This window comes from Cibotium barometz, chromosome 50 (assembly GCF_041138505.1).
Source record: "Cibotium barometz isolate CiBa-2024 chromosome 50, ASM4113850v1, whole genome shotgun sequence".
Taxonomy (NCBI): domain Eukaryota; kingdom Viridiplantae; phylum Streptophyta; class Polypodiopsida; order Cyatheales; family Cibotiaceae; genus Cibotium; species Cibotium barometz.
This window is the reverse complement of record NC_141095.1, coordinates 17,680,657-17,752,745: the sequence shown is the minus strand read 5'-3', so window position 1 is coordinate 17,752,745 and position 72,089 is coordinate 17,680,657. Positions and strand designations below refer to the sequence as shown.

The 72,089-nt window shown below is 39.5% G+C and overlaps 2 protein-coding genes across 2 annotated transcripts; both read right to left on the bottom strand.

The window, feature by feature from the left end:
- Positions 1 to 28,279: 28,279 nt before the first annotated feature.
- LOC147609881 (protein NODULATION SIGNALING PATHWAY 1-like) lies at positions 28,280 to 28,753 on the bottom strand. The gene has a single exon (XM_086787218.1). It carries the CDS (start codon positions 28,751 to 28,753, stop codon positions 28,280 to 28,282), a length of 474 nt encoding a protein of 157 aa, XP_086643344.1.
- Positions 28,754 to 38,874: 10,121 nt separating this feature from the next.
- On the bottom strand, positions 38,875 to 40,673 carry LOC147609880 (cytochrome P450 CYP72A616-like). Its single transcript, XM_086786996.1, has 4 exons — positions 40,493 to 40,673; positions 39,958 to 40,196; positions 39,477 to 39,867; positions 38,875 to 39,378 (listed from the first exon to the last, which is right to left on the bottom strand). The coding sequence occupies exons 1-4, from the start codon at positions 40,523 to 40,525 to the stop codon at positions 38,953 to 38,955; spliced, it is 1,089 nt and encodes a 362-aa protein (XP_086643122.1). The 5' UTR covers positions 40,526 to 40,673; the 3' UTR covers positions 38,875 to 38,952.
- Between the last annotated feature and the right edge of the window lie 31,416 nt (positions 40,674 to 72,089).

Genomic DNA, 72,089 nt, shown 5'->3' with positions numbered 1-72,089 from the left:
CTTTTATTGAAAAAAACCCAGCAATGACTATCTCACACATGAGCATGCAAGTGAAAGACCGATTAGAGTTTTAAAGAGTGCTAAAAGAAGCGAGTAAAGACTAGTCAAAGTGAGACTAAGTGGTAGATAGTGCTATGCAAAGGTAACTGTGCTTGTACACCGCAGGTTATGACCGCAGTCTCAATGTCCTACAAGTGTTTAAGTTATTCCTAAGTGGCAACCCTACTCCTAAATATAAGCCATGGTGATTGGCCCTTTCTTTCTTTCTTTCTTTCTTTCTTCTTTTTTTTTAAAGAAAAAAAATCTTTTTTTTGTGTATAAAGAGCAGAAGATTAAAGAGAATTATTATTTTTAGCTTGATGGTTCCATCCCAATGAGACCATCCCAAGGAGACCCAAGCAATGGCCAAGAGACCTCCGCCAAGAGAATCTAAAGGCCGCTAAGTATCTCAAGAGCGACAGACCCTTTTTTTTCTTTTTGACATAAGGAGTACCCCATGAAGATGAGGGCATTGGTCTCGAGGGCCCATAATGTACCCAAGAGTCATACCAGCATCTATGAAGGCGATAGAGTCCTTGTAGGTCTTCTTCTTAATCTTTTAGACGTTAGTGTTCACCCCATGGAAACCAAGGCATCGGCCCAAGGTGCTAAAACAACCCAAGATCCTACCAAGCATTCCACATGGCGGTAGACATGTCATGTCTCAAGTCACTTCTATATATTTTTTAGGGCATGTGTTTCGTAATTTTTTAATTAGTCGTAGCACCTAGCCCACTAAGAGGTAGCTACCACTACGGATAACTAATATACTTCGAGAGCATAAAAACTTGGCTTACTCCGTTGGCATATATCTTACACCGTCTTCAAATAGAAATACCTTCTACTAAGTCCTCTAAGAATCTAGAAATCACTCACCACAGTAACAACTAATTTAAAACTTAAACCAGCCAACTGTGTGTGAACATGCAAACAATATATGCAAAAGTGAAAAGCACATAAAGAACAAAAGATTATGATTTGAATACACCTGTTGTAGTGCTCGTTGATGTTGTACGTTTGTCTTGATGCATTGCTCTGATGTGCAGATTGCTTCTCTTTCCTCTTTGTAGGCATTGCATGTCTCTCCCCTTCCTAATTTGTGTGCACGGTAGGTGGACTGTTGGAGCGTGTTTGTATGCTCTTGTATAGCTTATCTCTGCAAAATGTCTTATTAACAAACAAGAAAAGAAAAGAAAAGAATAAAATTTGTTATTGGTGCCAATCACCGAATATAGCCGAGGGAAAAAACCTAGTGGGAGAAAAGTGCCCTAGCTTGTTGATCTTATTGTGGAGTTGATGAGCTGCACTGGCAGTGGATCCGTGTCCACTTCTGCTAGAAAGATGGTATGAATCACTTCAGGATGCAAGGACAACCCTGTACAAAAGCCGGCCTCTGGAGAAGGTGGTAGAGGAAGGAGTGCCTCCTCGCTAAAATATGGCATTGGTTCTATGGGAAGGTTAAGTAGACAATTCTGATTTTATTCCTAGGGGTAGGACTCTGAATTGGCACTTTGTTACGTTCCCATCTAGGCTAAACTAAGTAAGGTTAGTCTCAAGGTGAGTGAAAAGAATCTTCCCCCACTGGCTAATTTCACTTGCATAGGTTTCCCTGATTTCTGATTCAGGACTAATTTATGCAGACATCTTGGGGAAATAAAAGAATGAGTACTACCTGAATCAATCAAAAGCTTGAATTTCTTACCTTGGTACTCTGTTGGAGTCTGGGGGACTGAGAATTGACGGTTATTCCCCTGATGCTCAATTGCTACATAGATCTGTCCTTTCTCTTCCTCCACTTCCTCAGCTATGGTGACTGCTCTGGCTTGCTGCAGTTTGAGGTGGAACTCTCTCACTTTGGTTATTCCAATTCTGGGAGGGAGTTCGGAGACTGCTTTGCATGGAGGCTACAAGCTGAGCTGGCACTCTTCTTTGGTTACCCTTGCGCACGGGGACCCTGGTTGGGGACTAAAATGAAGGAGTTGGTCTCTCAACTCTGGGACCCTGGCTTCCTTGGCCCACGAAAAGAGATGGGCAATCCTTAGGCTGGTTTCCAAGTCCCTGACATTCGAAGCATATGTTTTTAAATGATTGTTTTGTGTCAAGAATGTTGGGAAAGCATTTTGACCATCTTGTGAATTTTTCTTGGTACCCGAGACAAAACTAACCAAATTTTTATAATGGATCCTATCAATACAGTGGTTGGGCGGTTGGCTAACCCATGGGATTGAGGCTGGACTGATGGATTCTTATAATAAAATTCAATTTTGTTCAAGTTACGATAGTTAAAGTAAGTCACAAGATAATCCTTGTTCTGTGGAAAAGAATCAATGGCTGTGCCTCTTTTGATGAGGAAAAAAGCATTGGTCTCTATGAAGCAAGTGTGCAAGTTCCTCCTTTGATTCGGCCATGTGACCCGCAGGTTCAATCGAAATATAAAGGATAGTTAAGTCCCTTGACTACATTAGAAGATTTTCCTGGAGGAATCGCCTATGCTTTCTCGGCGAGGAAAGTTTTTTCCGGGTTCGGTTTTGGAAGAACCGAGGGATTAGTCTCTTGTCCGGACATTCGTGATGGGCGAGGCCCCGAGTGGGAAGCTCTGCCCTGTACTTAGGTTGCTACTTCTGCTGCCATCACTCCAGAGTTCAATGTGCAGAGGGGGTAGGGATCCCACATCCTTAGGGGTTTCTTGGTGATACACCAAAAATCCTCACTACACAAAGCCAATAGCTAGGGCAAGGGCACTTACTAAAAACATTATGTGCCATCCTTTAAAAAACTGTTGAGGCCAACTATAGTGATTGATAACATGAGCTTACAATTATTCTTTGGGCTTATCTTTGTACATACAAGGCTACAACTATGTTCAAGTTAAGAGCTTACCATAGCCTTTTGCCAAATCATGTGTCGTTGGTTCCAGGTTTTGAGCCACGATGAAACTTGCCTATGTGGGTGCACTAGCTCATCCATTGCATCATCACCCACTGGAATGCTACTTGGTAAGGGGATGAAGGAGGATATCTCTTTGCCTAGATGGAGACAAATAGAGATTGTCCTTCGTGGTGGTTATCTCTCATGAAAGGCGAGGGAAGAAGAAGCTAATGAGATGGAGAAACCTACAAGAAAACCTATTCAAGCCTAGCAGGAAAGAATCGAGTAGCATACATGCAAGTAAAAATAGAGAAGAGAAGAGCTCACACATATTCTATTGTAAGGGAATAAATGTGTTTTACGTAGTGTCAAAATTGACAAAGTGACTAGTTTTCACACTAGTAGGCATCTAGCATACATCTATCAAGAAAGCAAGAATCTAACGCATATGAAAGAAAGAAGAGGGAAGAAGGAAACTATTACTGCAATGGAATGATTGTTCATTGCTTATTGTAAAAAATGACTTATTTACAAGTGATTACTTCTCACACTAGGCTTGCTAAAGTTAGAAATGGCCCAGCCTCAATTACTAGTCTTAAGTAACTATGTACACTAAGTGCATAGACTTTCCCTATTTGAAATTAAGCATAGAGTAAGGCCCTTTTATAGGTTCCAAAATTGTATTACAAAAGATAAGTGTCCATTCTTATAGGTAAGATGACAAAGCACCTTACCGATAGGTCGAAGGGCAAAACCCGTGGAGTGGTAGCTTATGTTAAGGTTGCTTTATGTGTTCCAATTCCGTCTTACACAAAATCTCACTGCCTATTTGAGTGGGTAAGATGCCAAAGTTCCTTACGAGGTAAGTTAAGGTGGGTAAAACCATGTTAACCAATGAAAGTTAATATACCCCCTTCCTAATGGTGATAGTATCCTTGCATTACCCATGTTGATGGTGAAGCTACTACTGAGGTAAAGAGGTGTGAATGGTGCAAGATATGCCATGATGTTGGTGTGGGAGGTTAAGAGGAAGCATAGAAAGTAGATGCAAAGTAAAAGCTCTTCATGCGAGACCTCATTTTGTTGTGAAAGTTTTCAATTTCACAAGGTTTGGTAGAAGCAACATGCACTTCGATTGGCGGAATGTGAGACCTTTTTTTGTTGTGGAAGTGGCTTGGGATTTTCAAATTCAGGCAGTTGGTAGAAGCAACATGTGCCCTTTTGATTGATGGAATGAGCACCATGACCACCAACTTGTCAATGATTGGCATGGGTAGATGGTAGTTTGGACCTTCTTGGTGTGAAATAATATTATGTAAAGAACTCACAATGATATGTGCTTAGAGAGTGGGCTTCTTCATTGGTTAATACATCGGCTAGGGAAAGGTTGGTTGCAATTCAAGTCAAAGCAAAGGTTGTATGCATCAAAGCTCTTGGAGGTAGCTCATTTTCTAGGTGATAGAATCTAGCTCAAGAAAACAAAAACATAAGTCCATAGGCTTTAGGAAAACATCATTTTGAAGCCAAGTCCCACACTTACATTCAAGACATATATACCCTATGGGGCTACAATACCAAGCATTAGAAACAACCAAGATTGCAGAGTAGCCCAAGCACACGAGGCGGCCCAAAGGGACCAACTCCTAGATGAGGTCAAGAAAGCTAAGGCTAAAGATTCCCAAGCCATTCATGTAGCTAACCAGTTACCAAAAGAGTGTGAAGATTCCCTCGCAAACATGTCTTTGCAGAGCAGCAGCCAAAGAGGCAATCAAAGTCCTCACCAATTTCCATGAGGAGTATAACCAAGCCATAATAACCAAAGGAGCAGCCTACCAAAAACTTCTTCATCATAAAGAATCCCTCATCAACTAGGGACTCATCAAAATCTATTACCTAAAAATATATCCCTTTGGAATTGCAGGTGACCTAAAGAAGATGGATATGGTTCTCTCATGGGCCACCGACGTCAACACCTTGCTAACCATGACTCAGTCCCCCGCTGTGGATACCCTTATCCTCATTAATTGTACCCTATCCCTTTACTTTCTTCAATTCATTATCTTTTTATTGGATCCTATCTAGACCCCCACCCTCCACACCATCTTAGCCCAATACGGTGTGGCAAAACTAACCCTTGCCATCCTTTTCTTCTTCATCTAGTCCATCTCCTTCTTGGACACAACACTTTTGTACTCCATTAGATCCCATTGGTTGTGTTTAACCTCATCACTTGTTTATCAATTCTACACTCTTTATCGAGGAATGTCACTTCTTCAAACTCATAGATCACCCCAAGCCTACTGCACCAATGAAGATATCCTTCACTTGGCCATGCTAACCACCATGAAGATGCTCGTTCAGCCAAGGAGACAATTCTACCTACCATTAGCTTTGTCACATGCCCAAAAACCAATACAACCTACATCTTGAGACTATATTAAATAATCTACACTTACCTTGAGCAAGTCCTCATGCCACCAGAGATGACCTTGTTCACACCATCTAAGAGGATTATTTGCGATACATTTCCATAAATGAGCCACATAAGGTCTATGTTTTTTGCTAACGCCACAAGCCTAAAGATGAAGAGGATGACCTGGCAGATTTCTCACACAAAAGGAAAACAAGGCAAGAATGACCAACTTTTTATAATAGAAGATCCACACACCTATGGGTCACACTCTTTTGGAAATTTAGGTAAAGAAAATAACCAAGATCCAAACCTAACCATGTTCAGGAGCGTTCTTGAAGCCACCCCACCCACCACTCCCCCGGTCCAATGTTACACCCAACCCATAACCCTCCCATTAATCCATCGGCATCATCCTCCTTGGGATAACCTACTTCATCCATAGTTCGTCACCCCCAAGCTTAGAGCTTCTTCCCTAACTTAACCACCTTATCACATGCATCCATATGTCCCCCATCGAATGTGAATCATTTCATGAGGAGCCAGATCTCAATAAGGCACCACTGCCAACTACTTAGGATGAAGCAATGAAGATGATGGGAGAGGTGTCCTTGCCCATCCATAAAAACAACTCACATACCCTCCGAATGGGTGAATCTCACATTGTAAAGAAACTTCCATGCCATCTTTGATACACCCTTCAATATGGCTGAAATTCATCTGGTGTGAATCAACACATGGATCACCTATTTGCTCAGTGGAAGATCCACCACCTACGGCACACTAGGAGGCCTGTACTTTGTTGATCCCAAGGACTATCCCTAGCTGTAGGTTACATAGGAGTCCAAATGGAGTGATGTGCATGCACCATACCCTTAGTGATGACGACTACCAAATGTGGTGAGAGTACATAGTCCCCACCCACCAGAGAAGTTTGAATCGACCCTTGGTTCATGCCAAAGAAGGTTGTCATGGTGTAAGTCCTTGTGCATGGAATACAAAGGGCCCATCTACAACTTCCCATACATTGATGTCCCCATACCACTCACCACCATGGAGATACCTCCACAAATGAAGAACTTTAATGATTCTACTACACTATTGACCTCTACTACACTAAGTTCCTCGACCTCTCTATAGTGGCCATATGCCGGTTCTTTGAGCTCACATGCTCATCCTTAAGAAGATGCCTAGGAAAAAATGGACAATAAGCAAAGGTATTCAACCTCAATGAAGGTCCCAACTTTGGCTAGTAGATTGATCTTTAAAGTATGGTTAAATACTTCCACCACTACAGGGTGGTGACTTTTGATATCGGGTTTTGGAAATCCTTAGATATCATGTGGGGGTATGGTTGTTGTGTCTTTCTCGTAAACCCTTCATCACATCCTTCTATGAGACTTGTAATATCTTTGGAACCAATATGAGGTTGTAAGTCACACTCCTAAAGTCAATAAAAAGTCCTTATCTGGGGTGTTGTACAACACAAGCTTCATGGAAAGAGTCAAAGAAAGAAGAAAAATAAGATTCAAAGAAAGTTGTGTGTTAGAGTGGATCAAGCTTGGCCCATGGTACAATTCTTTCTCTCTCTCTCTCTCTCTCTCTCTGTCTCTCTCTCTCTCTCTCATGTGTCTTGTATGCAAGCAGAGAGGGTGGCCTTTTCCTCTCTCAAAAAGAGATCCTCATGAGTCTTTCTCTCTTTCAATGCATGTAGATGGAAGAGGGTGGGGAAACACCCATCACAGAGTGCAAAGACTCTCTCTCTCTCTCTCTCTCTCTCTCTCATGGTTCTGGTATGCAAGAAAAGGGTGGCCTCTTGATCTCTTATAAAGAGATCCTCATCTCGTTCTCTCTTTCTATGCTTACAAACAAGGGGGTGGGGCAGCACCCATCATCAGAGAGCACAAAGACTCTCTTTCTCTCTCTCTCTCTCTCTCTCTCTCTCTCTCTCAACTAAAGGAATAAATAATTAGCTAAGGTCATAGCAATTTGGAAAGAAGGCAGGTGGGTAATCTATCATAAATAATGGTGCTCATTGTGGATTTTCAGAACCAAGGAGAAACTTAAGACATGCTAGGAATGCATCACGTTCCAAGTGATGAGCTTCCATAACCCTATTTTAAAATAAATAAACTGACACATGGGCTTGAAGAGAAAGAGAGGGTCCATTAGCATGCATTGTTTTTCTATAAACCAATACCATGTGATTTTTAGTGAGGTGAGTAAGTGATACTTGACATTGTAGACTTTACTAGTAGATTATATTTACAGAACCAAAGAGAAACCTAAGACATAACCTAAAAAATAAATCTCTCTGTCTCTCTCTCTCCCTCTCTCTCAACTCTACATCTTTGTGCCATTCATCACACGAAAATTTGTTACATAACATTAATTGATTAGTTTGTGCGTGGGTGCTGAAAACTCTATGATTCCAAGTATTTCTATAAGGGAACAAGTCAAAATAGCAATTTTGCTTTTTTAGCATGTAATTATACACTTGACACTGAAGATGCACATCTCATCTCTTCATCTCCCTCCCTCTCTCTGTCTCCTATAATGATAGTCAAAGGGGTGGTTTTTTCTGGTGAGCATCTTCTAGCGAGTGCTTTTTTCAAATCAGGTGAGTGGATTCCCTCCCCCCCTCCATCACGAGAGAGAGTCATGACATAATTATTTGAGGGGGAGAGGGTGAGAGAGAGTGAGAGATAAAAACTTGACAATATTACATCCTCAAGATCAAGGTTATTGCTTCCATGTGAAAATAAAACCAAGTTCATTGACATAGAGCTTCTATGGGATTTTCTTGTCCTCTAGGGTGAAGGTTCAAAGTAAGCAAATGGCGTTCATTCCCTTCTGCACTTCCTTGCTCAAGAGATGCTTAGATACATCATCAATAAGACCATGGGCTTGCCATAGCATAATTAAGCCCACCACTTTGCTCTTCACTTGAGAAATATCATCATCATAAATACCAAGAAGTGGTAAGGATGTGAGACTTTTCCATGCTTTTGCACCATCTACGATCTTTTTCTTGACCTCCACATTGGTGGCCTCCCTGGAGATACGCACACAGCAACTTCAATGCGAATATCTGATGAGGCCATCACAAACAATATGAAGGAGGGTTGTGGGTGGTTTACTCTACTAACAAGGCTTATCTAAATGTTGATTAACAAAGTGCTATGGAGGTTATCTCTATATTTATAGTAGTGGGAGAGGTATACCCTACTTTTGCAACAACAAAAAAACACTTTTCTTCTTTTTTAATGTCAATAATAAAGGCATATTTTCTCAAATTTTTACACCACAATAATAAAGACATCTTTTAGTACTTTTTTGGGGAACTATCAGTATGTTTCTTTTTTTGGTACATGCAATTTCAGATAAGGCTTCATGTGCTTTGTGGCCCACCTTTCCTCTCTCTTCTCTCTCTAACTCTTTGTTCCCCTCTCATTCCCTAATATTTCTAATTTTTTAATGCTCGTAATGTAAATACAATTCATCAATAGAAGACCATGTTCTACAATACCATACCTACTTGAAAATGCACAATCCATAGTAAGAGGGGGGAGAGGGAGGGAGCGGGGGATAAAGATATTGCATAATAGAACCCTCTACAATGAGGTTGCTTCTTTTGAACTTACGAAAGTCTCAAAATACTGCAGGACATGTGAAATTCTATGCATTCAATGGTCTAAATTAGGGTAGGTTCTCCTACAAGACAAGCCATTGTAGAGCTCTAAGTCCGATAGGATAGGTTGGTGGATGAACATATTCTCGTTCTGTCACGCAACAAGCCAAGAACATGTGAATAAATGAAGTACAAGTGCTTACATGCAAGATACGGCTTCTTCTTGGATTCTCTATTTGCAAAACCTACACACATATAACATGGTTTATCTTGTACATGCACATTATATTTTCCGTGTATCTCATCTGTGTGTGATTTGATCTTGAAAACTTCATGCTTGTGCACTTATTATACCACCGTAGCTTTCATTTTTTTCCGCTTCCTCTCATATATTGATATGTGATACTTAACTCATTAAAATTTGCATGCCTGAGCCACCTACCTCTGTGTTATTAGTGGATCCATATGGTGGTTCTTTATTACTTGCTATTGTAAAAGGACCTTGTAGCCCCACTGCTACTAGGTGGGGTGGGCATAACTGTTGGTACCCACAGGATCACACAAAACTTAACAAGAATGTTCTTGGTAAAAGACTCAGAGGTCCGGTCATGCCGCGAGCAACAAAGATATCCTACATCAGCATACTAAAACAACCCTGCCTCGCCTAAAGTAGGGGCAAAAAGGGTATGATGGAGAGGAGTCTTTTTTAGAAATAGGGCATTACATAATCTAAAAGGACCAAAAGATAAATAACTCAGATTTTGGGGGACTACAAAGGGTGAGAACCCTTGACTCAAACATAATATAGAAATTAGAAATAAAGGGAGAGTCCCCCCTTGATGACCAATATGCTGATGAAGATCTTGATATAGCTCATAATGTCGATGTAGCTCTTGATATTCTTTAGGTTGATAAAGATCTTGATGTAGATGTAGCCCTTAGTCTTCTTCATGCTTGATTTCATTGTGTAATGAAATCCATGCAAAGATGGATCATATTCTCAATGTTACCATCATGAAGCCTGGCATGTCGATGATGCATATCCCTTCTAGATGATAATGCATTGAATTTGATTAAGGAATTCTTAGCCTTATCAATTGCCCATGTCTTTCACTTTTACAATTGATTTGTAAGCATGATAGATGAAATACATGAAGCATATAAGCGCAAAATCCCATTATCCCAAACAATGCTAATACAGATTTATACCCGAATTCAGATTGTTAAATTGATCACTGAAACCAAGGGGTAAATCTGATTTTATGCTTTACAGAGGTTTAGCAACACTTGAACGTGAGATATGAACCACTAATGGCCCTAAAAACCTCAGATGATTAGCTTTAATCAAGGTATTAGTGAATGTAATGTTTTGTTTGTAGTTGAGCAAAAAATACCTTGATTTAAAGAGCACCATAGGAGGGGAAAATCAAGGGGATTTCTCAATATGAAGCTTTGGAAAGAAATAGCAAGTCCCAAATGGTATGATTGAACCCTTCATGACACTAATTGATGAGTAGAATTAGCACTAATTACCTAGTTAATGATAGAAAGCTGAAAATGATGATTTACTTGAATCTTCTCCTTCTTTGATCATTTTTATTCAAGATTCGGTTTGTAGAGATCTTATACCATTCTATTGAAGATTTTAAGAGAAATTAGATTGATTCAAAGTAGAGTTTTTGATTTTCATCAATGAAGACTACATTTTTGTGTTTTTTGATTTGCTCTGGCCAAGTGCTCCTTTTGACCAAACAAGCTTAAACATCATGAGCTCGTTACTCTTACTATAGAGTAACTAAAGCTAAGAACAATTAGGCCAATTCAAAACAATGATGGTAATTTTTTAATTTTACTCTAGATTTACTGCCTTGTGTACGCTAGCTTCGTGTGCTTCTTCTCCTTCTTCAAACTCGGTGTAACCCTTTGAGATTTAGCTTCGTAAAGATGTTGGGAAGGTGTGGCTAAGAGGGTTTTTCAAGATGTTATGTGTGGAGGGAGAACCGATTAAAAAACCAACAAGGGGTAGAGCTACGTTTTTGTAAGGAAGTGGAAAAATGGTGTAAAAGTGATTAGCTACTGATTATGACTGGTTAAAATGAGAAGATGAAACTAATCATGCTGAAAGAGAGGTCTCCTTCTTTTCTCTTCTTTCTTTCTTGTATGCTTTTGAATCTTGCTTTCTCGATGGATGCATGCTAGATAGGTTTGATTATAGGTTTTCTCCTTACAATAGCTTCTTCTTCTTCCCCTACCATTGTGACAAAGAACCACCACAATGAAAGCTCTACCTTCACCCCCTTTTTGCAAGGAGCATTCTAGTGTGAAAAGAGAGTAAGAACCCGATGGGGAAGAGAGCTAGTGTATCCATAATGGGAAGCTGCATTTGCGACTCAAAGTCAAGAGCCAATGACACATGATTCATCAAGGCTAAGGCAAGCTCTTGACTTGAACATATATCAGGGAAAGTCTAAGGACTTCATGTACATACTTGCTTAAGACTAGTAATAGTGGTCGGAGCATTTTTTATTTAGCCAGCCTTGTGTGAAAACTAGTCACGTTATCAATTTTGACACTAAGTAATACACATTCATTCCCTTACAATAGAATACATATGAGCTCTTCTCTTCTCTATTTAGCTCTTCTCTTCTCTATTTTATCTTGCATGTATGGTATTGGATCCTTACATGCTAGGATTGAATAGGTTTGCTTGTAGGTTTCTCCCTCTCATTAGCTTCTAGGCTCACCTTGCCTTTCATGAGAGAGAAATACCACCACGAAGTCTAATCTCTATTTGTTGTGCATGTTGCAAGAACGGTGCCTATACTCAAAACTATCAGCTCTATTTATAAGATGACTTGTACCTAGGTAATACATAAATCCCATTAAAAACTTTGGATTTTTGAGATAAAAGAGATTTACAATTATACAATCATAAAATTTAACATACCCTGGTCAATAAACGACGTACTTTATGGACAAGCGTATGGGTAAGACACAATGATGCAATTCGGACTACAAGGAGGCTGTAACCCTATGAAGATCTACCTTATAAAACCCAAGCAAAATGTATTCTCCAATCGAAGTCTCTAATGGATGAACAAATCACATATAGGGAGTTTTAATATAAACATATGCACATCATGAATGAACTTGTTATAAAAGAAGATCCCTTATACTCACTTATGCATGAACCAAATGACACCCTCTTCTTCGTAAAGAATAACTAGCAACAAAATATTAGAATATGTACCTGCAAAGACTTGCCATCACATTGAGGTCAACTAATAATTGAGCAGAAAACAAGGGCTATCCTAGTTAATATATACAACCCAATTTTTGAAATAAATAGTTTCACAGCATCTCATGATCTCACTCATGAGAAAGCCACATATAATTGTCCATGGTGGCTGAATAGAGAAATCATCAAGGATAACCCTAGAATAGATAGTGTTTGTCCCTGTGATTTATTGATGCATTCAGGCAAATGCAAGCTTTACAAGAAATTACCTTTGTCTCATATCAAAATGACATTGTAAAGTACTTGTGGTATAAAAGTTATTCTAGGGATGAAAACCCTATCCCCGATATTTGTACGTGTAATTATTTCTACTTCTATAACCTTAGAGTGGAAGTGCTTATATATTAATCTCATCCCATTACACAATCCTTTTCTTAAATACAAATTCTTAGAAGAATTTTCTTTCAAAACCAATTCACGAGCAGGATAACCGCCGCGCCTAGATTCAAGCTATTAAGATATTATTTTGCATACAAAAAGTTAACCTCACCAGCTCTGGGCACAGAATCCACACTCCAGAATTCCTTGTTCTCTATAGGCATTGCACTTAGAGAAATGTTATTAATAGCATCAACCTCAACATTCGAGGTGCAACGACGATAGCATGCTCTTTAAGAAAACTTGCATAGTCTCCATTTCTTTTAAAAGCCCTGTGTACACCCATTCAATGAGTTGTTGTGTAGACCCTGTGTGAAGAAGCATTTTGGGAGGGATTGACACAACACCTTCTTCTTCTATTTGACTATGTAAAATCCCATTACCAATGTCTAGGATCCACCTTGCAAATTCTCACTTCATCAATTTACTTGTGTTCTAAAGAACACACATGTAACAAACTGACAATGTCCTCTCCTCCTTCTAAACAACTAGAAAAATTATCTAAAATCCCCACTAAGAAGCAGTACTTTCCACCAAAGAGCTTGTCACATTAGACATTATGTCTTATAGCATTCTATATAAGTCTTCAAAAGCATATTGATGTGTCATCGATGCCTCATCCTCCCAAATTATCAATCTACCTAATCTCAAGACCTCTAAGTTGATTGTTGACCTTTATATTACAAGTGCTAGTGGCATTTAGTTCTAATGCTATCCTACATCAACAGTGAGCTATATTCCCATTAGCTAAAAATAAGGCAACTATACTAATGAAGCACACACAAGAGCAACATGGTGTTAGTGTTTGGTCTAGACCCGACAGTTACGTGGTTCCAGACCACCTAGTCGGCTCGATGCAGTGAGACTAATGCAACTTTGCCCCAATGCAATAAGCCAATGCTAGGACATTGAGCCACCTATCTACCCATAAGAACTTTTTATTTTGAAATACAAAGAGCTCTACAATCAAACAATCATGATCTATTGAACCAATCTTGGACAATAGATGCCACATCTTCTTCAAACTAGACAACAGATTGACCTCAAAAAAGCTATATAAATAGTTCTCATTACAACCATCTCCCATAGGATCCTAGTAGTTAACAGGATTTTAGTAGCCAAAAAGAACGCACCAATACAAAATGGACTCTTAAAGCCTACCACCCCATCAAGCTTTAAAAAAACACCCAAGACTCACAAGGATCATGTCCAAAAAGTCAAAATAAACATAGATACATTAAGAATATACTTATTATCATAACACTATACCTTATACTCATGTATGTACCAGATAGCACTATCTCCTTCACAAAGAATAATTAAAAAAAAGGTTATAATATTAACTTGTAAATTTTTCCATGTCTAAGAGCTTAACCGATAACTGAGTAGGGACACAAGCTCTTTGTAGAAATGGATCTACATAATTTCTTTGGTAAACGAATTTAGTTTTATTATTGAAGACACATAAGAAAAACCCTTTGGACTTTTACAATTTTGTATCTTCCACTTGGGCATAGGAGTTAGCAAGAAACATAAAAGGAGTCAGAGGAGTAACACAAAACAACTCCTCATTCTAATCCTATATGAAGCACACATGTATCAATGTCTATGTGGAGCCAAAAAATCTTAAGAATTTGTAAAACATAGAGAAAATGCCAAAATTAATTTGAATCACACAAACAATTAAGTAAATAACCTAAAAATTTACCAAGAAAACTTACCAAATTACCTCTACATTTATCTTGAAATGAATTGCAATACCTCCTTTAACAGTATATTCATGGTACAAACAATGCCAAAAGTACTCATGTTAGTTTCGTATGGGGGGACTAAGCATAGCCCATGGTACACCCATTGCCTGGATCCTTCTCAAATCAGTAGAAACTTTTTGTGAAACCTTCTTTGGCCACACCAACTACTATCGATTCACATTGCCTCTTTACCCAATTCTTGATAACTATTGATCCACATTCTCTGTATACCCAATGCTCGATAACTATTGATCCACATTGTCTCTATACCCAATGCTCGATAACACTAAATTCCTTTAGCTAGAGTGGTTTTTTGAGGTCCAGTGCAACTCTTATTAAAGACATCCATCTCAATAACCCTCTCCTTTGATGCTTATTTTAGATGACTTTTACATATATAGTAAGAATATGGCCAATGCAAAAGAGACCAAAACCATGCTTGGCAAAAACCATAAAGGACCACATCCCTTAGTATTTTAAATACCTATATATCAAAGTACCTTTAAATTACATATATGATAAGCAATGTGGACTCCTCTAATTGAAGCAAGTACAAGAGCGTGTTATGCATTCAAGAATGTATGCAGTGAAGAAGGAAACATAAGTTGGGCCAGTACCATAATATGTTGAATGACCCCATAAGTGCAAGAGCTAGTACCATAATATATTGTCCATAACATTGTTGACTTGATTAGTGCCTTCCAACTCAACTCCCCCAACTTACAATGTGAGATTGGACAATGGAGTGGGAGAAAAATCCTAGTCAACATGCACACATTGTTTTAAATGATTAAAAATTGATTTTCAACATTGATGACAAAGTTTTTTTAAAAACTTAAAATCTTGGAAATTCAATCTTTTTTGTATGTAACACATTGCCATGATTTCTCGCAACACTACATGCACAACTCTCTTTCTCTCTCTCTATCTCTCTCTCTCTCTCTCTCTCATGGGTCTTGTATGCAAGGGTGGCCTTTTTGTATCTCAGAAAGAGATCCTCATGCATCTTTCTCTCTTTGAATGCTTGAAAATGGAAGAGGGTGGGGCAACACCCATCACAAAGTGCAAATGCTCTCCTCTCTCTCTCTCTCTTGTTGTTCTGGTATGCAAGAAAAGGGTGGCCTCTTTCTCTCTTATAATGTTACATATAATGTCCACCCTTTAGCTAAATGGGGGATGCCCGGACGCTAGCATGCCATGCTAGTGAGTTGGTATCGTGGGTGATCCCGCATTAAATACTAGTTACCTAGTGTTATTAGTATATCTTGAGACCATGCTTGATGGATGTATGTTATTGAAGTGTAACAAGTAATGTCATGCCTCACGACTATGTGTGGTCAAAGTGAAACAAGTGGACTATACTGGACAACTACAGATGATCGAAGTGTAATAAGTGGTTTATGTAAATGATGTACCATGCTAATTGAAGTGTAACAAGTGGTAATACACGCCATGCTAGATGATGTGTAAAATGATACTCTTATCAAAGTGTAACAAGTGCTAAGTGTATGTTGTGTTTGTGTTTATCAATGTTTCATATTGGGATTAATTATTGTGTGATAGCAATTAAAGTGAACAATTAATGTGTGAGATAGGTGATGAGCAGTGGGTATGTCGCACCTGGAGGATCTTGTCTATATCATTTCGGATTATTATTACTCATATGACTTAAGATTTTTTTTAATCCACATGCATTAGCAAACTCCTAAATTCTCCAAATTTCTTTTTGAGAAAATGGGGGGAATGTAGGAATGTCCATTATGAGTGTGAACGGTTGTTGTTGTTGTTGCCACATAGCAAATCTCAAACATCTCATGCAGCCATCATGCAAGATCTATATATGTAACTCCTCATACAATTTTAAAAAACACGCTAACAACTTCACTGGTAGGAGCCATGCACCACTTCTCGCACATTCTTTCGTGCTCACCTTGAGATGTGGCTCACACATACTTGGTTGTGTGGGCAACCATGCTCTGCTCTCCCAATGAAATAGGCATGACCTCTCCCTATCTGTCACAATGTTATTTTTGCCACCATAGAACACATGTCAAACTACATTCCAATTAGCATGTGCCTTGTCTACCATGAAACCAAAGAAATCTTTCCTTTCACAATCATGGTTTGCTATCACCTCATTGGTGCACTCCCAAAACAGAAATTGGGCCTCCATATTCTCCTCTTTCATTTCACATTTTGACAATATCTCATGGTTGCAACTTTGAGTTTGTATTGTTGACCAAATGGAGTATCTTCTCTGATGTTAAGTTATTGTCTTCTTCCCATTTCAAGTCTTGTTAGCATCGTTGTGCTACACCCACTTAGCAGAGGTTTTTAGTTTCCATTGGCATTACTTAAAAGCATGCATTATTCCTTGAGCCTTCTCATTATATACTCTTGCCTCGAATTTTTAAGGTTCTAATTTGTGAGATCCCCCTGTTCCCACCGAGCAACGGATTCGGGTACTAGCAGCGGAAGTAGCACTTCTCGCACGGGACAGGGGTCCCACATTCGGGGCCTCGTCCCACGGATATCCGGACAAGAGACTAATCCGTCGGTTTTTCCAAAACCGAACCCGGAAAAAACTTCCCTTACCCGGAAAGCACGGGCGATTCCACCAGGATAATTTTTTACTCTAACGTAGTCAAGATCATTGCTGATCACGCTGATCCAACTGCACCTATAAAGATACTCGGTCGGATCAAGGAAGAAACTTGCACTTGGATCATTGGGATCAACGCTTTTTTCCCCATCAAGAGGCACAGCCGTTGATTCCTATCCATAGAACAATTACTATCCGGGACTTACTTCATCTATCGTAATAACAGAAATTGAGTCTCGGTTTACGGATCCATCAGTCCAGCCTAACCCCATCCGATCCCATGGGTTAGCCAACCGCCCAACCACTGTAGTGATGGGATCCCATTTGGAATTTGGTTAGGTTTTGTCCCGGGTACCAAGGAAAAGAGTTCCAAGGCCCCCTAGCCGGAAGTTCATGCAAACATAAAACTAGCCACACCACTTACACACCCAATATGAAAATTGCCTTTTTTCTTAGCATCAGCTAACTTTAAAACAATTCTTTAATGAAACCATAGTACCACTGATCATAATCTTCCAATTTATCCAGTTGATTCATAATTTCCCATCATTCCTTCATCAGAGTATCTATGGCATCATTGGCAACTAGAACGCTCACCACCTGTCCACACAGAGGCCGTTTCCATAGTTCCTAGCCCATAATACTCGGCAATATAATCACTTATCAAGATGGACTCTCGTTGAAGATCAGCAAGATCAACCAACAGATCCATATAAAAGAGCCATGGACTCATCCGTTGAGGACCAGCAAGGTCAGTCAACCAGATCCATGCCCGGTTTCACAAAACAACTCTTACTCCTTGTTCCAATATCTTCCTCGACGCACGCGTGGGTATCCTGGGCGACCCAGAGCCCGAGCACCGTATGGTCAGCACCCTCTAGGATCCTTCGCAGGTGACCTAGTGCTTCACTCATAGGCCGCTTCCTTGGTCCCTCATCCACCGTACCGGAAGCTCACCATTTTAATCGAACCGAGGCTGGTCAAGACCTCGGTCGACCTTGCTACGCGAGACGTCCTCCATTGACTCTCCGTCAGCAGTTGCAACTTTATCAGTTAGGTCTCCACGACCTTAATCACAAGACGGTCAAAATGCTTCCCCAGCATTCTTGACATAAAACAGCCATTTACAAACAGCATTTACAAACAGTTTACAAATACAGTTTCTATATTAACTCTCATTTTTCCACATTATCCCTCATTAATCCACATTACTTATTCCACATTCCATGTATATGTGTACTCATCCAATCACCTCCTTTTCCATCTCTTCACTTCAGATTCCTTCACATATCATATATTCACATCCATATCCACATCCATACATCCACATCCACATCCACATTCACATCCATACATCCACATCTACATGCTTATCTCCATTTTCACATCCTCATTTATACATCCACATCCCATATCCACATTCATACATACACATCCATATCCACATCCACATCCACATCCACATTCACATCCATGCATCCACATCTACATGCTTACCTCCATTTTCACATCCTCATTTATACATCCACATCCCATATCCACATCCACATCCACATTCACATCCATGCATCCACATCTACATGCTTACCTCCATTTTCACATCCTCATTTATACATCCACATCCCATATCCACATTCATACATACACATCCATACATCCACATCTACATCCACATACATACATACATCCACATCCACATTCCACATTCACATCTATACATCCACATCTACATTCACATTCACATACATGCATCCACATTCCCATACATCCACATCTATACATCCACATTCCACATTCACATCTACATTCACATTCACATACATCCACATCTACATTCACATTCACATACATCCACATCCCCATTCCCATTCACATCTATACATCCACATCTACATCCACATACATACATACATCCACATCCACATTCCACATTCACATCTATACATCCACATCCACATTTCCATTCACATCTATACATCCACATCCATTCACATCTATACATCCACATCTACATCCACATTTACATCTATGCATATACATCTTCATGCATATATCCATTTTCATGTTCATACATCCACACTCCCATCTCCATATCCACACATCCACATACATACATCCATTTTCACATTCCCATTTATATAACCCCATATACCTTCACATCTAATCTTTTACATCACATCCATTCTCGCCCTATCACAACCCATATACATCTTATCCTATCACATACACTTCTTACCTCATCCCCCCATACACATCTTAATTCATCTTATCACATCCTAACTTATTTCATAAGCATCTTATCAATTCTTATCACATCTCATACACCTCTTATCACATCTTATCACATTTCATATCTTTTTTTTTTTTTAAGAGAATTCTTTTATTTGATATAAGATTTCTCTACACATTTATTTATACATAAATTCCATTTAAGGAGACTAACACTTTCGAAATTAAAATCAATCTTTTATGCATCTTCTTATGCATGATTTCAATTTGGTAGGGAATTATACTTTTAGAATAAAAGAATTTCTCTTATGCATCTAAGTTAAGCATAAAATCCATTTATGAGGAAAATTATACTTTTAGTATAAAAAGAATATCTTTTATGCATACCTATATGCATGAAATCCAATATGATAAAAGTAACACTTTTGATATAAAAATTTATCCATTATGCATACTTCTATGCATGAAAATAAAAATGGTAAAAATAACACTTTTGATATAAAAATTTATCCTTTATGCATACTTCTATGCATGAAAGTAAAAATGATAAAAGTAACACTTTTGATATAAAAATTTATCCATTATGCATACTTCTATGCATGAAAATAAAAATGGTAAAAATAACACTTTTGATATAAAAATTTATCCTTTATGCATAATATTAAAATTCAATTTCTCCATGATTATAATGAAATTCTTTCAATTAATCTAGGATGATGATTCCTAGAATATGGTAGGAAGTCCTCTTTTTATGCTTTGAATGAAATTTTTTATGCATAATTTTTATAAAAATTTTGCCATAGCTCCGCTGCTATGACTGATAAATCTCAATTTTTCTAAGGGATAAAGCTTATCATTAAGGAAATAATTAAAATGATTCTCTAATTGGATCCTTAATCCATAATGGATTGAATCATCAATATACATAAACTAAAAGCATAAGAAAAAGCCATTAATTTGGCCTCAAGCATAGCTTAATCTTGGGTTAAGGAAAAGCTTTATGAAAAGCTTGATTTGGATTGAGAATGGGTCATGAGTATGACCATTTCTTGAGTGAGAGAGAGAATTTACATAAGAATCATTAGAATTTAAACATAAATGAAAATTAACTTCAATAGCATTTATTAAATTATGTAACTCTTCACTACTATTCAAACTTCAATAGCATTTAAAAAAAACCATACCAATTAAACTTCTCAAGCTTGAGAGGGGTTGAGAAGAGAGAAACATTGAGAAATTATAGAAAGATGAATATTCACTAATTACCTTACAACTTGCTTGATTCTTTGTTCACGGTAGAGGCCCCCAACCAATCAATTGGTTAAGTATGTTGATGGAGCCACTAATGGGGATTGAAGAAAGAGGGAAGCTCCAAAAACTAGTGAATTATTAAATGAATTCACAGTTCTTGGCTTAGGTGGAGTAGAGTAACGATGCATAAACACTATATATTTTTCAACAAGGGTGAGGCTTCTATTTATAGGAAAAATTGAGCTCCTAACCAAACAAACTGATTCTAGAATTTTCTAAATCAGTTTGGTCAATATTTGACCATTTTTAGGTCAGTTAAGCTAACTTTTTGGAACTAGACTTGAATGAGGAGAGAGGAGAGATGAAATATCTCAATTTTTATGAGTTTAAAACTCATTCAAGCATGTGAAATATGCACCTCCTTTAAAGAACTCCCCTTCCTTACATATGTCATATTTTTAATATTGCTCATAGTTTTTTACTAATAAACCTTGTACATTTTCAACTCTTCATCTTATGTGAAATATGCACCTCCTTTAAAGAACTCCCCTTCCTTACATATGTCATACTTTTAATATTGCTCATAATTTTTTACTAATAAACCTTGTACATTTTCAGCTCTTCATCTTATGTGAAATATGCACCTCCTTTAAAGAACTCCTCTTCCTTACATATGTCATACTTTTAATATTGCTCATAATTTTTTACTAATAAACCTTGTACATTTTCAACTCTTCATCTTATGTGAAATATGCACCTCCTTTAAAGAACTCCCCTTCCTTACATATGTCATACTTTTAATATTGCTCATAATTTTTTACTAATAAACCTTGTACATTTTCAACTCTTCATCTTATGTGAAATATGCACCTCCTTTAAAGAACTCCTCTTCCTTACATATGTCATACTTTTAATATTGCTCATAATTTTTTACTAATAAACCTTGTACATTTTCAACTCTTCATCTTATGTGAGTATTTACTCATTTTTGGGTATCTTCTTTTTCAAATTGGATTTATCTCCTCCCTACACATGGATTGATGCTATTGGTCCATAGGAACCTTAATTGGACCATAATCCAAAAATTTCTGAAAATCTAGACCCTTAGACTAAGGTCCTTTATACACATTTCCAATTAATTCCAATTGCACATTGGAAAGTTCTTTTTGAATTTCTGTTTCAGGGAAACTTATTTTAATAAGATGAGATAATTTTCTATCCAAAAATATTAAAATCTGAATATTCTCTCTCTAGAATATTTTCTCTCTCTAGGTTAAAACAGTTAGAAACAAGTCTTTTATATTTCTGAAGAGGGATTGATTATAGAAGAAGATACTAGACATCAAAAAGGAGGTGGGGGAGGAATCTTACATAATTACTTAGCATGATGGCTTCTATCCTCAACATCCATGGAACACCTCACAATGACTTCCTCTCTATTAAGAAATATTAATGAAATTTTTTTTTAAATTCTATTCAATCTATAAGAAATTATGGGATGCAAAAAGAATCCAAATGTTGAATCACAAACCGAATCACACAAACATAGAATAGATTAAGACCCAACTACGCTCGAGTGAAAGTATTATTTATTTGATCTAGCACTCTATGTCCTAAGTGGTAACCTAAGCAGTAGGCTCAAAATTTCTAATAGGCCTATGTCAAAGGGTAAACGAAATGACCATCGGCAAAAGTAATCATCTTAGTAGGCTCATAGACCCATTGGTTCTTTGTACAGGCTAATGAAATCTCTCTCTCTCTCTCTCTCTCTCTCTCTCTCTCTCTCTCTCTCTCCATAAAGAAATTCTTTTTAAGTAAACATATATTAATACATAATAATAACATGTCAAGACATTATATATTCTATTCTATTTATTCATCACGACTCATGAAATCTTTCTCACCCCCCTCTCTATCTCAAAGTAATTTATTATCTCTCTATTTTTCTTTTAAAAAAACACAAATGAATGTCAAAAAGGTATCCACATGAATAGATAAAGGATTTTATTGATACATAAAAACTTAAATAAGAAACATTTTTGCAAGTAAGCAAGCTCCAAAAATTTCAAGTATCTTTTTCCTACAGTGTGCAGTGTTTGGTTGGTTTGAGTTAATGCACTGCTCTGAGGCTCTCTCTCTCTCTCTCTCTCTCTCTCTCTCTCTCTCTCTCTCTCTCTCTCTCCTGCCCCATTGGGCAACTCCTGCCACCATTACCATCATTGGCCATGGATAATGGAAGAAAAACCCAAGCCATAGCCATCTTGATGATCGTACCTATAACATTGGCCAGCTTTGCTGGGTTGTGGAAGGGCCCAAGGGACTTGAGAGTCATCCACTTTACCGTTGTCTATAAAATAGCTCATCATCAATTTTAATGTCAAGCTATTCTCTTCTATCATTATTATATAGCTCATCATCGATTTTAATGTCAAGCTATTCTCTTCTATCATTATTATATATCTCTCTCACAATCCACTCCACGCATTTGAATTTTTTCCTTCCCCCAATCCCTCCCTAAAACCCTCCTATTCCCTTTTTTAGCGAACACTACGGTATCAATTCTTCTTCTTGTGTTGTACCATCTTACCACAATTTTTTTGCTTGCTTTGTTCCACATTAATGTTGCCTCAGCACACAGATTGTAATCACTTACGCAACGTGTCAACCATACATTGCAATGTGAAAGAAAAGGTAAGAAAAGTATTGTATTGGAAGTGCAAAAAGTGCATGTATAATAAAATAAAATAAAAAAAGCATTAGCATTAGCAGTTGAACCAACGGTGAAGCTAAGCATGAACCAAGGTTGCATTGAAAGATGTGAGATTCAAATTCAAAATTGCACCCTTTCGAGAATCCTTCTTTCTTTCTCTCCTTCGCCTTTTCCTTCTCGTTTCTCCTTTTCTCAAATTGTCCCTCTCCTTTAGCCCAGAGATCCTTGGGCACTTATACAAGATTCTCGGTTCAGCCTTGTGGCCTAAAATTGATGGGTGTTTTACCTATCAAGGGTGATTTTGCCTGTCAAAAAAGCTTTAAGTTTTCTTTCATGTCAAAGAACATGCAATGATTCAAAAATTGCTTGTCATTGTGAAAGTTTTTATTTAAAAATGCAAGTCATTTGACATGCTGGTTTAAAAATTTTATGTTTTATTTTTTAGCCTTATATATTTATAAGCCTTATTAAATACTATATATATAATATTATTTATAATATATACTTTTAAACTTATCCTTAAATTAGATTATAGTCTATAGATAAATATACTCGAAATTCAAATAATAAAGATTCAAGAATTCTCGATTCTCTAGACTCTAATCTCTAATGATTCTTTTAGTTCTATCTTAAATTTTCTTAATTGCAAATAATTGCAAGTAATTTACCACCTCACATGGTCTCACCAACCCTACTTCTCAACGACTCCCTTGCAGGCTTGCTTTACATGCATGGTGCACTCCGACTCCCTTGCACGCTTGCTTTGCATGCGTTCATTGTTGAGGCCCGTTTACATTGTGCAGCGTGCTATTGTCCCTCATCTCCTCAGCTTCTCTATAATCGTTATCTTATTTGTAGAGATTGAGGCCTCGTCAGTGCGTTGCGTAGCCCCATCTAGCTCCCGGAAGGGTGCCCACTGCCCATCTTGCTAGCCCACCCAACAGGGCCCATGGCGGTTGCTTTAGTGGAAAATTACCCGGTCATGCATGGAGTCTCCTACCTACAGGCTACACTTACTGTAGTTTGATTTCTCATCTAATCTTGTGCTCTGTAGAACAAAATTAGGTCTAGTACTTCAACGTTAAAGTTCTTAAGGTTACATTCCGTCATATTTGAGCATGCTCCTTTGCTATTTTTATATTTTGCTTCATATGTTCTCTTTTTTGAAGTTCATATGTGGCGTTTCCAAGGATGTAAGGCTAGCAAAGCAGGGCTATTTCTTAATGGCTCTATCATTGCCCATGCAAGAAACTGGGGTTGGCCAGTCAAAATGGGGTGACAACATGGGTGTGGGTCACCATCACATCTCAAGAGGGAAAAGTTCACCATGGAAGCTTAGAGCTCCAAAAGACTAAGTGTACTTATGAAATTTACCAACCAAGTTCAATGTGTGATTAATTTTGAGTTTCACTTTTTTTTGGAGAAAAAAACACTAAGTAAGTTCAATGTGTGTGTGTGTGTGTGTAATTTTAAGTTTCACTTTTTTTCTAAAAAAACACTAAGAAGATTATACCTATCACTTAAGTTTTCCTTCGGCAATGAGAGATAGAAAATAAATATGATTTTACAATCTTATCCTTATTGTTTTTTTAAAAATTGCCGAAGCCAAGCCAATGGATAATGCACCTTTTTTTCATTAGAAGAAACTCAAGTTAGTTTTGTGTAAAAGTTCACACACACAGACACACTATTGTACTCTCTATGAGAGTTAAAATCTCCCTCTTTAAAAAAAACTAATATTTTATTGTACTCTCTATGAGAAATAACAATTTCTCTCTTAAAAAAAAACCATCTCCATGTACTTCTTTGAAAGCTCACATGTTCTAATCTTTTGGGATAAATTTTCATTTGAATACCCTTTTGATAGCCATAAAGATTGTTTCATCTTACTAATATTAACCAAATTCAGCTTAAAATAGTATTTTGGTTTTTTGGAAGAAGTAATTCTTGGTCTCAATAAATATATTTATATCTAAAAAGGGATATATCAGCTTCCTATGTCTTGTATTTGATTGACCTAATAGCTTGCAAAAAAAAATCATTTTTCTTGCATAAAATGGTTGGAAGGTGTGTTGGATTATCTCATATGTGAAGTCCAAGAGACATATATAGGCTAGAGAGTGGCACCATGTCAGAGTCATAGTCATCTCCCTTGGTTTTTTTTTTCTTTTCTTTTCTTCTAGGGGGTTTGTGCAACAACACATTGAGAGATAAGAGATCAATGAAGGGTTGTTGTAGTGCACCAAAGGGGGGTGGTATGGGTGGTCATCTCTAGTGGTGTGTTACATTCCCATCCTAATAGCTTGAGCTGTCCTTGGATGTGGAGCACTACTGTGACTTATCACAATGTCACATATACCCAGGAAGGAGCTAGCCAATAATCTCATGTGCACATGTCTTGTTGAGAATCATGGATCAAAGTGAAGAAAACTCATCATCAGTGTGTGCTAATTAAGATGCACTCAAGTACAATTAGACACCAAGATGAATTAGCTTGGATACATAAAGAGACTTGAGATAAGTGCAAGTGATATGTTCATTGCTTGAAAATGGTCCCCTTTTATATGAGGAGGTTCACCTTTTGGTTTGCACATCAATGTGGGATAATTCCCTTTGCTCATGTGGCTTCATGCTAGACTATGCTCCTGCTTGGCTATTCATTCTCACACCCTACCTCTTCCTTGTGCTCAATGGCACCACATTTCTCAAAAACCCTCCCTTGGTTTCGTTTTCTTAGGCTTCTACAAGATGGTCGGATGTGAGGTTTACAACATATCATCACCGCCGCTCATTTCTAACATGGCTGGGTAACTCAAAGGCTCTTTTGGCTTGGTTACTCTCTAGCTCAGAGGTTATTTTAGAGATGGTCGGGTTGATTTTTACTTCCCCAGGGTGCTACTTTGGCTACTCTCTAGTGGTCGAGTGTCCTCAAAACATATCAATTTGCCTACTTATTTGGTGGCTTTTACAACATGTGGTTTAGGTTAGGATAACGATTGGTAGCTCCTTTAGTGTTGTTGTTGGCTCAAGATCTCCTTGCTTTTGCTTGATGAAGATTCCTTGTTGCTTCATTCATGCTTTATGTCGATGTCGTGTCCTTCTTCTTCTTCTTCTTCTTCTTTGCATTGTTGGATGCTTCTTGCGTCTTGGTCTTTGCTCTTTGGATTGAATCTTGGCTCTTTGATAGCTCCTTTGATGTGGACTAGATGCACTTTTCCATTTATGGTTTGTACATGTGGTTGCAGCACTTTTACAAAAGTTGTACTTCTCCTTTTCACATACACTAGCATGTCATTTGGTTGCTTTTACAATCTTTTTCACACTTGAGAGAATTTTGCTTGCTCATATTGGCAACATATACAATGGTTGCAATTTTTTTTAAAAATTTATCGAGAATGATTTTGTTATGAGTTTGGATGAAGACCTTGTTGATGATGATACAATCGATGAAGCTATCATGGTTGTGCTGATGAAGACCAAAACATAGTAGCACTTAAAGAATATTTATAAAGGCTTAAATACACACATTCCATGTGAACTAGGGCTTCACTAAGCCTCTTTTACAGCTAAGATGTTAAAGTTGCAAGATCTTAGATTTTAGGGCTTCACTAAGCCTCTTTTACAGCTAAGATGTTAAAGTTTCAAGATCTTAGATTTTAGGGTTTTTCCTCCTTTTTCTTAAAAAAAAAACCTTACCACAATGCGCCGTGAGGATGTCTTTGAGCTTGATGGGAGCTGCCATGTCTGCCTCTAAATTAGCTTTGATACCATGTTGAGAATCATGGATCAAAGTGAAGAAAACTTATCATGAGTGTGTACTAATTAAGATGCACTCAAGTACAATTAGACACCAAGATGAATTAGCTTGGATACATAGAGACTTGAGATAAGTGCAAGTGATATGTTCATTGCTTGAAAATGGTCCCCTTTTATATGAGGAGGTACACCTTTTGGTTTGCACATCAATGTGGGATAATTCTCTTTGCTCATCACATGAGGCTTCATGCTAGACTTTGCTCTTGCTTGGCTATTCATTCTCACTCCCTAGCTATTCCTTGTACTCAATGGCACCACATTTCTCAACATGTCCTAACTAAAGCAATGAGATATGCTTTTCCCACACATGATGTAGACTTTTGTAAAAATAAGATTTAAAGACTAGTCTAGCCAGATGAATGGGTTTAGAAAAAAAATTCTTTTTTCAAATTCAAGGTGAAGAAAATACAATCAATGAGGAAAGTTGGAAATGGTCATGTGTAATAATAATAACAACTAAAGTGTAGTCTAGCCACAAGAAGTATATTTTTATTTTTCAAAATCAGGGTGAAGAAAGCACAAGTATATGTGCTTTCCATTTAAATTAAAAATGAAAGTTGGAGATGGTCATGTGCCAAGGGCACTTATACCCATTAGAGTCTTTGACCATTAGGATTCGCCTTGGACCTTTAATGGCGTAATTAGTCCCAAAAGATAATTTTAAAAAACTTGCAAGGTGGCCTCATTAATCTTAGTGTTAACATTAATTTTAAAAACCAGCAAGGAGGCCTCATTAATCTTAGTGTTAACATGATAAGTACATTTTTTTTGTGTGCAAGAAGGCCTCATTAATCTTAGTGATTTTTTTGTGCAAGAAGGCCTCATTAATCTTAGTGTTAACATGATAAGTACATTTTTGGTGCAAGAAGGCCTCATTATTGACATGATAAGTACATGTTTAGTGTAAATCTAACAATGAGAATTGATATTAAAGGGACTTGCAAAGGTTAAGTCTTACAGATTTTATTTTATTTTATTCCAATGGCCAAGATCAACTTAACCAAAATGCTGCAAAGCTGGTATTCAAATAGGCAGCTGGTATTCAAACAGGCAGCTGCTGTAGCGAAGTGTTTGGAAGGTGTATGGACATGGAAGGTGATGTTGTATCGACAAATAAAGAGGGGGGATGTTCATGTCTTGTTCTCCCCTCGTTCTCCCCACCATGAATGCCCAATCAAGAGCTTTTCAGACAAACCGTGGGATGTATATACAGAGATTTAATGCTTCCCAAGAAGGCTTTAATCTTTCCTTAATGAGGATCATCATCCTCATTAATCCTTAATGAGGATCCTCTCATTAATCCTTATTGGGTTTCCAAATGGAGCAAAAGGTGGTAGGCTGTGTTTTCCACCTCAAGACCATGCAATTGTCCTCTAAGAAGAGATCCCAATTGCCTTCATGTTTCCTGAGAAGGGTTTTTGCATGCTCTACCACCTCTGCACTTGGCACAATTGCATGAAACCCAGCTTTTCTCATTCTAGAGCACCACCCTTTGCACCCTTCATTCCTCTCTGTCCTGGCCTCCCCCTCACAGGCCACATTGTTTATCAAGGCCATAGCTGCCTCCCCTTCAATTATCTGCGTCTCCTCACTCTCCTTCCCCTTGAAGCACACATTCATGGAGTCCAAAAACCTCCATTCAAACTCCATTGCCTTCTTAAACCTCTCCAAAAAGTCCATTGAGCCTTGTTCTGTGTCATTCTCACTCAATATACATGCATCTAGATTCAAGCTGTGAATGAATTGCAGAAACTTGTCCCTTGCACTCATGGTTAGCTCTCCTCCATCAACTTAGCTTGGATCAACCTCATCATTGGTTTGATGGAAGCAAAATTGCCCGCAAGTCACCAATGCTTCTCCATCATTAAGGCTTAAATCATCTTTTTGTAGAGACTCTAGTTGCTTTGAGATGATTTTAAGCTCCACCTTCAAACCCAATTTCTTCGCAAATGGCTCTGATCTAGATAAAAAATCAGCACTTGCATCAGCCACAACATGGAAAAGAGCACTGAAATTTTGCACTATGGTTAGCCTCATGAGTTTGGGGGGTCCAGAGGGCCTTGTTGCAAGAGCTTCAATAAAAGTTGGCCATTGGGTGCCTAGTGAAACACCAATGTCCACAATATGCACTACATCATGACCCTCACAAGCTTCCAACATAGCCCCATTGGCTATGGTGTACACTGTCTGGTGCCAAGGGCTAGCATCATGAAATCTAAGTAGAGCACTTTGCACAGGCTTAGGAGCACAATTAGCATAATCATTGGGATTAAGAAGTTGGCTTATTGGAGGAGGTAAACTAATACTCCGTGTCACCCTTGAGAATAGAGCTTTCAGTCCATTGGCTGCTAATCTTTGATTAGCATCTCCGCTGAAGGAGGCTAGATTGTTTAATACCCACATTAAGTGCTGAGTGCAGATTATGTTGTTGCTAGCTATGGCTGAAGCACAGGCACATAGCAATTGCTCAGCCCATTTGGGCTCTTTTGAGCCACCATTAGCTTGGGATCCTCTGCTTTTGGAGGTGTAGGTTTTTGATCCTTCTCAACATTGGCTTTGTGGAGAGGTTTATTGACATTGAAGCTCTCCCCCTCATCTTCTCCTTCATCACTGGAAGTACATGAAATGGTTGGTTTCTTACTGTTATGGGGAGGTTAATGTCTGTTTGTTGCCCTTGATCAAGGCTTGAGAAAACTCTCTTCTTGTTGGGGCCTCCACAGCGAGCTTGGATTCTGGCTTGAGACTGCATTTAACATAAGAACACCATGTGTCAGCATTACTTCTTGTTCATGGATATGGGCACAGTAAGGGTCATGAATGTAGAAACAATGAGATCAGGGAAAAATGTACACACTTGCATTGCATAAATGCATTCAGCTTACTACAATCATATGCTCAACATTGAACCCAACTGTGAGACACAGATTAGAGAGAGAGAGAGAGAGAGAGATTGTCTCACAACTTCGTGTTCACAAGGGAAAATTTGCATACTTTGCATTGCATGCAGCGGAGGTAAGTCTTTGGCAATGCATCTGTAAAACAATCCTTATATGCATCTAAAAAGTTCAGCCAATCACTCGTAAGAGTACCTTATAGTTCCAAGTATTATGACGACCCGTATATACCGAGGGTATAACTGCAGCTCTTTACCGGCAGTATATACGAGTAAATCTAAGACTTGAAATTATAAGCGTTAATGTTATCCAGATGATGATTTCGAATGTCGTTGATATGATTTTAATTTTGTTTGAGAACTGATGAATTGATTTGGATTCTGATTGAAAAATGATGATTTCTGAAATTTAGTTGAAATATAATAACCTGAGCGAAACCACAATGAGGATGAATGGGACGACTCCCTGTGATGATATTTATGATGAAAAATCACACTTTTAGTACAAAAAGAATATCTTTTATGCATACCTCTATGCATGAAATCCAATATGATAAAAGTAACACTTTTACAATAAAATAATCAACTTTTATGCATACCTCTATGCATGAAATTCAATTATGATAAAAGTGACACTTTTATATTAAAATAATAATCTTTTATGCATATCTTTATGCATGAAATCTAATTATGATAAAAGTAACACTTTTATGTTAAAATAATAATCTTTTATGCATATCTCTATGCATGAAAATCAATTATGCATAATATAAAAATCAATTTCTCTAGGATTACAATGAATATCTTTCAATTAATCTAGGATGATAATTCCTAGAATATGGTAGGAAGTCCTCTTTTTATGCTTTGAATGAAATTATTTTTTTGCGTACGTAATTTTTATAAAAATTTTGCCATAGCTCCGCTATGACTGATAAATCTCAATTTTTCTAAGGGATAAAGCTTATCATTAAGGAAATAATTAGAATGATCTCTAATTGGATCTTAAATCCATGATGGATTGAATTATCAATATTCATGAAATACATAAACTAAAAGCATAGAAAAAAGGCATTAATTTGGCCTCAAGCATAGATTAATCTTGGATTAAGGAAAAGCTTTATGAAAAGCTTCATTTGGATTGAGAATGGGTCATGAGTATGACCATTTCTTGAGTGAGAGAGAGAAATTACATAAAAAACCATTTGAATTAAGCACAAATAGAAATTTATGTAATTCTTAACTATCATTAATCAATTAACTTCAATAGCATTCATCAAATTATATAACTCTTCACTACCATTCATCAATTAACTTCAATAGCATTCAAAAACCATTCCAATTAAGCCTCTCAAGCTTGAGAGGGGTTGAGAAGAGAGAAGCATTGAGAAATTATAGAAAAGATCAAAATTCACCATTTACCTTACAAATTGCTTGATTCTTTGTTCACGGTAGAGGCCCCCAACCAATCAATTGGTTAAGTATGTTGATGGAGCCACCAATGGGGATTGAAGAAAGAGGAAAGCTCCAATTTCTTCAATTTGGAGAGAATTTTAGAGAATAGTAGAAATTAGCATTATTTCAACATAACTCTAGTATAGTAAAATTCTTCTATTTTTTTCAAAGGACTCATGTTCTATTTATAGGAGAGGGAAGCTCTAACCAAAGCTAACTGAATTCTAGAATTTTCCAAATTTAGTTTGGTTGAATTTGGACTAGATTTGGACCTAGTTTGGTTACTTTTTGATTCGGTTTGGTTCCATTTTGATTTGGTTTGGTTCAAGAGAGAGGAGAGATAAAAATATCACATTATTTTTTAGTTTAAAACTCATTCAAGCATGTGAAATATGCACCTTCTTTAAAGAACTCCCCTTCCTTACATATGTGTCAAAATGGAATCATTATACCCAAAATATCTCATATTTTTAATATTGCTCATAGTTTTTTACTAATAAACCTTATACATTTTCAACTCTTCATCTTGTGTGAGCATTTACTCATTTTTGGATACCCAAAATATCTCATATTTATAATATTTCTCATAGTTTTTTACTAATAAACCTTGTACATTTTCAACTCTTCATCTTATGTGAGCATTTACTCATTTTTGGATACCCAAAATATCTCATATTTATAATATTGCTCATAGTTTTTTACTAATAAACCTTGTACATTTTCAACTCTTCATCTTATGGGAGCATTTACTCATTTTTGGGTATCTTCTTTTACAAATTGGATTTATCTCCTCCCTACACATGGATTGATCCTATTGGCCCATAGGAACCTTAGTTGGACCATAATCCAAAAATTTCTAAAAATCTAGACCCTTAGGCTAAGGTCCTTTATACCCATTTCCAATTAATTCCAATTGCACATTGGAAAGTTCTTTTTGAATTTATGTTTCAGGGGAACTTATTTTAATAGGATGAGATAATTTTCTATCCAAAAAAATATGAATATTCTCTCTCTAGAATATTTTCTCTCTCTAGGTTAAAACAGTTAGAAACAAGGTCTTTATATTTCTAAAGAGGGATTGATTATAGGGGAAGATACTAGACATCAAAAAAGAGGGGTTGGGGGAGGAATCTTACATTCTACCCCACTTAAAAAACGTGAGATGTCCTCATCTCACAGGTGGAGTATGATCTCTTTCATCTTCTTCTTCTTCTTCAATCACTTCCAGCGTTACGCCTTGGAAGTGGACGGTCGATTTTTCCCTGGTATTCTGCTAGAGTATGGATGACTTGAGAACTATCGATTAAGCCCTTGGTTTTCAATTGCAGTATAGATCTGCCCTTTTTTCCTCTTCTACTTTATCTGAAATTGTGACTGCTCTGGCTGCTGTAGTCTGAGGTGGAATTCTTTCTCTTTGGTTGTTCCTGTTCTGGAAAGGATTTTTGAGGTTACTCTGGACAGAGGCAGATGGTTGGGTTGGAGTTCTTTTGGGGTTACCCTGGCTTGGGTGAGACTGACCCTGATTAGATTGGTAGGAAGGGATTGGTCTCCGAATTCGGGGCCCTAGACTTCCCTGTCCCCTTGACATGGTAGGCGTTGGGCAGTCTTTTAACTGATGACCAAAACCTTGGCATCCAAAACACCGGTTCTCACTTCTGAGCTCATCGTTCTGAATCCTTAAAATAGGTGGGCCTCCTGGTAGGGGAAGGGTCTTCCTTCACTTTGGAATCTTCCTGCATCCTGATTCTTAATCGGCCCTTGCTGCCTCTTTAGGGGTGGAAAGTTTGAAGTACTTCCCTGGGCTTGGAATCTTTTAAAGTTAGAGGGTGCAGGCTTTGGTGGGACCTTTATTACAAAGGCTTTGGCAAAATCCTTTGCCATTTTTACTGCTTCAGCCACATGGACACTGGCTTGGCATTTTTGACTAGTGTGTCCAAGGGTTCGTTCATTCCCCGAATGAACCTGGCCATGAGCTGTTCTTCATCTAGAGGTGATGAGTATTTGAGTAGAAGAGCAAAGGCTTGGTGATATTCTTCAATGGTTTTGTTCTCCTGCTTTAGCTCTAAAAATTCGTTCATTTTGGTTTCCAAAAATTCAGGGAGACAAAATCTCTTTCTCAAATAGGTTTTTAGGTCGTTCCAGGGTTGAGTACTTCTATTCAGACGGTTGGTGTCACATTGGTTCCTCCATGCTACCCTGGCTGTTCCCACTATTTTCACAACCGGCCAAGAGCCATTTTGCTCAGCTCATTATAACCTGTGATGTCAAAATACTCTTCCATGGCTTCCACCCATTTCTCCACAGTCTCACCCAGTTTCTCCCCTTCTCCTTTGAAGGGTCCTGGTTGAGTCCTATGAAGAGCCTTGCGAACATCAGGGTCAAGTTCGTCATCTTCAGAGACAGGGTTTGCTGGCTGCTCTGCTGACGGCTACAATTTCCTCGTCTCATGATTCTGTCAAAAATTTATATATTAGAGAGAGAATAGTTATAAGATCAGAAGGGAGGTTCTTATTTCTGAATACCTCAAAAGCTGGGGAGAAATCTTACATTCTACCCCACTTTAAAAAAAAAGTGCGAGATGTCCTCATCTTGCAAGGTAGTAGAGGACAACTCTTTTTATTAAGATCCAATTTATTCTAGGGTTCCTTATATTCTCGTCAACCCAACAGAATACGGGGATAATTATCCCTTATATAGAACTCATTATTAAATAACAATTCATTCAGATCATATCATCCATATTTTTAACACGATAATGGTCCATTAGACCGAAAAATTTCTTTCTGAACATTCCTCTACGGAAATTTCAGTCAAGCAAGTTCTCAATTTGTCATCCCTTAACTTGATCTACCGAGTCAAGAGTTAACAGTAGCAATTTGACAGCACAATCCACTAATCTCATAGTGATTTGCTGAATTCATTATCATCATAGTGGAAAGTTCTCCTCCCCCCAGCATGAATAGGTAATATATCTTTGACATAGAATTCCAATACAAGCTTTGGATGAAAAGATAATCCTCTTAATATTTGTTGTTATTTGATAAGGTACTCTATCTTCTTTCGCCTACCATGTTGGATGAGCCTTAAAATAAACCATCTTCTTGATCCAATGAACATCTTCAAGAATGTCGCATCTAACACTTGAGAGGAACACGGGACTCCTCGCTTCTTGTAAGAGAGGATTTACAAAGCATAGAGAGGATGCAAAGAGCTTGGCCATGAGAGAGACCAAATGGGAAGATAATTCTACCTCGAGCACCTTGGATATTGAAAAAGAAGGAGGAGAAGTTCATGAAAGATGCCATTACTACATTCCGTACTCCAATGGGTGCATGAGGTGTTTAAAAGGTGCCTTCACAAAGACAAAGAAGAGAGGTGTTAAGCAAGTATATGGCTTGAAGTCCCACAATTGGCACAAGATGCTTCAAGTAAGTGAAACATTGAAGTTGTACATATTTAACTTGTTCGATCATGATGTATCTAATCATGGTGTAGAAATGTTTATAGTTTATTCTTCCTACAAGCATTTCCAATTGTGCATCCCACAAAGTGCGAGAGATGATTTATAAGATGGGGGAGCTTGTGAGGTTTGTACCCCAAACCCTCATCGCCAATTTTCTACACACGTTTTTCTCAAAATGATTTGTTTATTGTTTCGCATCGTAGATATGTGAGCTCAAAGGAAATCGATCCATGTACACTTGACTATGCAAGGGTCATGGTGGTGGAGGTGGTTTGTTTGGTGGAGGAGACATTCCCACGGTCAATTCTCACAAGCAACCTACATCTTATGGTTCATTTAATTGATCAGATTGCCATATGTGGCACTCTGCATGCTCGATGGATGTTCTTTCTTGAGTGTTTCATGAAGACCTTGAAGGATTTTGTAAGGCAAAATGCAAAGCCAGAAGGTAGTATGATTGAGGGTTAGTTGGTACAAATTTCACTTGTTTCTTAGAATACCTTGCCGAAGTGGATCCCTCTCTCCCTCACCTATGGAGCAATGAAGAAGACTTAAGGATGACCTCTCATGTTCCTCAAGGAAAGGGAAAGACCAAAGTCATGGATACAGAGATGCATAGTAAGCTTAATACCTGTTGTGTGCTTAATAGTGATGTGACTCAAAAGATGGGTGGCAAAGTATGAGGATGAAAAGGCAAGAAGACAAAGTGGAAGGTCAGAATTCCGTAAGCGCCATGGACGTAGTGTGCCATACCCCGAGAACGTACGATCACTTCCCAAGGATCTTGATGTAGATTGGCTACATGAGGAGATGGAGAAAGTGGCACAAGATGAAAACATGCATATCACATTGGTGGAGGAGTGGGAGTATGCCCAAGGATGCTTCAAAAAGGTAAACATACTTGTGTTCTCAATCATATTTTAGTATGTTAAACTTGAGAATTTTTTTTTGAGGTCTTTATAATTTTTTTTGTCTTGGTATAGTGCACAATGTTTAATGCTTTGTGTTCGGAGGGTAAACATTTTTGCACACAAAGTATTGATGAGAAGAGGAACACCCAAGATTGTGGGGTAATTGTAAGCTTTGAGGGAGCCAATGGAGCCATGGATGATTATTGTGGATTGATCCAAAATATCATTAAGCTTGACTTTTGAAGCTTCTTTGTATATATTTTGGATGTCAAGTGGTTTAAGGATGTGGTGGTGGAAAGAGGTCCTAATGCAACAATCAAGCGTGATGCAAGTGGCTTTGTAACCATTGACTCTACAAAGTTTTGGCAAGGAAAGGATGGGACTCTAGTGCTACCTTAATTGTTGGTAATTACAATATATGCATTTACAGATAGTAAAGATATAATTGTTTGTATAATGTACCTGTGTGCTTGAATAGGTTATGTATCAACCAATAATTGACAAATAAGAGATGGTGGCATATAATCCCAATCTCACCATGTTCAAGAGCCATTTATAGTACATTCACCCACATTGAGCATATGGAGGAGCATGTCAACTCAACTATGGAGGGAGATAGCTTGGAAAACATTGATGATCGTGCCGTTGGAGATGATGATCGTGTTATTGGACCATCCTCTACTTGTCGCTATCGATTGGCTAGTAGTGGGATGGATCTCTTTGTAGATTTGGATATAAGCGTAGACATTGAGATAGATACTTTAGCAGCGGTTGACCTTATTGAAGATAAGGTTGAACTCTAGTTCTTTCATTGTACTTTTATTATGGCTATGGTCTTTCTTTTGGTATAGATTCATGCCTTTTTGAGATTACATGTATAGATTCATGCCTTTTTGAGATTACATGTATAGGTTTATTGTGATATGTTGCTTTTCGTCGCATTACTTGATCATTCACCTTTGGATTGCTTTTCATGGAGGTTCAAGATTTTTTTTAAAAAAGCTTCACTTTGATAAAAAGATATGGGGATTGAATCATTGTTCTTTGGATTGTTTTTCATGGCATTACTTGATATACCTAAGCCTTTGCATGTATCCATCCCTTTCACCACATTACTCGATTTATACCTATTTCTTTTCTCTTTCCTTAGCATATTTATCCTTGCAATTATGCTTTCTAGAATGCACCAAAAAATCATGCATATTATCAAAATCTGATGCACATAGTTCAGCAAATGATATTTTTGAGGATTGAAGATTCTATTTTTCTTTGCAAGGTCTACAATTGCAACTACATAGAAAATTATTACAGACTGCGTCTATAGTGTGTCTGTAATCGCATCTATAAGCGTGTCTAATTTGAAAGGAACTAGACGCATTTATAGACGCGACTATAGACGCAACCGTAACTTATGCATCTATAAGAGCATCTAGTTTGAAAGAAAGTAGAGATGCTTATAGACGCGTTTATAGACGTGAGTATAGATGCCCTCGTAACTTGCACGTCTATGCTTGCTTTATGTTGGAGTGTTAGAAATCACTGGGGACTGCTTCGCAAGCACTCCGGCCCACGATCCTACTCGAGGCACTACATTGCACTACGTCCTCGGTAGAAGAAAAATGTACCCTCTTCTATGCTGATCTCGACATGCAACAACACTCCCTACGAGAGTAGCACGACTAGAGCCAAACGGGCATGATTACTCCTAAGCATGGAAAAAATCTCAATCTGTTTTCTCTTCAATGCGTTAGTCCTTGCAAACAACTAAGCTATGGAATCCCTTGAGATATCTATCTCTGCCTCTAACTCCACATCCATGGGATGAGTATCATCTCCATAGGCATCCTCATCATCGAGAAGATCATCCTTGAATTAATTCTTACAGCTAGTGTCATCAGCTTGTAAGGGCTTCTTGTCCACGAACTCCATGATGTCCGTCATTGCAGATGGATCTAGGGGGTCATCTATAGACAAGGAAACATCAACAACGATGTCAATGGGAACATCCATGGTCCCTCAGGAACCGGAAGGAGATTGTGTCATCTTGGTCTATGAGCGCTGGAGACGCGGTCTCATCCATATGAGAGAGAGAGAGAGAGAGAGATGGTGGTACGTCCAAAACTTGCTGCTAATGAGAGAGAGAGATGGTGGTACGTCCAAAATTTGTTGCTAATGAGAGAGAGAGACGCGGTCTCATCGATATGAGAGAGAGAGATGTTGGTACGTTCAAAACTTGCTGCTAATGAGAGAGAGAGATGGTGGTACATCTAAAATTTGTTGCTAATGAGAGAGAGAGACGCGGTCTCATCGATATGAGAGAGAGAGATGGTGGTACGTCCAAAACTTGCTGCTAATGCCAACATTTCCGCTTCCTTGCATAGCCAGGGTGGTACACCAACACCTTCCACCTGTCAAATGGCAACGCCAAGAGAGAGAGAGAGAGAGAGAGAGAGAGAGAGAGAGCGCGAGAAATCTTTGGTTGTTGTTTTGCTCAGAGGTTCATGCCCAGTGTCGTTCAAGCTTCATGACCCCCCTTTGCTGTTGTTGCAGGTGACTATCCACGCATGGGATAAACATTCCTCGCTTCTATGCATACAGGAGAGAGAGGGAGAGATAAGGTGACAACCACCCCTTCCTTGCTTCTGCTGGTGCGCTTTGCTCTGTCAGGCTCTTGTTGCTTGAACCTTCTCTCAAGCACTCGATCTTGCGTGGGCAGGCTGCTAGTCGTTGGTTGTGTTGCCGAGTTGCAACGTTGGTGCACTGTGAGCCATTGTTGGGTGGTGCTCACTTGACTAAAGGCAATATGGCATGCTGTTGTGCCCACTGTTTACAGTCGACGAACAGCATGCCAATATGGCATGCTGCTGTGCCCGACGAGCAATCGCCCCCACTCTGCGAGAGAGGACATGGCTACTCTCTCTCTTTCTTGCTCTCGTGACCACGTTGGAGAGAGATCCCCCAGCTGCCGTCACACTGGCTTGCACTTCCTCCTTCCCACCCCAGCTTCCTCCACACAGTCGGGCCAGAAAGAAATCGATAAGGTGATTTTTCTCTTTCCAACTATGATATTTTTGTTTTCGCTATAAATCTACGAGACACCTCGGGGGCTACTGCACATGTTGTACCACCATAAACGTAGAGACGTGATATAGGGAAACTAGCATGTTTTTTTATTATTGTATGAGGCCGAGTTACATATATAGATCTTGCATGATGTTGCATGAGACGTTTGAGATCTACCGGCTGATTTTTAGAGCTTTTCAAAGATGAGAGGCATTCCAAATTGCGGCTGCATGATTAAGACAGTGGTGGGGGCATGGCGGTAGTTAGGGGAGACGCGGAAACTGTAACGTTGCAAGATGGAGGAAAGCACCACTTTGGCCTCGAGCATGGCAAATGTCTGCCCTATGCAGCTGCGTGGCCCCATGGAGAATGGCATAAAAGCTCCAGCCACTGCACTTGCCTTGGCAACACCCCCTCCAAACCTCTCAGGACGAAACTCGTTAGCATCCGGACCCCAATACCGCTGGTCATGGTGCCAAGCAATTATTGGCACTGCCAACGTCGTCCCTGCTGGGACTTCGATCTTCCCCAGCTTCATATCAGTGCCTGCTTTCCTAAGCATGGCCACTACTGGAGGGTACAATCTCAGTGCCTCATGCAGCACCATACCTGCCTGCAAGCAAAGATGCTTTGTTAGCCATTACATTCTCAGTTTTTCTTGTTTTTCAACCACGGTCAACTAGGCTGATCATCTGATCATCTGCCACTTACCAATTTCAGATGGTTTACCGACTCGGCTGTCGGTAGCTCTGTTGTCCCGCACAGCGCATGCACCTCCTCCCTAACACGCTCTTGCCATTCCGGACTGCTTGCAAGCAATAGAAATGTCCAAGTCAGCAGCGTTGATGTCGTCTCATGCCCTGCAAAGAAGAAGGTCTTGCACTCATCAATGATTTCATCAATCCCCATACTCAGGTGTTTCTGGTTTCCCTGGAGCTCTCCCTTGTTAGCCGCCATCATCAGGCCAAGCAAATCGTTGCCATACATGTCTCCACGACCAATATCAGAGGACTCTAGGCGCTTTTCAATGAGTTGGCCAAGGACCTTGGCAATTCTATTGCTGAGCTTCCAGCGGTACCGATTTCGCGCAGTTGGGAGAAATCTGCCTCAAAGAAAGGTCAAAAAGCATATGTTTAGAACATTCTGGACATTGAGAACTGGAAAGCCATTAATTCTGCTCTCAGCTTCTCACCTTGATCCAGGGATATATACAGTGCGATTGACCTCGTCTAAGAGGATCTGCTGCTCATGCTGCATTTCAAACACTTGCTTGCCTTCTGTGAAGCTGCTCCCAAATGCAGTGTGAGCAATAATATCAGCTGTCAGAGCTCTAAAGTCTGCATGAACATTAATCTCCTCTTCTTTCTCTACTCGGGCTTCCCATTTTTCCATCATTGCAACCGTACACCCGGCCATCGTAGGAGCCATGGACTAGTGTACATGATCCCAATCATGATGTTAGGCTCAATAAACCCTTGCATGAAAAGGTATTCACAATGTTGCACTCCACTCACCCTCAAAACACAAGTGATGTAGATCAGATAATTTCATTTCATATGTAATGTCACATGCTATGTGTCATGTATAATGGCATACGTTATGTGTCCCATGCTATGGAAAATGTTATGTGTCACATATCATGGCAGACAACATGAATCTTATCGCTATCACAGAACTTGCTTATCGCTATCACAGAACTTGCTGCATATATTGGAAGTTGAGGCTACCTTCAGCTTCTCAAGAAAGAAGGCTGGGTTCATGATGCGTCGATGTTGAGCCCACTTCTCGCCCTCCAAAGCCAGCAGCCCATTTCCCCCCAAGTCTCTAGTATCAGGCCTTGCACGATTCTTCTGATAATGCCCAAATTTGTTGGACAATATTTCCTTGGCCTGGTCAGGTTCTGTTAGGATGAGTCGAGCTTCAGAAGAAAACCAATGCACAAAGAGCTCACCTGTCATGATAGCAAACCAGCAACAATAAGAAAACTGTGTATGTGCATGTGTGTGTGTGTGTGTGTAGAGGCTAGAGCTGAGGGGGGTGTGTGGATTATAGGAACATGGAGTTATGGACACAACTTTGGACTGTCAAACATCCCCCTATTTCATGAGGTCTTGAAGCGATGAGATTCCTACTAAGAGAGTAAGGTTATGTAAAAGGGGAGGAGAAGGGTGTGTGTGAAGGGACTTAAGGTTTAGTAGCTCACCTATTTAAAGGTGAAGCTTGGAGGCCTTTTGTGTTGAGCAAGAGGCCTAGTTGTATTCATAAACAACTTAATAAACAAGATATTTTCTTGTATTCTTTGAGTGAATCTCCTCCACATATCTCATACACCATGTTTTATCTCAACATAGTATCTTGAGCTAGGTTGTGTGGTGGAAGTTCTCCTTTTTTTGAACCTTTTCTTCTCAATCTCCATAGCCTCTCTGAACCAGCCATCAGTGGAGGACGTGGGGAGGGCTGTAGAAAGTGTTTCAGCGTCTGCTTTCTTCTGGAGAAATCATCCTCAGCTGAAGGCGCTTCAGCCCAGCTATTCACATTGGCGATACGCGCGTAGTACAGCTCGGCATTGTGTTTCTTGTAGACAGACACGCTTTTCAACAGCGTTGAATGTCGTACACGAATTCGCCTTGTGTGGTGCCCTTCAAGCTACATTAGCTTAGGGCTTTTGAAGCACTAAACCTCAGAGGTCCACAGCTCAAATCTCAGCTGAAATGAAGACATAGAACGCTCGTGGGAAGGAAAAAACCAGGCGCCTAATACTGGTTTTTTCATGAAAGCTTGCTCAAGCTTTTGTTAAAAGTGTTCATAAATACTAATAAGTATTGATTAACATTAATCATGCTATTAATCTAGCAAAGGAGAGCCTCTTAAGAGTGTTTTTAAACACTAAGTATATTCGTGAACACTAATGGTGAATCTAATCACCAACACAAATATCATTAGATACTAATAATATACTTTTAAGCACTAATAGTGTTGCTAAACACTAATGGTGATTTTAATCACCAAAGAAAGTGTTCTTTAACACTAATTAAGCTCTCTTAATCAGTATTCATGGTTGGGTACAAAACCTAAGTGCTAAACCATAAGCTTAACCATCTTAAACTCCTTTTTTAAGCAACATCCTTGACTTGATTAAAGGTTGTTGCACTCTCATAAGCCTTTCTCTCTCTACTTAAGCCACATCATCACAAATTTTTGGTTTTTTCTTCTTCATAAATCAGCCCATTACTCTCTAATATTCTTCTTCAATAACTAATATCAAAGGACAACACCCAAAGGACAATTTTTGGTTTTTTCTTCTTCATAAATCAGCCCATTACTCTCTAATATTCTCCTTCAATAACCAATGTCAAAGGACAACACCCAAATCAAGAAGTTCTCGGGAGAGAGCTTCCACACTTAGCAAGTCCTTGACAAGTACAAGATGATGTCCAAAGGTTTTTGGCCATTCATCTCCTGCACCAAGGTTATTGATCAAACTAAGGCTGAAGATACTAAAGATGATGAGAGGGCACAAGCCATCATCATGCTTCATCTTGATGAGGCTCTCATTCACCATGTGGACCAGCTTCCGACTGCTGCAAAGGAGAAATGGGATGAGCTTGATAAGCTCTATGGAGCTCGTGGTGGTAAGAATTCCAAGATCTCACTTAAAATTTAATTTTTCAGCTTGGAACTCAAAGAGGGAGACGGCATTGGAGCCTTCATCTCTCACTTGAAGGGCCTTATGGCTCAACTTGCATCAGTGAATGCGAGAATGGATGAAGATGATGTAGTGGCTGTTTTGTTAAAAACAGTCAAGAAGGTGTATCCCACCTTAGTCACCACCCTGAAGAACATACCTAATCCCACCCTTGAAGGAGTCATTCAATCTTGTCTTTATGAAGAAAAGAGGCCAAAGGGAGGAGTTGAATCTTCAAATGCAACAACTTCATCGAATATCGAACAAGCTTTGTCACATCAAGTGATCAAAGTAAGATATGTCTATTCCAAAAAGGTGGGTTATTTGGCAAATAATAGTTGGATCAAATATCCCAACAAAATAAAATATAACAAGTGTAAACAAACGGGACATATCACTTCTAAATATCCTAACAAAGAGTCAGAGGCTAACTTTGTATCAGCCTCTCTAACTCCACTGAAAACCTGTTTTAAATCTCAATGTAGCCACACCTTTATTCCTAACCTTGTACGCGTAATGTTATAAAGGCATCCTATGTCCAATACCACCTATTCCAATTCTTTTCATAGTTGGTATTGAGGGGAGGTATTAAAAGACTAAGGTTATGTAAAAGGGAAAGAGAAGGGTGTGTGTGAAGGGACTTAAGGTCCACTAGCTCACCTACTTAAGGTGAAGCTAGGAGGCATTTTGTATTGAGCAAAAGGCCTAGTTGTATTCATAAACAACTTAATAAACAAGATATTTTCTTGTATTCTTTGAGTGAATCTCCTCCACATATCTCATACACCACGTTTCATCTCAACAATTCCTATTCATATCTAACATTGTAGACTTGTAATAATTAGAAGTTATTCAGTGAACAATATCAATCAGTAGATGGGGGTTGGTCAGTGATGGTGAGCAATGATGAAGCCATATTACAAACCAGCAAGTCGTCAATAAACAAGCAAATGAGGAGAAGCAACCAACTGAGAGTAAACCCTACAAGGTCAAGGAGCAAAAGAAGAAGAAACAAGGAAGTGAAGAGGGCAGCCCTTCTCAAGGATGACTAGGAACCAGAAGAAGAAGATGACAAGATGAGACTCGCCACCCATTGTTAAGATGCTTGCAGGCCCTATTTACGAGTTGGGCAGGGTGACAACTGAGAGTAATATCTATCTGATAGTGTTAAAAGAAAATGAAGCTTACCGTATGTTTTGGACCAGTTGGGCGATGTCATGGGAGAGATGAGGCATGGGAAGGGAGCGGGCATCTCTGCCGATGGCCACAAACTCTGGGAGGTTGCCATACAGGAAGCGGCCGGGCATGCACTTCACCCCCTGCGCTTCAAACATCCGCCTGATGCGCCGAGGCCGCCACCACATGCCTACCACCACGCTCGTCCACAGCGTGTAAACAAGGGGGCGCCCAGCACCACCAGCAGCGAAAGCACTGCATCTCGGTAACAGATCTCGGGCAGCGCAAATCCCATCGTCGTCTCCGCAAGCGTGGGTTCAGAGCGCTCTCTCTCTCTCCACAAGCTGGGTTTTCCTTCTCTCTTCTCTGTGTTATCGCGTGTGTGTGTGGGGAATGCGCGCGCGCTAGTCTTATAGAGCTGCAAACTATCAGTATCCGAGGTCGTCACCCGTGCTGTCATCCTGCTCAATATGTCAAAGAAGATGTCGGACATTTTCACTCAAACTCTTGTTCCTCTCACTTGGCCATAGGACCCACACATGCTCACTTCTTGCATTCAGAGGGAGACTTATTAACATTATAATGACCCACTAAATATCGTTGGGCCAGTCTCAAAAATAAACTTTCTTTTTAACCAATGAAAAAAGGATGACCTTCAAGCCCAACCAGTTTTTATTGAAAAAATGCATAGATTAATCGGTTTTATAAGTAAACTTCAAAAATTTGAACCTTTAAATTCAGGGCTAGGTAAAATTATTGAGGCAAAGTTATAGAATGATAAGGTTACATTTAAAACTGCCATCGAATTTACGTTGTCCGTAAACGAAACATGGCTTTTAGTGACACCTAATGAAATCCAAGTCATCTCCTCGAATAAACATGCTTCTCTACTCATTTTTTAAAACCACTCGATTAAGGGCTTTTAGTGACACCTAACGAATAATCTAAGGCATCCCCTCGATTAAGGGCGTAGCCTCTTGGGTATAATAAAGGAAGTGATGGCGCGCAATTTTAGTACCAATTCCTCTCAATAAAGGCAAGAAGAAGATTAAGGGCATATCATTTCTAAAACATGGCACAAAAATAGCATGGATAGCTACTAGAGCGAATTACCTTGATAATCTTACCTAGAAAGGGAATATTATTCCAATAGAGGGCCACTGTATGACGGATTTTGCATTGTGGTGCAACATCATTACATTTTTATTCTACTTTTGGAGTGTGGTGTTTCAAATATTGGAGGCTGTGTAGAATAAAGTGAGGGTGAGGCTATCAATAGTCCCTCTACCATTATATTTTTCAAGGGTGTCAACCCATCCATATGTACCTATTCACACTAAAGTCGTCAAGGGTGTTTGGCCCCTCTATCCTAATATTTTATGAAGGGGATGTATTTTTGCTTGAAAAAATGAAAATTACTATTTTGATTTATTACCTTATAGAAATACTTGGAATCACAGAGTTTTTACCATCCATGCACAAACTAATAATTTAATCTTGTGTAATGGCACAAAGATGGAGAACTGAGAGAGAGAGAGAGAGAGAGAGAGAGAGAGTTACTACTCCAAAGAGGAGTGGAGGGGCAGCCCTACTAGATGTCAGATTACATATGGTCGCTATGGGAGATGACCTTTATTGCAAGATATGTGTGTATCTCAAGAGCCATGGGTGGTAATGGCTAAGGCCCTCATAGAGGAGGTCGCACTTGTGCATGGTAATACCGGGATTGATGCCACACAGTGGGATGTAGTGAATTGTTCCCAATAGGTTCGAGTGGTGGCTTCACCTCTCATTTCTCATTTGATGATCTCGTGGAAGGAGATCTTGGCACACCCTAACTGCAAGCCTTTATATTGCAGTTCTCGTGGAAGGAGGTCTTGGCACACCCTAACTGCAAGCTTCACCTCTCGTTTCTCATTTGCAGATCTCGTGGAAGGAGGTCTTGGCACACCCTAACTGCAAGCCTTCATATTGCACTTTAATTCTATGGCAAGTGAGGTCTTGGCTACTTCACGACTTCTGGAGTTGCCTGACAAACTTGTTGAGCGGCCGAAATTCAATAGAATGGCTCAATTGGGACTAGTGAGAATTATGGATGCTTTGTTACCACATAGAGGCCACTTATTAATAAAAACTCTTCTAACATATGTGCTAGTAATATAGCAACACTACGCATAAGCATGCATGAATAATATGTACAATCATTTGACACATGGCCAACAAAAATAACTCATATGAATAATAATAATTCGAGATAATATACACAAGATCCTCCATATGCGGCACATGCACTTCTCATCACCTATCTCACAAACGTAAACACGTTAGTTGTTCCAATTAATTGCTATCATAACAATTAATCCCAATATGAAACATTGATAGGTACAAACACAACATACACTCACCACTTGTTACACTTTGATGAGAGTATCATTTTACACATCATTCAGCATGGCGTGTATTCAAGGATTTCACTGGCGTAAACGAGAACATGTGAACATGTTAATAACATATGTTAATAACACAAAAAATCTTGTGATCACATGTTATATTCACAAAGCTTTCACAAGGGCCTAAAAAAATTATCTTTGTTGGGCATAAAAAAATCTTCTTAGGTGGCCCCACTGACCTGCTATTATGTAAAGATGGTAACATGAGAACATGTGAATAGCTTATTCCCATGTGTAGCCAAGCTTTTAAGGGGTTCCCAAATGGCAAGTTACCTGTTATTTTGTGAACGGTAACATGAGAACATGTGAATAACTTGTTCACATGTGTTATTATCACAAAAAATCTTGTGATCACGTGAATATTAAATCCCTGCGTGTATTACCACCTATTACACTTTGATTAGCATGGCACATCATTTCGTAAACCACTTGTTATGCTTTAAACGTGTGTAGTTGCCTAGCATAGTCCACTTATTTCACTTTGACCACACACAGTCATCAATCATGGCACTACTTATTACACTTTAACAACATACACCCATCAAGCATGGTCTCAAGCTTTACCAATAAGAATAGGTAACAAGTATTTAATGCGGGGTCACCCATGATACCAATTCACTAGCATTGTACACTAGCGTCCGATTTCCCTATTCGGATAAAGGGTGGATATTATGTACTATCCCTCCTGCCTAGATAAGCAATTGACCTTAATTGTGTGCTTTCTTATTGTGAGAAAAGGAGATCAATGTCTTACAGTATAATAATTATAGTATCTTCTCTAATTAGATAGACATTCTATCAAGGAGATCAATGTCTTACACTATAAGAATTGTAGTTCTCTAATTATGACAGAATAGACACTCTATCAAGGAATTATATGTGTAATAAATTTTAGTGTCCCATACCACTAGAAATTATCCCACATAAATCTAGAGATAAGTATGCATTGGAATCCTTGACACACATACCACAAGACTAATAAGTAGTGGAAGTTGATAAAGCATAGTTCAAGATGGAAGGGCCACTTTCGATGAATAAAAACTCTCCTTGAAATTTACAAGAAGTCTTAAATAAAATTTATGAATATTCGTCTTCATCATCATCGATCATATTTATCCCAAGTGAAATATACTTTAACTTTGGTGGGCAATTCAATGCAATATGTCCAATCTCATTGCACCTGATCCGATGCGCAGGAGTAATAAAATGTCGCCGATATGCTTGAATTTGAGAAGTTGGTAAAACATTTGAAGTAAAGCTTGTATGTCAAAAGATAAGTGGCAGAAATAATTTTGTTGATGTTGAATAGTCAACAAAAAGCTATGGTTCTAGAAGTTTTTAAAAACTCGAGAATATTTCCCATGAAATGTGTCCAACATAGAAGATAACTCGCAAAATAACTCCTTGGTGTCGAAATAATCTAAGTAATAATGTGTTGAAGAAAACTTTAAAAGAGTCATGAAATTTTGTAGAAGAATCTTGAGTCATGTTTTATCTACTTTTTTGCTGAAATTTGCTGTCAAGGCAAAAAGAAGAATTTTTGGGGTGGAATCATATGATTTCTCATTTGTTGAGATATGCATAGGAGCTACCTCTATGCAATTTGTAGGAGAGTTGAAAATTTTAGAACTTTTGATTGGTTGATATTTCAATACAAGACAAGCAAATACCGACGTTTCTTGTGACGAAAAAGAATTTCTTGTAAAATTTACGATCATTTATATGTACGTCGAAAAAAGCGTCGCTATGAAATCGTCAGAAACATCGTCCAAACAAGCGTCGAAATCGATGTCACAATAAATGTCAAAATAAACATCAAAAATGAATTGTTTATGATGCTCATTTCGACGTATATACCAATGTTTATTGTGCGACACATATAGCAACGAACATAGGCAATTTCTCGCCATAAATTTTGACGGACACAAACAAATTCGGATTGTCGTTCCGATGATTTTTCTGATGGATGCAGGAATAAATGTTTTTTGCATAATGGTGCCTCTAGGTATCTGGATACACCATTATGCCAAATATGTCAAGACTTTATTACATTGAAGATTTACACAAACTTAAATAATTAAGGCAAACAGAGATGCATTGATAGAAAATCAAGTTTCAATACTAGATATCAAACCACAAAGATACATTGTTACCAATTGTTGAATATCAATCCTTATACGATAAATGTTGTATACAAAAAAGTTGCCGCATATGCATGTAAACTATACATGCCTAAAATAGGTGCAAAAAAGATCTATACAATTCCAAAAATGTGCATAACATGTGAGCTAAAGTGGTGTCCAATCTATAAGCTAGCCTCAATGGGGAGGCTTAGGTATTGCTCTCTACAAAAACAATGGAATACCCACAAATTAGAACACTATTGTGGACAAAATAGGTAATATTTTTTGAAAACGAGAAACATTTGGCATCTTTCAAAGACACCATAAAAAAAGTTCAGTTTTTTATCTCTTTTTAAAAAGTGGTCTACGTATGCGTACAACACTGCCAAAAAATGATAATATTTGGGCACTTTACACGTTTCTTACAAAAATTAACATGAAAAAAAGACTTCATTTTGCTTACTTTTTGAGATTATAATTGAAAATCTAACAATAAGTTTTTAAAAAACATATCAAAATAGAGACAATATTTATTATTTCCATCTTCAATCCATTAAAAAAATGATACAACTATAAAAAGAAGCCATTTTCTAAACTTATAGCTTATTGCATAGTTATGGTTCCTCATAATCATTGCTACACCATCACTAGTTGATGTACCTTTCCCTGAGAAGGTAGACGAGGCATCCTCTTCTTCACTATCCACAAATACATTTTTTTTTCTTCTATGTGTACGCTTGAAGCTTAGACTCCTTGGGTTATCTACCATGTTAGCATGATTGAGGATGTGCTACACAGAGTGCAACTATAAAAAGCTACTTATATTATTATATTACAAAAGCATTATCTTGATACAGTTATTATCTTAATTACAAAACCTTATTTTGGCTCTTGATGAGAGTAGTACTAAAATCCATTTTTAAGCTCTTGAATATAACAATTTCTTGATTGATAATATATACTTTTTTAAAAAGAGTTCATTACGTACAAATGAATTTTAAAATACCATGAATAAGCTATTTAAAAGTTGTCTAATTTTAAAAAATGATTACACACTCATTTCTAAAGAAGATGTGACAAAAAGGACTTAAATGGTAATTTTAGGTATTAAATGAGTTTAGAAAGCATGAAAAATCTCACTTTAAGAAACAAAAGTTTAATACTTTCCAAAATACTTTTTTATAAAATATCAGGCAGGGACTTAGGTTCGAATCCTGCTGGTTACTACACATGGTAAGAATGTTTTAGCTACATTATTTACGGCCAATCTTAATGTTGAGTAAGAACTTGTCTGGTAAGAGTTGATCTTTTTTATCAACTTGATACAAAACATCAACTTTTATGAAAATTTTATATTTTGCATCAACGTGATGTAAAACATCAATTTTATTTGCAAAACATCAACTTTTTTTACAATACTTGATGTTTTGTATCAACGTTATGCAAAACATCAACTTTCCACAAAACTTGATGTTTTGCAATAACTTGAGTTTTGTGGAAAAGTTGATGTTTGTATCAACTCAATGCAAAACATCAACTTTAAGGCTAAAAGTTGATGTTTTGCATCGAGTTGATGCAAAACATCAACTTTTTCACACAACTCGATGTTTTGCATCAAAGTGTTGATGTGCAAAACATCAACTCTACCACAAAACTTGATGTTTTGCATCAAGTTTCAGTGCTCCGGAGAAGAAAGTTGGAGGATCGGAGGTCGATTTTTACAAACAACTTGTTTTAGTGATTCTATCAAAGTGATTGGCTACATCTCGTTTTGTGACATCTACACATCACATCAACATAGTCATATTGGTACTCAAAATTTGTGGAATAGGTCGTCTGAGCATGCTAGCTACATGGACAGAATTGCTAAAATAGGCCGTTTGTGAAAATCGACCTTCGACCAACTTTCTTTCGGAGCATCAGAAACTTGATGCAAAACATCAAGTTTTATGGTAGAGTTGATGTTTTAAATCAACTTTGATACAAAACATCAAGTTGTGTGGAAAAGTTGATGTTTTACATCACTTTGATATAAAACATCAACTTTGATTAGAAGATAGGTTTAATAGGGCTAAGGACGTGAAAAACACATATGGTCGCAACCTTTGACTACAAATTTGAGAGGAGGTCAATAAAAAAAATGCTTGTCTATGTAACCATGTAACCTTTGCATCATAAATAATATCGCTACTACATAGTAGATGCCAAAAATTCATGATAACAAAAGAGCTAGATGAGATAATCCACGATGACCTGTAATCCAGATGTGCAAGGCTCCATTGATTTAGAAAACTACGAGTCGACTGATTCGCCAATCCTAATTTTTGTTCTACAATTCAATTTAAAGCTGAAGAACTATAAGCGAATACACGTGGTGGAACCATCTATGTGTCGAGGAGGGGGGTGCATGTGAGCCTGGACTCTGCCATGCCTATGTGTAGTAGTATGCTCTCCAGCATAGGAGACCTTGAATCTATCGTCGTCGCGTGAAATCTCCAAGGTCTTCGCTACTACCATTCCAAAAGCCCTAAGCTCCTCTCTTTTCTCTTTGTACACAAAGACAATGTCACGAGAGCGAAGATTGCATCTCTCATCCTTCGCATGTCCTCCAAATAATTATAACCAAAATTCATTCTACACTACCCTTAGACATACCATCTCTCAACATCCTTCACATGTACTCTAAATAATTATAACTAGAACTCATTCCTACACTACTCTTAGATATACCATCACCTACGTTCATGATGATGGCTATCTACATCAAACATCAACATATACATAATAGGAATTTTGGCCACCACCACATATGTACATGATATATGCTATAATTTCTTCCTACTACCCTTATCTTTATTGCATAACGAAAAATTCCTTCATGAAAAAAAAGCCTATGTGGGTCAAAATTTACACCCATAGGCTATATGATGTCTGCCTTTAAGATTGTCCTGCCAAAAAAATATTCCAATTTTCTACTCTTTTAACATGCTTATGTTTACTTAGAGCCTCCATAGTTACCATCTTCTACATATATATATAGAAGTCTACCTTTTCACACCTATAAGTTGACCTTTTTAATCTCTTAACATTGGTTGTATATCATGCCCACTATCTGCTTATAAATAATAGAGCAAATAATTACATCATACACACTGTCAAGGTAAGTATATACTAAAGGCTTTGTTATTTGGGTCTAGAAATAGACTCAAGGATAATATTTTTTGAGTGCTTGTCAAATAATGTGCATATTTATGCATAGTGGTAGAATTTGTCCCAAGAAAGTCCATTAAACAAAGTGTCTTACATTCATGAAATTTATAAAATGAATTTTTATTTGAAAAAGATTGATATTTCTTTAAGTTATATAGACTCCTATGTCATTTTGTAAGTCAAGTTTATTTTTATGTCACAAACAACAGTAGTTTATAAATCTACGAAGGTCACACGTGTTCTCAGTCGTCTTGAAAAAAATAGCAAAATTCATGTAATTTTTAAATTTATATATGGAATTCTAGATGTGTTTTCAAAAAACTATGTTTTTAAGCCATTTTTGAGATTTCACATATTTTGAGAGGAATCTTTTTAGGTAGCCCTCATCAGCTACCTATTTTGAGAGGGAATCTTTTTAGGTAGCCCTCGTCAGCTACCTATTTTGCTCGCAACAGTGTTTTAGCATATATAAACTTATTGAACCCTCCATTTGGCATGTGGTATGAAGCACTTACCGAAACCACAACTGTCCAATCTACATTTCGCGTGTCTTGCTCAATGCCCTCAAGTAGGGCATAAGTTCCATATTTGAATGTATAACTCTTCTCTAGCTCTGTGACCTGGTGTCTAACCACCCTCTTCTATATACATGAAAACAAAAAATAAATAAAAACATACAACTATACACTAGTTGGTATACAAACGAGAGGCTACCGAAATCATGGATACGCACAAAATACTCATAAAATGAGTTCTCTCTAGTTGCTTGGTCGTTGCTCCCTCTTGTTGTGCATATCGTTGAGGGTTTTCTTCATGATTCCTCATCCTATTTCTCTTGGTCACAAAACCAAGGCTTTCTCCCCCCGTTTTCACTGCTTGGGTGACATCGGACCTCTTGTGTTTCATACAATCTCTCATGAGATCGTAGATCCACTTGTTAGGTACTTCCTTGCTACCGAGGAAAGGCTTGAACTCATTCTTGATTTGATTACAGATTCTTGGATGAATTTGGTCAGAGTGTCATGGGAAACCACTATGCCACATAGCTCCCTCACATGATTCCACATCACATAACCTACATCATCAAGCATGATCTTCCCTTCCCACATCGTGTAAAGATGATGATCTCCATTAGGGAGAGGGTTGCTACCAAAACGCCGACTAGATCGACACGATGAGATGGGGGTGTCGGCCACACTATATGTATGGGTAGACGCTCACCTGGAGGGGTAGATGCATCCCTGGCACTACCACCACAACAACCACCACTACCCCAACAATGCAAACCACGACTACGGTTGGAAGAACGGCCTGAGGGTGGGGGCGTTATTTGAGTAGTAGGTGATGGTATGGGTGTGGGTGTGAACATGGTCGTGGTTGCCGATGGGCCTCCATCTGGTTCTCCATGGGTAAAATAGGCTCTAGCCATGGTGCTTGCTTTAAGGGTGGCTTGTGCAATGAAGGAAAAAAACTGGTCAGCACTCATGACACGTGGGGTAGGTGGGCCAGTTGGTTGGGAAGTAATGTCAGGGGTGATTTCTCGGCTATATATGGTGTCCTCCATCTACATATGTGCATGGATGTGGTTATGTAGGTTATGCAAAAGAGTATGAACATGTGACAAATATATTTAAAAAAGAGCAAAAGACTAGAAGGCTTACCTTTGAGATTAGGGGGTTTAGTTAACGCATCACTAATCAACTACATTTTCAAAGCATAAAATCAAATAAATATGGAGAGATTAGGGAGAGGAAAAAGGGGCTTACCTCTGAGAGATTAGGGATAGATGGTAGAGATATGCAACTTGCAAAAAAAGAACAAAAAAAAAGATTAGAACACTATGCAAGTGTAAGAAAACATGAAAACAAGAAAGATGGTGGAGTAGAAGAGTGCAGGGATGTAGGGGAGAGAGACAGAGAGAGAGAGAGAGAGAGGACAACCAATAGCTCATGTGGGGGTGTGGAGATATGCAACCTGCAAAAAACCCAAAAAATAGATTAGAACACTATGCATCTTTAAGAAATCATGAAAGCAAGAAAGATGGTGGTCTAGGAGAGTGCAGGGAAGTAGGAGAGAGAGAGAGAGAGAAAGAGAGAGAGAGAGAGAGAGAGAGAGAGAGAGAGGACATGCAATAGGTCATGTGGGGGGGTGGAGGTGAACTTACCTCCTCCACAAACGACAATTCACACACCATGGAAAACTTTGCTCGTAGTATGTTTGTGCCTCATCAGCTTCATATTGCACGGATCTAGAGAACATCAGAGAAGTTGTCAATGGAGACAAGGATACACCTCCTCACCCTATCACAGGACCTCGTAGGCATGTTAGAGGAGGTGGTGTACTAGAGGATGAGTGGGAACCTGTTTGACATTGGAACAAAATAAAAATTACAATAACTAATCCTTCAAGTTAGTTATGTATGAGTTTGTAGTAAAAGTATTCATAGCATGTTCATTTTTTTGCATCAAATGAACTGATTAAGTATTATCTCTAGTTGCAGTCTATATAAATAGACTCATTGTTTATTGCAACCTATGTCTACGTGATATGAAATTCGTCGGTGACAACTTGATGGGTGGGTGTTTCACAGCTCAAAGTTATTTTTATTGTAACTTCTTGGATGTGACTTCGAAATGTGTAAGAGATATTTTGCAGGGGCGGAGAATACCCACTCCACTAGTATGCATCCTAAGTTGTGGAGGGTGTTCCACAGGAACACTCACGGGAACACGGATTATGGAAGGAGGCCGAAAGCAATTAATGCAAGAGAGCGGGATTGTAGCACATAATTTTTCCATATTTTTGTGCCAAAGTGCAATGTAAATCGTTTTAGGCCAATGTGGGTTCTAAATGAGAGTTATAAGTGTATTCAGCAAGGCTCACTTATGGGGTTATCCGCCCATGTGTGAGATAGGTCTAGGATTAGTGACATCTCTATAAAAGAGATGTTAGCTAAAGAAAGAGGATGTTTTTTTGGCCATTCTCATAAGCTATTGAGTGAAGCTCTTGAGCTCTCAAGCTATGGCAACTCTCTAACTCTCTCTATTTTACTCTAATGAGCATCAAGCTCCATTAATCAATGAGTATAGCTCCACTTCTTTCTCTTAATCTCTTTTAGTATCATTGAAGTAGATTAATCTATGATTACTTGAATGCTTCTTTCTTTCTCTTGTGTATGCATGCTTGTAGTGTGTGTGTGTGTAGTCTCCATTAATGCAAGCTCTTGCCCACTTCATTGGCAATGAGTTATTCATGGACAGACTCTCTCTATGAGCTTGTGGGTTTGTGAAAGTTACATTCTATGCTTGCTTAAGCTTTGTGGGTTAGTAGATGCACACTTATGGGTTTGCTTGCATTAGGGAAAGCTAAGATTTAATCAATGTTTGAATGGGATTATGAGATTGCCATGCATTGCTTGTTCTCTTGATTAGTGTAGTGGGTTTAAGGGATTGAGAGATTGATTGAGGTGTTGAATGGTTGAATCGTCAAGTGGTGGTTCGTATATGTAAGCTCTCCGCACAAGGGATAAGCCTTCATGCACTAATCGGGTCGAGTCCTCGGATTGACATTGTGTTTCTCAACACATTTGTTGATCGGTAGTACTATAAGAGCACTATATTGCATGGTAGAGAGAACCGCTCTTCAATTGCAGCGCTGGCCGGAGCGAGTGCCTACATTAGTTGAGCACCATACACATACTACCACTCCTTGTTAAGCTCCAATCGGTTGCAAAACCGTTGGATAGGAGAGCAGGCTTTAGGACTAATTTTGGTCATTATTTAAGACTAATCAGTTGTTAAATTCTCTTTATTGTCTTGCAATTTGAGTGCGATTGGCTAGCTACACCTCTCCCTTGAGCTCAGGACAAGTATTCAACAAGGATTGGAGGTAGGCGCTAAACCTGCCAATTTCAATTTGTGTGCGAAAGAGAGAGGCCTGATTTGCATTTCTGTCATTTTGTTTGAGGATAATTTTTGCTGTCTGAGGTTTATTTTTACAGTTTCAATTTTCTGCATGTTCGTTTTATTTTCTGTTCTTAGTTTAGTTTAGTTTTCTGCATCTTTAATTTTGTGCATTTTAGTTCTCTGTTAAACCTGCACCTGCAGAGAAACTAAAATCTGTACACACACATGAAGATTGAACATTCGAATTCCCTGCAAATCTCACAGCTGCACATGCATTAAATTTCCTGCACACGCAGCATTGAGTTCCCTGCACACGCATTGAGTACGCACTTCAAAAAAGAAAAAAATAATAATAAAAGAAGGCGGCTATGCGTGAACAGCGTACCGTGCAGAGAGACCCACACACCGCACCATAAAGATCGCCACCGCACACCGGATAAAGGGGTGCAAAAAAAAGTCTGGAAAATTTTTCATATTTTGCCGACAAAAAATTGGGAGGTTTTCTAACTTTTCGAGAGGAGTTGGAAAACACCCATCATCAAAATTTCGGTCCCGGAACCATTTTCCCGTAGTGAGTTCAGTATGGGAAACTGGTAAATTTTAGGAGATTTTTTGATCCTGAAAAATACGCTATTTTTTGGCCTAATGTGTTCGAGGGAAATGGGTTCTGGCAAAGTTTGAGCCAACTTGAAAATTTTTGGTTTTTTTTTGGGAGGGGGGGGAAAAAAGAACCTTAAAACTTGACCTTATGCACTTGCGGTCGGGACGTCATCGGGACGTCATATATAGACACTGCCATAGGGTCTAGGGCACCTTCTAGAGTACCTATGTAGGAAAGTGGGACCCAATCGGTAGCAAATTTGGCAGATATTGTTGAAATCTTTTTCGAATCCCAATCTGATACCCTTTCCTCTAGGACAACTAGCTCATTGTCTATGGACAATCTAGGGCCGTCAAATAGTCTCACTTAACCCCAAATACGACACACACAAGATGTTTTAATCCATTTGAAGCCGACATCATGGGGTTACCACTCAATGTGAGTCTTCAATATGTCTACACGAATGCTCAAGGAGCTGAGATCTTTAGGGATCCATAACAACGGTATCTCATTAAGATTGCGGACTTTTTCTCAGAGCTTGATAGAGCACCTCTAGTCAATGACCAGGGTAACATGTACATGGGTGGAGATGGTGTTCGCTCTACGAGGTCACCTATCATCCAGAGAATGTAGACAAATTAGGGGGGCTCTCTAAGAGTGAGTTTCTAGACTTATCAAAGCCTTCCAGAGCAAGGAAGTCTAGAGATGATTGGCTCATTGAGCCGGACATGCCTAGACCATCCAATGCCCAGTCCTCAAAGCCATCCATAGATGATTTACTTTTTGAAGATCTAAATTTGGAAAGGGACAGGAAAGGCAAGAGAAAAATGGATCAGGGGACTGAGAACCAATTGGAGTTTGTACGACAAATTCCAGTGACAAAGGTCCTTCAGGATGACCCACTTCAAGAGGTCTGTAAATAAGGACTCTTTAGAAGGATATTATGCCACAACTAGATTGCCAGAGCTAGATCTTCCTCTAGCACTTGTGGTGGTAGTCGAGGAGCTTGAAGGATACAAGAACATAATCATTGATAAATGGGCCAATGAATACCGAACCTTAGATTGGAAGGAGATTTGTGAGCTCACATGGAGAGGACAACCATTATTCATGGAAGTGTTCTCAACTAATACAGCTTAACCAAGAGAGACAGCCTTTCTTGGAGAAATTGTTGCTCCTTCCCTACGAGAGTTCACTAGAGAGGGACCCTCGACGTCAAAGTGGACCACTGCAAGTAGCCCAACTCTAGCACCAAGATATTATCCTACACCAAAAGTGGGACCACAGATCACACCACAACAACGTTTCTCTCACTATGACAATTGGAGGGTAGCGGAGCCAACTCGGCCTCCCATAAATGCACCTCCTGAAATGCAGATAACAAGATCTTTGGAGAGGGTTGGTGAGGCAGGTAATAGGAGACCCACACCAATTTGGGATGCATATGGACCATCTTATCAAAGAGAGGAACCACTGAGATAACAAGATCTTTGGAGAGGGTTGGTGAGGCAGGTAATAGGGGACCCACACCAATTTGGGATGCATATGGACCATCTTATCAAAGAGAGGAACCACTGAGAGTGAGAGGCCGTAGGCCTAATGATGAGTATTCAAGACGAGTAAGGCCATAAACTCTTCAAAAATTGGTAAAGAAGTACGAAGGGTCGAGAGATCCATATGACCATGTAGCAGCATTTAGGCAAGCAGTTCGAGTTGAGAAAGTGACTGACAAGCATACGCAAATTGAAGGGTTTGGGCTCACTCTTGAGGGAAAGGCCCTTGCTTGGTTTCAGGCACTAGAGGCTTCAGACAAATCTTCTTTACGAGTTTTGGAAGAGAGATTCATTGTTGCTTTTTCCTTGATGGGGATTCAGCATGACACAGTAGCAAACATCTACTCTTTCAAGCAAGGTGAGACGACTGAGAGTGTTAGAGACTGTGTAAATAGGATGAAGCAGTACATTAATCGTTGCCCAAAAGATGAGAAGCCCACCCAGAGCTGATTAATTTCTCTCTTCTTAAAAGGACTCAAAAATTCAACACTGCACACACATCTCTATGCAAAGAAGCATACAAATTTCAGTGAGTGTTGCCATGATGCTATGGATTTCACATATAACTTCAAATTCCAAGATGCAACCAAAGTTCAGGGTCTAGCGCACTAGTAAATCCAGACCAGATAGCTAACCTAGTGCTAAGGAGATTGAGACAAACCTATCGCCCACCCATGCAGCCATAACAACAGCAGCGAATGAGGAGCGTACTACCTATAGGTCCTCATCTTTGTGGAGCATATGGCGGTAACCATAAAACCGAAGAATGTATTACCTTTTCTCCTCTAGTCATCACAAACCAACCCACAAAGAAGTGGTGCTAGGCCTGTGCTTGGAATTATACCCACACCACACAAGAATGTACTCGCATTGCAAGAATGAGACAGGAGCGTGAGTAGGAAAGGGATGCAGTGGCTCCACAAATGCATCAACAGTATACTAATTTTGAACCTAAGCCACCGATGGCACAAGAGTAAGCACGACCTGTACTTGGAGCTCAACCTCCTACTCCTGGGACTGCTCCTGTGAGGTTTATTGACTACGACAATTCAAATATGTGAAGAGACTTGGTAAACCCAAGCTATGTGGAGGAGGAATATGCATCATATTTATCCAAGGAAAATCTCTTTGAAAGTCCTGCATATCCAAGCCACCGGGGGGAACAAAATTCTTTGATGTTGCTAGGCAGCTACCAACCTAGGACTCCAGGCTCCTCAGGTCTGTTTTAGCATCATTGAAGTAGATTAATCTATGATTAGTTGAATGCTTCTTTCTTTCTCTTGTGTATGTTGCATGCTTATAGTGTGTGTGTGTGTAGTCTCCATTGATGCAAGCTCTTGCCCACTTCATTGGCAATGAGTTATTCATGGATAGACTCTCTCTATGAGCTTGTGGGTTCGTGAATGTTACATTCTATGCTTGCTTAAGCTTGTGGGTTAGTAGATGCACGCTTATGGATTTGCTAGCATTAGGGAAAGCTAAGATTTAATCAATGTTTGAATGGGATTAAGAGATTGCCATGCATTGCTTGTTCTCTTGATTAGTGTAGTGGGTTTAAGGGATTGAGAGATTGATTGAGGTGTTGAATGGTTGAATCGTTAACCTCAACTTGGGCCTAGCACTAAACAAGATGAGGCTATTACAACCGAGGATGGGGGTTCTGTTTTTGTGGATAAGGTGAACGAGACTCTAGATGCCATCATTGATGCTCATAGAAGTCACATTGCAGCTTTATCTGAGATACCCAAGAAGCTTCAAGAATACCCAAACCCTCGTGAGAGGAGAAGATCAATCTAGCTATACATCAGCAACTCATTAGGGAAGCTCAACCAATACTTGAGGGCCCACCTCCACCTATCCCTCGTCGGGACCCCACTTCTCTTAAGACAACATTAGAAACCATACAAGAAGTGTCATCAAGTTGGGAAATGAAAAGTGAGCTGATCTCACATAGCGAGAAGTCTGCACCAATTGACACCCCATTGAAAGAAGGCATTTTGCCACCACCTAGTCATGCAATGATGAAGTTATTGATGCTAACGAGAACATGGCAAATGAGATGTGGGTAGCAATTCCTCATGAGAAAGTTAATGAGAATATGTCCTCTATTATTTCACCTCCATTCTCTGATCCATTCTCTGAAGTGGATTTTACCGAGGGCACAGAAAACAACTTAAGATGCCAAAGCATCCACGAGGAAGTTGAAACAATTGCTTCTCCTAGAAGTAAGCATACAATGAAAACCTTACCATCTTATTTGCGAGAATATGAGAACTGTTCTCAATCCTTGAGGATACCCTCCATGCATAGAAGGTTGACAAAGGAGATGGATATGGGTATCGTGCAAGCTACTTTGTCAACACCAATGGCTTGTACCTTACCTTTGCTTGATTTGATAAAGCTTCAACCAGAGTTGTGGAATGATATTGCCACATGTTTATCAGAGCAGGTATTGCTACAAAAGGGTCACCATCAATGTACTATACACCCTGAGACAAAGCATGTTATGCCAGTTCCTATCAACAAAGTAGGAAAATTTTGTGAGGACGATTAGGGAAATGCTACCCTCTCATTAGAAGTGCGAAAAGTAGCTTCAACTGCAATACTTGATAGTGGTGCAGGAGTGGGCATTGTGACAAGGTCCATTTGTGAAAACTGGGGCAAACCAGCTATTAGGAGTACAAGGATGCGCTTGCAGCTACTAGCAGATGGAAGCTTAGAACATCCCATTGGGCTGCTAGAGAACATATTGGTCACCACATGTGGGATTGAATATGAGCACACATTTGCAATAGTGGATTTTGGAAAGCATCAAAACTATGAAGTGATATTGGGTAGAATATTCATGCGACAATTTCAAATGATTCAAGATTGGGGATACAATTATTTGTACCTTCAACATGATTCTGCCATCACAAGGTTCAACCTAAAGAATCACTCATATTGTGATGTAACGCGGTCTGATGAGTTTGATTCTTCTTCATCTGAAGGATCAAGAGTTACATTGTGAGATGGGCAAGAAGATCTGTGGATGTGTGGAGCCCCATGTAAGGATTTCAACACTGAGAGACTTAAGGGTAATAATCGAAGTGTATCAGATGAGGCATACATTCCACAACCCTTCCCTGGGCACTTAATTGATCCCCTAGAATGGAGTCATGTCCTTGCAACATTATCGACATGTGCTTTACCTAAGCCAATTCAATTTTTTGACTCAGATGGATATGAAATTATTCCTATACGAATGGTACAACCACGTGACCTTCTAGATGATTTGTACTATGGGGATGCATCCATAGCACTGCATGTAGAGGAAGTCTCAGTGGGGAGGATTTAACACTCGAATTTGCTAATGATGCTGATAAGGAAGATGGATGGGACTCTGATTTTGATGATGATGTGATAATCCCTGAGGAAGAGTTAGGAAAGGCACATTCAAGTAGAGATCCCTCGAAGCCGACCTAAACGTAAATGCTGTAAGAGCCATAAGAGAATCGGTAAACAAGATGAGAGGGAACGATGTGAGAGAATTAAAAAAAAACGAGGAGTTTAAGAATGAACACTCTCGACCACCACCTCACTTCTCAGGAAAGAATGGATATCTATACTATGTCCAAGCACAAGATATTATCAAAGACTAAGTAAAACGATCAGATGGATTCCAACCAGGAGAAAAGCTAAAAATTGTTAGCAAAAATTGTAAAAAAACAAAGAGACCAAAACAAAAACTCAAGTCTCAAACAAATTCAAAAGAGAGTGTCGGAAGTGCAAAGATAAAGGTTGAATGAAAAACTCTGATGCAAGATTGCAAAAGAGAGCTCAAAATGGCATGGTCTTCAATTAGTGACTCAAGTGGACAAGAACAAGGTCTCAATATTCCCCCCAACTTCACACAGTACACTCTTAAAGATCGGCGGAAGATTGTTCTTCAACAACCCATGCAACAAAAGCCAAGCATGCCAGGGGTTTCATATGATGGTCCAGAAGATGCAAAAAAAATTGATATCGCTGAGCCAGGAGAAGAGCCTCACTATGTGTGGATTGCCACAGACTTGTCCTTAGATGAGGAGAAGTTCTTAATTCAAGTATCGCGATGTTTTTGCTTGGAGTTATAAAGACCTCAAAGGAGTTGATCCAAGCATATGTCAGCATACAATTCCATTGCGAGAGGATGCAAAGCCTTCCAAGCAACATCCTTAAACTTACAATGAGAATTTTGCATGAAAGATAAAAGAAGAAATAGACAAGCTCTTAGAGGTAAAATTTATCTATGAGATTGAACACACTGAATGGGTCTCCCCTATTGTAGTGGTGCCCAAGAAAAATGGAAAACTTTGAGTATGTGTAAACCTCAAGAAGATAAATGCGGCTACTGTACGTGATCATTACCCACTTCTAATCACGGATCATGTTTTGAAATGTGTTGCAGGGAAAAAGTCATATATTTTCTTGGATAGATTCTCCGGTTACAATCAAGTGTCAGTTGATCCAAAGGATCAACACAAGACAACCTTTGCTATACTGAAGATGGCATCTTTGCCTATCGTGTTATGCCATTTGGTCTAACAAATGCACCTGCAACCTTTCAGCGGTTAATGAGTCATGTATTCAAGGAGTACCTTAGGCTATTTCTTGAGATCTTCATGGATGATTTATGTGTTCACTCACAAGAGCATGATGATCATATAGAACACCTCTGACTTGTGTTTCAAAAGTGTCAAGTTTATCGTATATGCTTGAATCCTGACAAGTGCAAACTCATGGTAAGACAAGGGAAAATTTTGGGCCATATTGTTTCTCCCAATGGCATTTCAACAGATATGGATAAAATCGATGTCATTGTTTCATTACCTCGGCCTATCAACCCTAAAGGGGTACAAATATTCATGGGACATTGTGGCTATTATCGTCGATTCATCTACATGTACGCTGTCCTAGCCAGACCATTATATGCTCTTCTTATAAAGTTTAATTGGACTGATGAGTGTGAGGAATCCTTTGAAAAGTTGAAGCAAGCATTAGTATCTGCACCCATCTTACGGGCACCAGATTGGAACCAAATCTTTCATGTCCATATTGATGCTTCAAACTTTGCAATTAGATGTATTTTGGCTCAATCGGGAGAACATAATAAGGATTTCCCAATCTCATATGCTAGTCGACAGTTGAACAATACTGAGAAGAATTATACCACAACAGAAAGAGAAGGTTTTTCCATGATATATTTGCCATTACCTTTTGGCAAACAAATTTATATTTTTTGTCGACCATCAAGCACTGCTATATTTGGTGAATAAGCCTTGTTCAACTGGAAGGATTGTGAGGTGGTTCGTCATCCTTCTTGAGTTTGATTTTGAAGTGGCAGTCCGAAAAGGAACAACTCATCTTAGGGCAGATCATTTGTCTCGAATCACCTCTGGAAAAGCTCCTGTGGGTGTGGATGATGATATGTTAGATTCAACACTTTTCCTTGTAGAGACAACTCCTAAGTGGTCTAAGTGGTCTAAACCCATCTTAGAAATTTTGACAAGTGGGCAGATACAACTAGTGGGTCCTAATGTGGACCTATGGCGACCATTCAAGTTAATCTTAGGGAGATTATATCGTCAGGGTAATGATGGAGTGTTGTAGCTTATACCTAATGCTGACCAATATGAGGAGATCTTGGAATGGGCACATGAGGGTATTGGTGGTGGAATCCATGCATCAACTACTACTTGTGTGCGACGTATAACTTGGGATGGGCAATGGTGGCCTACCATGCATGCGGATGCTGAAAAATTTGTTCGTAATGCTTCATGTCAAATTCAAAAACCAATTCATAATATCACATTATTCCAAATTTCAACTACACCAAGTTGGAGTAAGTATATTGTGGACTATCTTCAGCATGGTCATACTGATCAAACCATTCCTAAATATCGAAAGCGTGCTATTGAAGTTGAAGCGGCCAATTATATGCTGATAGAGGGCCAACTCGACAAGAGGGCAAGGATGGCAACTTGCACATGTGTGTATGTGAAGCTGACTACTTGAAAATCTTGACTCATGCACATGCAGGTGTTGGGGGTGGACACTTTTGGGGCAATACCAAAGCTAAGTTGATTAGGTGGTCTGGGATTTGGTGGCCAACCTTACAAATGGATGCCCAAGAATATGTAAAACATTGTGACAATTTTCAAAGGGCCAAACCTCCCATCACAAAAGACAATATGCCATTGCGGCCTATGTGAAGCACACATGGCTTTGCCAAATGGGGTATTGATTTTGTCCGTCCCATTAAACCTCCAGCTCGTCACACGCATGCCGAATATATTATAGTCGCAACAATTGACTATTTAACCAAATGGGTTGTAAGGTTCCTCCCTCTAAAAATGGGAGAAACACTTAAGATAGTCCGCTAAGTCTTATCTTAGAAAAAATTTCCTATTCATCGACACCTTGACCCTGTAGAGATTCAAGGATACGATTCATAGGTATGACCTAGCTCTATCCCGCAGGGGGAGCGTGATTTCCTAAACATCAAATCACCCATAGGGCAATTGATCAAAAATTGGGCAACTACTTAGACTTGATTTCTAGGGACAACGCTTTTTTCCTCATCTTATGCAAGGCACAGCCGCTGACCTAGTCTCTTGAATAGAGTTGCCCAAGAACCTAACTATCTAACGTAGGGCTTCCACTTAATTTGTTGGAAAGCTACCCGACTAATCGGGTCCACCCATCCGTAGGATGGTGCCGTCAGGGCATTCCATCCTCCCACTTTCCACCCTACTCACGCATCAATTTGTTATCTAATTAATACTACCACACTGTTTGACATAAATAAGCATATTCCTTAATTAGGGCCCTTCTTCACAAGGTTCGTTATAACAGCCTTCTTACACAATACAATCATACCAAAGACAAGATGCAATTATATAAAAAGTTTATACATGAATCCATTTCCATACAAGCCAATCCGGCTCTCTTATTCTTATTCTGCCGATGATCTAGAATTCGGCCTTCCAGCCTCTACATGCTGGGCAAAACCCTACGGGACCATACACCTCATCGTCGGCCGCTGGCGAGGACTCAAGCCGGCCTGTCGCCCTCTCAGGCTCCATCGCTCGATCCTCCCGCCCCTCAGAGGGATGTCTGCGCACTAGGGTGGGCTAATTCACCGCACTAGCCTGGGCCCTCAGAACTAGGCAGCATCATAATCTCTCGCCTCAATCGGCGATCCTTATTCCTCCAAAGGTATGAGGGATACCTTGGACCATTACCGGGCTTTACTAACGACGCCGCCCGGCTACACAAGCACGGAACGGAGTTAGCGTTGAAGCCAAAAAAAATCTTGAATTCCAAAGATAACAATCTTCAATGCAATTTTCTAAGCATAGCATTCACAATTCATGAAGATAGCAATTTCAACGTAATTTATCGAAAACAACATCACATAATTCATAATTTCATATAATTTTTATGTCGTCATTTTAAGAGGAAAAGACACCATTCATTAATACTAATTTTAAGAAAAAAAATCTCTTTCTTTGAAAATTAACCAATCTAACCTGGCCACCGTTTCCTTGAGCGGCTTGAAAAGGGACTGGAGCCGCGTTGGGCGCATCTCCCTCCATCTCGTTGTTACGTGCGCCTCTTGAGGCAATATTTTGCCGTCTCCGAGATGAGGCCATCGTAGGTGTCGCCTTGTAGAGCTCGCTGCTGCGATCGAAACGCTTCAGTCGGATCTGAATTCCGAGCTCGTTTGCTCACCGTATGAGCAAAAGAAAATGGCGCACGAACCCTTGCTTGAGTAAAAAATCCCTTACTAAAGTCTACGCAAAAGGGGGGGGGGGGAATTGTGAGGGTGTCCTTAAGGCCAAAGGCAAAAACGTGGAGAGGGTTGGGAGGGGTGGCTGCAAGCCTCTCTGTAAGTCTATTCACACGGGGGGGGGGGGGGGGGGGGGGGGGGGGGAGGGAGAAGAGTTAAGGACACTGGTCCATGGCAAGAGGAGGATGGAGGAAAATTGGCTTATCTGAAAAGAGCCAAATGAGGGGCTGTGAGAGGGGTGGCTGCAAGGGCGGCTGTACTTGCAGCAAGTACGTTATGACGGTACGGACGGCAGCACAACAGGGCATACGCTACACAGAAGTGCGTGCCAACTGAAGAGCACCCCGGGGGTTTATATAGCTGAGGGGTGAGGGTGCGGGCGATGCGCAAAGGAAGGACGAAAGGACGGTGTACCTTCAAAGGCTATGGATCAGTGGCCTGCATGGGTCTACGGGAAAGGTACGGTGCTGGTTGCCTGGGAAAGGAGTGGTACGCATGTACCTTATCCGGTCTGGGTGTCCGGGTGTCCGCCCAAGGGTATGCGTGGACCAAACAGTGGGCGGCCGTCCTTTGGTACTTGGGTGGCCATTGTACGGGCGCCCTAGTAAGTGTGTACGGACCAAAATTTGGGGCGGGGTACCCAAATTTGGGGCGCCCGTCTCGATTTGCGTGCCGGACCGCCCCGGGGGGCGAAAAATTTTTTTGTCCGGGAGGTTCTCCTGGTCGCAGGGGTTCAGACCGTTCGTCAAACGGACGTGCGGTCGTGCATTTATTAAGGTTTAAAGGTCGCCGTTTTATAACTAAAATGATTGAAATTAGCGTATAAGCTTGATCCGGTGTCCGTTTTGGATGCTGTAAAATCCCATATTAGGGTAAAATCGCGCGCAGATTCCAAATTTGGGCTCAGAATTTGAAGATTCTAAGTGGAAATGACTCAAATAATTAAATCATTGATATTTATACCATAAAAACTCATAATTACATGGACATTTCTTTATTAGTGAAGATGGGTACGTTACATCCTTCCCCCCTTAAAGAAATCGAGATGTCCTCATCTCGTCATGAATTGGGGATAATCCTTTAAGAGTGTAGCTTCATCTTCCCAAGTTGCATCCTCTTCAGGGTAATCTTTCCACTGAACTAGATGTTCTACAAGAGTTCTATTTCGGAGTTGCCTTTCCCTAGAATCTATGATGCTATTGGGCTGTAATTCAAGGACTCCTTGAGTAGGGATTACAACTTGTTCATCATCAAGAATATGATCGAGACTGGGGACATAAGGCTTTAACAGACTTACATGAAATACATTATGGACTTTGATATGGGCTGGAAGTTGGAGTTTATAAGCACTTTTACCTAGACACTTGATAACTGTATAAGGACCACAATACCTAGGGCTGAGCTTCTTATATTTCCCAAGTGATAGAGAACTTCGTTTGGGGCGCACTCGTAGAAGAACTTTGTCTCCTTCCTTGAAGATCCTTTCAGACCTCTTGTTGTCAGCATAATGCTTTTGTCGATCTTGGGCAGCTTTAATATCCCTTTGGATAGCTTTGGTTTGTTCCTCCATCTCTTCGAGCATTTTCCTGGATGCCTCAACTCTTATGGTCGGATCAGAGAAATTTAGAGGAGACAAGCATTCTTGCCCATAGAGTGCTTTGAATGGTGACATTCCTATGCTTTGATGATAAGACGCATTGTAGGCGAATTCCACCAGAGGAAGGTATTGAATCCACCTTCTGGGTTCCCGTCCACAGTATGCTCTGAGAATGTCTTCAATTACTTGATTGACTCTTTCAGTCTGGCCATCGGTCTCTGGATGATAAGCTGTGCTAAAGCAAAGCTGAGTCCCCAGAGCTTGAAATAAAGACTGCCAGAATTTTGAGGTGAAGTCAGAATCCCGATCACTTACTATCCTTTTTGGGAGACCATGAAGTTTGAAGACTTCCTTGATGAATATACGAGCAACATCAGAAGCTTTGAAGGTCTTCTTTGCCGGTATAAGGTGAGCTACTTTGGTAAGTAAGTCTACTACTACTAGAATGGAGTCATATCCTCCTTGAACAGTGGGGAGACTTGTGACAAAATCCATACTAATGCACTCCCACTTCATTTGGGGAATATCTAAGGGTTGAAGCTTTCCAGGCATCTTGATTCTTTCAGCCTTGATCCTTTGGCATGAGAGACATTGTTTCAAGTACCGAAGCACATCACTTTTCAAGCCTGCCCAATGAAAGCTCCTTCTTACTGCATTTAATGTTTTTGCATAACCTGGGTGTCCTGCAGCAGGGCTATCATGAGCTTCATGGAGGATTAGTTTCTTTAAAGCAGGATCCTTAGGGATACATAGCCTGTGATTGAAGTAGAGGCTTCCTTCATGAGTGGAGTATCCCTTGATAAGATTCTTCTCTTTCTCTGAATGTCCCCCTTCTTCTACTAACTTTATCATCCTTTGATAATCTGGGTCATGAGATGAGACTTCTTCCACCTTGACCAGTATGGGATTATTTGGCATTGAAATTGCATTCAAGAAAGATTTGCGGCTAAGTGCATCAGCTACCACATTATCTTTCCCAGGGCGGAATTTGATGTCGAAATCATATTCTTGTAGAATTTCAATCCATCTCCTTTGCCGCATGTTGAGGTTAGGCTGGGTGAAGATCCACTTTAGACTTTTGTGGTCAGTTACAAGCTGGAATTTGCCTCCCAAGAGATAATGTCTCCATAATTTGAGGCAATGAACAACTGCTAAGAGTTCCAAATCATGGGTGGCATAGTTTGCTTCATATTGCTTCAGCTTGCGGGAAGTATAAGCGACTGGTCTTCCTTCTTGGCCTAAGACACCACCAAGTGCTAGGCTACTAGCATCGGTAACCACTTCAAATTCCTTGGAGAAATCAGGAAGCTTTAAGACTGGGGCAGAAGTAATAATGACTTTCAGCTGATCAAAGCTGCTTTGATGGATTGGCAGCCACACTATTTTGCAATCCTTCTTAAGAAGATCTGTCAAGGGTGCAGCTACCAAGGCATAATCTTTGATAAAAATCCTATACCAACCCGTGATTCCCAAGAATCCACGAACTTCACGAACTGATTTAGGGGGTGGCCAATCTAGAATATCCTTGACCTTGGCAGGGTCTACTGAGATGCCATCCTTGGAGACGATGAATCCAAGATACTCAATTTGCTGAGTAAAGAAGGTACATTTGCTCTTCTTGGCATAGAGTTTGTGTCTGCGCAGTAATTGCAGAACTCTACGCACATGCTCCTCATGCTCTTCCATTGATTTGGAATAGATTAGGATGTCATCAAAGAAAACAAGCACAAACTCATCCAAGTATGGGCGAAATATATCTTGCATTAGGCGGTTGAAGGTTGCAGGAGCATTGGTTAACCCGAATGACATTACAGTAAACTCATAGTGGCCATAACGGGTATTGAAGGCTGTTTTGGGTATATCTTCTTCCTTGACTCTGATCTGATAGTAACCAGACCTCAAATCTATTTTTGAAAAGACTTTGGCCCCATGAAGCCTGTCAAGAAGTTCATCGATGCGAGGAATAGGATACTTATTCTTGACAGTGACTTGATTTAGCCCTCGATAATCTATGCAGAGGCGGAGAGTCCCGTCCTTCTTTTTTTGGAAAAGAACAGGTGCTCCCCACGGAGAGCTACTGGGGCGTACAAATCCTTGTTCAATGAGTTGGGAAAGTTGCTCCTTAAGTTCAATGGCTTCAGGTAGGGACATTTTATAGGGAGTTTTTGAGACGGGTTGAGCTCCAGGGATCACCTCGATCTCATGGTCGACTTCTCGAGGAGGTGGTAATCCTGTAAGCTCGTCAGGGAAGATGTCAGAGAATTCTTGGAGCCAAGAGGGTTCTGTCTCCATACTAGGTTCAAAGACTTTGTTGAGTTTGACTAAGAAAACTTGCTGACCCTTACGTGTTCCCTTGAGAAGATGTTTTGCCTTGACTACTCTAGACTTAGGTTTTCCTGTGATTCCCTGAACAGATATTACTTGGCCATGCTCATTTTCAAAAGTGATACTCCCCTGGCTACAATGAATGCTAGCTTTGTTTGCAATTAACCAATCCATCCCAAGGATTCCATCATAAATTCCTAGTGGCAAGACTCTAAAGTGACCATGAGTTTGCTCATTACCCAGTTCAAAATCAAGGTTTCCTATAGAGTGGCGAGATATTACTTCTTTCCCACTGGCTAACTCTACAATCGTTTTTCTAGCTGATTTTTGACTCAAGTTTAATTTTTGCAAGCACCTAGGAGAAAGGAATGAATGGGTACTGCCACAATCAATCAAAAGCTGAAATGGCTTACCGTGATGAGTGGCGGGGGTTTGGATTACACCAAATTGTTTATTCGGACCTTGGTGTTCTACCGCCGCATGGACGGTGGCGCGCTCTTCTTCAGCCTCTTCCAAGGTTGGTTCTTCACTTATAACACAGGCAGTTCTAGCAACTGTTCCTCCGCGGCCTCTGCCACGACCACTGCCTCTTGCACCTTGGTGGGTAGGGGTTCCACGGCCTTGATTTCCTCTGTTACCTTGGGGGAATGATGTTGCCAACTTGGGACAGTTGGCTCTAAAGTGTCCCGGCTCATTGCACTCAAAACACAGAGGGCCTTCTCTAGAAGAAGCAGCATACGAGCAGGGGGCAAAAGAGTTGCCTTGTCGCCCTCTGTTGTAGTAGGGGAAATTCTGTTGAGGTTTCTTGTAGGGTTGATCTCTAAGGTTTGCCTCAGGGTAAGATCTCTTTTGATTCTTCGGTTTGTTAGCCTTCATTTCTTTCACAAGGGGCTTAGCTCGTATGAGAGCATCCTGTAAAGTGGTTGGCCTCATTGCTTCAAGGCGGGAATCTAGGGGTTCATTTAGCCCTTGGCAGAAACGAGCCACTTGCTGGGAAGTAGTCATAGCTGGGGCATACTTCCGAAGGGTAATAAATTTGGAATAGTAATCCTCAAGAGTTAAGGTGCACTGTCTAAGACTAAAAAACTCATTCATCTTTATGGACTCATGGGATGGAGGAAGATATCTTTCCTTCACTGCCTGCTTGATGTCTTCCCACGTTTGAGAATGCTCGGTGACCTCCTTGTCACGGCACCACTGTTTCCACCAGAGTTTAGCATCTCCAGTGAGGCGAAACCGTGCGAGCATAGACTGATTTGCTACTCCAGTACCGGCAGCAGAGAAATAATCGTCCATCGCCTCAATCCAGACTTCAGCATCCTTCTCAACCTTTGAACCTTCTCCTTTAAAAGAGGGAGGTTGCATTTGCTTGAGCAGGAGCTTCTTCTCCTGGGTATCGGTGTAAAGCGCATTGGGAAGTGGAGGGTGGTCATCCTGGTCACCATCGTAAAAACAATTTTTAAGATTACAAGATTCATATTTGCACAACGCTTAATTTTTGGAGAGCAAAACCATTGAAATTATTTTATTTCCAAATATTTACAAGCACAAGTTTTATTACAAAGATCTGAGACTAATATAATTAGTCTTATTTGACATCAAGGGAAATTCCTAGGCTTCACTGTGACATAAGGGTAGAGCGGTCCACATATGTGAAATATGGGGGTTCCGCTGTAGTTTCTAAGACTCTAAAAACTGATGGTAAGGGTGGTAAACTCTGGATCGGGGTGGGTCCTAACACTGCTACTCTATCAGCAGGTAAGACCTGCATCACTTTGTCATACACCCAACGATCCTGAGGTATGCGAACCCCATCTATAGTCACCGAGGTGTCATCCCTGGGGGTACCGACGAACCAAAATAAGCGGACCATCTTCAGCTTCTCAATCCAACGAATCCGCTTAAGGTCGGTGGTGAGGTTCCCAGTCTGATCTGCTCGGATGAAGAAGTATCTCGGCCCACGACTCCAGAAATCTCTGCCCCATCCTCTCTGAATACGAGAGAAATGAGGGAGGGATATCTTCTCTAATATCTGCATCATGGTGTCGCGAAACTCGAAATTCGAGGAGTGACTAGCAGTCTCGAAGATGCATTGGAAAACTAGAAATTTGGAGTAGGCATCTTCCTCTTCCTACAAGCATTCAAACATCATTTCAATCTTATTTGTTTTAGTAGGATGTCTTTACTAATTAGCATTATGTTAGGTAAAACATTTATTACAAAACAATCCTTAAACTGCAATTCCTAGGAGTCAAACTTGCTCTGATACCAATTGTAAGGTTCCTCCCTCTAAAAATGGGAGAAACACTTAAGATAGTCCGCTAAGTCTTATCTTAGAAAAAATTTCCTATTCATCGACACCTTGACCCTGTAGAGATTCAAGGATACGATTCATAGGTATGACCTAGCTCTATCCCGCAGGGGGAGCGTGATTTCCTAAACATCAAATCACCCATAGGGCAATTGATCAAAAATTGGGCAACTACTTAGACTTGATTTCTAGGGACAACGCTTTTTTCCTCATCTTATGCAAGGCACAGCCGCTGACCTAGTCTCTTGAATAGAGTTGCCCAAGAACCTAACTATCTAACGTAGGGCTTCCACTTAATTTGTTGGAAAGCTACCCGACTAATCGGGTCCACCCATCCGTAGGATGGTGCCGTCAGGGCATTCCATCCTCCCACTTTCCACCCTACTCACGCATCAATTTGTTATCTAATTAATACTACCACACTGTTTGACATAAATAAGCATATTCCTTAATTAGGGCCCTTCTTCACAAGGTTCGTTATAACAGCCTTCTTACACAATACAATCATACCAAAGACAAGATGCAATTATATAAAAAGTTTATACATGAATCCATTTCCATACAAGCCAATCCGG

Bases quoted from the DNA above. Each gene is read 5' to 3' on its own strand.
- LOC147609881 (XM_086787218.1), bottom strand. From the start codon at position 28,753: ATGAGTGCAAGGGACAAGTTTCTGCAATTCATTCACAGCTTGAATCTA.
- LOC147609880 (XM_086786996.1), bottom strand. From the start codon at position 40,525: ATGAACCCAGCCTTCTTTCTTGAGAAGCTGAAG. The intron at 40,197-40,492 runs GTAGCCTCAACT...CATGTACACTAG, and splicing joins TCTTTCTTGAGAAGCTGAAG to TCCATGGCTCCTACGATGGC. The intron at 39,379-39,476 runs GTAAGTGGCAGA...CTTTGCTTGCAG, and splicing joins CGGTAAACCATCTGAAATTG to GCAGGTATGGTGCTGCATGA.